At 43.7% G+C, this 71,662-nt stretch overlaps 2 protein-coding genes across 5 annotated transcripts; one reads left to right on the top strand and one right to left on the bottom strand.

Moving 5' to 3' along the window:
* Positions 1 to 14,393: 14,393 nt before the first annotated feature.
* MAP3K8 (mitogen-activated protein kinase kinase kinase 8) lies at positions 14,394 to 42,591 on the bottom strand. Of its 3 annotated transcripts, none has more exons than XM_042858289.2 (8): positions 42,393 to 42,591; positions 32,526 to 32,886; positions 27,826 to 27,990; positions 26,048 to 26,309; positions 21,065 to 21,171; positions 18,658 to 18,810; positions 17,717 to 17,963; positions 14,394 to 15,830 (listed from the first exon to the last, which is right to left on the bottom strand). In XM_042858289.2, exons 2-8 carry the CDS (start codon positions 32,859 to 32,861, stop codon positions 15,697 to 15,699), a joined length of 1,404 nt encoding a protein of 467 aa, XP_042714223.1. In that variant the 5' UTR covers positions 32,862 to 32,886; positions 42,393 to 42,591; the 3' UTR covers positions 14,394 to 15,696. The 3 variants fall into 3 exon arrangements, with proteins under 3 accessions (XP_042714223.1, XP_005291004.1, XP_065438977.1); XM_005290947.5 differs by lacking the exon at positions 42,393 to 42,591 and adding an exon at positions 38,396 to 38,960; XM_065582905.1 differs by lacking the exon at positions 42,393 to 42,591 and adding an exon at positions 38,676 to 38,844.
* A 105-nt stretch (positions 42,592 to 42,696) lies between these two features.
* On the top strand, positions 42,697 to 65,752 carry MTPAP (mitochondrial poly(A) polymerase). 2 transcript variants are annotated; one of them, XM_008162879.4, is made up of 9 exons: positions 42,697 to 43,283; positions 46,430 to 46,602; positions 47,263 to 47,496; positions 50,540 to 50,764; positions 56,531 to 56,742; positions 60,598 to 60,824; positions 62,236 to 62,328; positions 62,409 to 62,482; positions 64,879 to 65,752. In XM_008162879.4, exons 1-9 carry the CDS (start codon positions 43,121 to 43,123, stop codon positions 65,239 to 65,241), a joined length of 1,764 nt encoding a protein of 587 aa, XP_008161101.2. In that variant the 5' UTR covers positions 42,697 to 43,120; the 3' UTR covers positions 65,242 to 65,752. The 2 variants fall into 2 exon arrangements, with proteins under 2 accessions (XP_008161101.2, XP_065438976.1); XM_065582904.1 differs by lacking the exon at positions 42,697 to 43,283 and adding an exon at positions 46,130 to 46,235.
* Positions 65,753 to 71,662: the final 5,910 nt, after the last annotated feature.

The raw sequence follows: 71,662 nt of genomic DNA, 5'->3' as shown, positions 1-71,662 counted from the left end.
CCTTGGAGATGATTCAGGGACACACTGGCCTCTCTTAAATAGAAGGATGACAGCGTGATAGAAAGATGTTTTGATCGAACCAGCATGTACAAGGTAAAGGGTGGTAACTAACCATGTCAGAGGGGCAATATGTAACTTCTTTGTATTGGTGTATAAAATAGGGTCAGGGGGAGGAACGGAAAGTCCCGCCATTCACTGAGCTGAGTCCATTGTCATGGTAATAAATGTCTTATTATCCTCGTAGAGTTTGCCAGGTGCTATTACCGTGCTTCATCAACAATAAACCTGGCCAGGTGCCCTTGGTACAGAACAGAGTCTGTGGGTTTCTTGGGCAGTTGGATTGGGGCCTGCTGTACAGGCTACCTGGCCAGAGCCAGTGCAGCACGCAGAGAGAACACACACACACAGCCAACAACTGACGACACCGATCAGTCAGGAATAAATTTGGAGCCGGGAAATCTGCCCTGGGGGTTGTTTTGATGCAAGTGTGCAGGACCATTAATCACCTCTTGCTACGAAAGTGTGACTCTGGGCAGTGTGCAGGACATAGTGGATGGTTTTGCAGCAATGGGGTTCCCAAACTGCGGTGGGACGATAGAGGGCATATCCCTATTTTGGCACCAGAAGCGCTGGTGGATCAGCGGGATGCTTTACTAACATCAACGCAGACTGGTCAGGGAAAGTGCATGACGCCCACATCTTTAAGAACACAGGACTGTTCAGAAAGTCACAAGCAGGGACTTTCTTTCCAGACCATGGATTACCATTGGGGATGTTGAAATGGTAGTAGTGATCCTGGGAGACCCAGCCTACCACTTAACTCCTGTGGCTCATGAAACCAGACATCGGCCACCTCAATAGCACCAAGGAGAGCTTCAACTCACAGGCACTGATTTTTCATTGTCCTTCCCCAGGTCCCGCCCCCAATTCAACCCCCTCCCTCAATGCCATGCTCCACCCCTCCCCCGCCCCACCTCTTCCCACCACTGACCCGCGTCTTCCGGCCCCTTCTGCTCCCCTGCCCCGCCTCTTCCCGCCCTGTTCTGCCCCCTACCCCAAGCATGCTGCGTCCTCGCTCCTCCCCATTCCTCCCAGACCCCCTCCATGCTGCAAAACAGCGGATTGCGGCGGACAGGAGGTGCAGGGAGGAAGGGGGAGGCGCTGATCGGCAGGGCCAGCCAGTGGGCAGGAGGCACTGGGGAGATGGGGAGGTGCTGATAGGGAGGCAGCACCCACCATTTTTTCCCTGTGGGTGTTCCAGTCCCAGAGCACCCACAGAGTCGGTGCCTATTGTTCAACTACAGGCTCGGCAGATGCAGAATGAAGGTTGAATGTGCCTTTGACCATTTGAAAGGCCACTGGCACTGTCTACACACGTTATTAGACCTCAGTGAAAATAGTATCTCAATGGTTATAGTTGCCTAGTGTATCCTGCATAATATCTGTGAAGGAAAGAGGGGAAAGTTTCTGCCGGGGTGGAGGTGGAATGGCTGTCTGCTGATTTTGAGCGGCCGGATGCCAGGGCTATGCAAAGAGCTCAATGCGGAGCTATTCGACTCAGGGAGGCTTTGAAAGACCATTTCAATAGTAAGCCACAGTAATGTGTGTTGCTGTAGTGTGCGCTACCTGGCATTGCTCTTTTCCACCCTGATATGAACCTCGTAGTGAGTAGTCCAAGCAGGGGCGCATCTGCGGTGTGAATCAATACCAGAGAGTTGCTAGGTGTGCTCTCCAAGCAGGGCAATCAGGAAATGGATTTTCTAAAATTCTCAGGGCTTTAAAAAGGCTGGGCAGGTAACTGTGTACCTGGCCACTGGGCAGCAGAGTTCAAAACGGTGACCAGAGCGGTCAAGGTAGGTTATTGTGGGACACCTTCTGTAGGCCACTAAAGTCAATGTCAGTAACGTGTCTACACTGACACTACGTTGACCTAACTACGTTGACCTAATTGCTATGCCTCTCGTGGAGGTGGAGCTATTAAGTCAATATTATAGGCAAGTTATGTCAGCAGGAGCAAAATTTTAGTATAGATACTTGCAGAGTTAAGTCAACATAAGCTGCCTTGTGGCAACCTAACTCCGTAGTGCAGACCAGGCTTCAAAGTATGTGTCTTATTCTGCAATACTAAGCAGTACTGGAGCTGCACTGGATTTACTGTCTCTTCTGCTGAGAGTTGTTTGGGGTGCAGAGATTAAGCGCAACTGGAGAGGTGGGTATGGATCCAGTGATGACTCTCGAATGGGGCTGAAACAGTGTTAGTCCATTCTGTGGGCTAGAGTTCCTCTTGTATCTGCCAGTTTGGGGTATAACGATTGTATAAAAGTTTCAACATGCAATATAAGGCCGTGCAAGCCAAGATTTCACATTCTCTCTCCACACAGAACTTTCATCAATATCAGTGGGAGGTTTGTACAAAGAAGAGAATAAATCTCCTGTCTAGAGGAGAGAGAGTTACAGTGCTAATTCCCAGGCAGATTTCAACTCAGAAAAGCCATCAAGTTAGGAGACCATGTATAAAACTTCTGGCTCCATCCTCACCTGCTCATGACTTGCCCCATCCCCAACTCTCAAAGCTTCAACTCTATGGTGGAGAGATTTTCATGGGCTTGCAGAGTACACTCCTGAGTCAGTGCTGCCCCTTTCATGCCTCCAGTTGCCAACACAAGTGGAGGGAGCACCTGGTTATTAGGGCCACCTGCAGCCCTGAAAAAGCATTTCACCATTTGGCCTCCTGGCAAATGATGGGGTTGTGTCCTAGTGCCAGACAGCCAGCTGTGGCATTGATTCTTCATGAGGCCTGCCACGTAGTTGAAAGGCGCTTGTCCAGGTTGTCTTTTGCTCAGAACCTAGTTCCATTGCTGGCCAGATTTCTCTTTAATCATGTTTCTATTTTTAGAATCAAGTTGGTAGCAGGTTTTGGGAGACTCCCATTGGCCGTAGCAGATTGCACAGATAATGAGCTGAGGAAAGATCCAGTTGAAAGACTTGCCAAGTGGCCATGTTCCAGCAAACAAAGTAGAACCTCTGGATAAAGCAGAATCCCTAGCAATTAAGGTGTTGTCCTCCTTTCTACTCTCCTAGAATAAGAAGAGGCTGACCTTTGTTGCAAGTCTGAGGGGCATACTTAATCTGGAACAGACTGCAGCTTCCCTCCTGCTTAGTCCCACATCCTAGGCTGAACCTGAAGCACAGCTCAGTGGAGTCATGCAAAGAAGGGCTGCTCCCTTCCACTGACTGCTTGCAGCCCCATAACATCTATCTGACTGTTGGCATTAATCCCACAGAAATACCCAATGCCTATACAAATACCCATCTTGCACACTTAATCATGGCAATTGACCTAAAAAATTAGACATACAGTTGCACGTGCATTTTATATGTTCAATTGATTGCACTGCTAAGTTTATGCAACCTCAGCTTATTGATATTGACATCTCGGTTAAAGAAGCATGTTCAAGCAAACTTTACAATGATGGTTCATTTAAAACAACACAGTATTTAAAAGCTGACCAAGTTTATTTGGAATTGAATTCATATCTCATTTGGTACTCACTCACTGGCAGCATGATGCTATTCCAGACACTATTTGCAAGTAAAACACTCTATGTGTCATTTCTGATAACGGGATCTATTTTCAGTGGGTTCTGGCTTTAATTTTTCATGCATGCAGTTTGCCTCTGCTGGGATTGCTTCTCACATAGCAGTGACTGTGGTGCACTAAAACCACTTCCTAGATATAAATAGAAGGGATTTTTTTCTGTTTACAAAGTCAGTGTAATAAGTGAAGTGTGGTGACCTTTAAGATTGTAAAAATTAGAAAAATTATGTAAAAAATTAAAAAGGACAGTGTGAAAACACAGAAGTATGGTTTATGGCCAACTTCTGGCTAATAAGCCAGCTCACTGCAGTCTAAAATGGACATAACTTTCCTCAGTGCAAAGAGTGCTTTCCCACTTTCACATATGAAAAAATAGCTGAAAAGAGGACAGTCTATTACTGACATAATTTATATAGTTCCGTATGCAACCCTTCTGTCAGGTGCCAATGGCATCAGCAAGGATCAAATTCAACCTCCCTAAGGGTCCCCGAGACGTACTCTTACTTCCGGCCCTTGGAAATTAAAATAAAACAAATAAAACGTCCCCAGTCTGCCTTGCATGTGGTTCTTCCCCACTCACAAGCACTCAGGGTCCTATAGGAACATGAATCCTCAAGTATCTTTTCACCAGAGGACAAGGAAAAAACAATCAAAAGAAACACGAAAATCCAGTTGTAAAACAGAGGCCCATAGATTCCAGTTGGCAAAGAGTTCACTATTCTGTATCAAAAAATCCTCACAGGCCTAACAAACTCACTACACCTAAAACCTTGCTGTCATAGTATTTATATAGAATGTTGTGTGAGATATCATCATAAGCATTGCAAGATGTATGTACGGTTGGTGTGTAAGGACTTATGGTACCTATTAAAAATATGTTTCAAACTATGTAGCCAGCAGGACTTGACAAACAGGTTTCTTCCAGACAGGAGATAAGATATGTATCTCTCTGCCACATGTAAATTAAGCATTATAAGCAAAACACAATGGGAGCTACACTGGCATTCCAAGTCAACATGAGGATGCAAAGTCAACATGGGAAGATACCGGAGATCAAAATCACATGTGGTTGTCTTGTCTCTGGGATGCAGAGACAATGAACTGTGGAGTATAATAGGAAGGCAAAAGGATTCTGTTTATCCATCACTGAGGGAACAAAAAGGACTTTATTTTTTGTTACTATGCATGGTAGCTCTCAGCCATGTGGGCTGAAGGCTTTGGGAGATTGCTTTAGGTGAGAAACTTCTTTAGAGTAGGATTTTAGCCTATTAACATTAGGTTTAGACTCTAATAAAAATATATTTACTCAAGTATATATACTTTTATTTCATATGTAACCTGCTATTCTGTCTCTTTAAATGTCTGGTCTTTGTTAATAAACTTATTCTTGTTTATATTATAAACACATTTCAGTGCTATGGTGTTAAGCAAAGTGTGAATCTTCAGTTGAATCAAACAAGCTGGTGTGCACATTCTCTTTTTGGAGACTGCTTACCTGGTTATTTCTGTGAATGTCCAGTGACAGGGGCTGGATACTACAGGGAGACACCTCTGAGCAGTGCGGGGACTGGGGTACACCAAGTGTTAACCTGCAAGCCAAAGAGGGGGTTGGCAGAGTCCCAAGGAGAATGCCTGAGGAGCTGAAGGGCTAGCAGAGTCAGGAAGCTGACATCCAGTTACCACAAGAAAGACTTCGTCTTGCTAGAGGCAGGAGGGTAGCATGGTCATTCGCAGTCCTGGACACCCCCAGAAAGTGTCACACTAGCATATTTCCATACAAGAAACTGAACAACCCAAAACTGTGCATCCGGAGTTTGGTCAAAGCCTTAGTCCCAAATAATAATTGCCTGGCATCATGAGGTCCAGAACGCTTACTTCCATCACAAGACCCACCATGTATAACCCCACTCACAAGTCCAGTTGGGGTTGGTGATGGTGAAGGTGCGGGCTCTACTCTACTGATCTGCTCCACTCCATAGAGGACGGCTCTGCCAGGTCCCTCTCCAATGTGTAGCTACCTGGCTCAGTTCTGTTATATTAGCTCTGATTCCACAGGCTTAATAGGCCAGCGTGCTGTGAAGTTAGCTCTGCATTGTTGCTGGGCTGGTCAAACCTTGCTAAGGAGCTCTTCACCATCATTGCTGTTGTCGGCATCAACACCACTCTATTCCACTCAGGGTACAGAATCTCCAGGTGAGGACCATAAAGCAAAACAGGACCATTTGGATAGAGTCTCTGCTCTTGCGATTGAGCTCCTGGCTTTCCTGTTGAGTTTAGATTTTGTTACCAAACCTAAGTTCACTGCCTGTGACTTCAGGGTGACCCACTCCTCCAGGACATATCCTGCACATTCTGATGCTCTTTCACAAGTAAGTAAAAATAACAACCTATGACCATTTATACTAGGGGTGGCCAAACTTACTGACTGTCCGAGCCGCATACGCAGAAGTTTGAGAGCCAGGGTGCACCTGCCAGGGCTCAGGGCTTCAGCCACGCAGGGAGAGGGGACTCGGGGCTTCAGCCTAGGATTGCCAGCTTTCTAGTTGCACAAAACCGAACACCCTAGCCCCACCCCTGTCCAAGACCTCGCCCCTGCCCCGCCCCTTCCCCAAGGCCCCACCCCGCACTCACTACATTCTCCCTCCGTCAGTGGCTCACTCTCCCCCACCCCCACTCACTTTCACTGGGCTGGGGCAGGGGGTTGGAATGTGGGAGGGGGTAAGGGCTCTTACTGGGGGTGTGGGCTCCGGGGTGGGGCCAGAAATGTGGGGTTCAGGATGCAGGAGAGGGCTCCGGGTTCAGGCTGGGGGTTAGAGTGCAGGAGGGAGTGAGGGCTCTGGGCTGGGGATGCTAGCTCTGGGGTGGGGCTGGGGATGAGGAGTTTGGGGTGGAGAAGGGGGGTCCAGGCTGTGGGTTGGGGCTGAGGGATTCGGAGTGGGGGAGGGGGCTGCGGGTTCAGGCCGGGGGCTGGGGTGCAGGAGAGGATGAAGGCTCTGGGATGGGGGGTGCAGGTCTGGGATGGGGCCTGGGATGAGGAGTTTGGGGTGCAGGAGGGTGATCCAGGTATGGGGGCACTCAGGGCTGGGGCAGGGGGTTGGGGCATGGGGATTGGGGTGCAGGTTTGCCTCAGGTGGCTCCCAGTCAGCCGGGCTAAGGCAGGCTGCCTGCCTGTCCTGGCAGCGTGCTGCGTGTGTGCCCCGGAAGCAGCCAGCAGGTCTGGGTCCGGGGGGGGGGGGGGGGGGGGGAGAGTCAGGAGACTCCACGTGCCACTCTCGCCCATAGACACCGCCCCCCCCCCCCCCCAGCTCTCATTGGCAGGTTCCCAGCCAATGGGAGTGTGGAGCCTGTGCTCAGGCTGGGGGCAGCGCGCGGAGCGCTGTGCCACCACCACCACCACCCCACCTAGGAGCTGGACCTGCAGGCTGCTTCCGGGGCGCAGCACGGTGCCAGCCAGGACAGGTAGGGACTAGCCTGCCTTAGCGCCGCAGCACCACCGATCAGACTTTTAACGGTCCGGTGAGCAGAGTCCCTTTTTGACCGGGATGTTCCAGTCAAAAACTGGACACCTGGTCACCCTACTCCATCCCCAGGGGAGGCGCCTGCCTGGGCTCGGGGCTTCAGCTTCTCTGGAGAATGGGAGGACATGGGGGGCTCCGTGAGCTGCACTTTAATTGTGAAAGAGCCTCAGTTTGGCCACTCCTGATTTGTACAATCAAAACAAACAAATTCCTGCAAAAGCGACACAAGTCAATAGATGGAATTCTGGGTAAACAATATTATAATTCATTTAAATGAAGCTGGCCAGAGCTAGCTTTTGCCTTCTGCCCTTACAGCGGGAGCAGAGAATTCCATCCCTCTAAATCTTCTGACCATGGGCCTTACATATGGAGTCAGGGCTCCACATCACATTGATTTGACCTCTCTGTTGTGATGGCAAACTGTCCTTGTGAACATGGTAGAAACAAATGGCCAGGATCTGGTATGTTTCTCAAGTAAACTAGGATATTTCACACGAGTGGCAATGCTGCTCTTCCCCCTGTTCCCATGGCCTTCCGTGTCTGGAGGTATACACAAGAGTTATTTCAGCCCAGGACCCAACTATTCCACATACTTCTGCGGTCTGCATATGGCTAGGGTAAGTTTTGATCTAACATGGCTATTGGTGCCCTATGCACAGTCACACGCCTTTCTGGGCCATTGCATCTGAAAGTTCTTAAGATACACATGAGCTTTTGTTCCTTTGCATACTAGAATGTGGGTACACATGAAGAAAAGTGCAGCTATGGAGAAGTGCTATCCACATGCAATTGGTTCTGTGCAGAGCTCACCCCATAATTTAGATAATAGCTGAAGTTAATGCCCATATTTGTATTACAAAAAAATGTTTCTAGACAGCCAGCTGCTATTTACGTGCAATATAGAAGGAAGTGCCACATCTCTCTCTTTCTTTTTCTCTTTCATGTAACTTTTCATTTCCTGGTTCTTATCAAACACATACAATGTCATTATACCAAAAGGTTAAAAGAAAATTGTGTGTAGAACAAACAAAAGTGCTCAGTGTGCTGCACAACCTGGAAAATGTGGTGTGAAAACCCCACTAAGAGTGTTACATAGCCTGGCTTGCAGAGAGACCTATGGAGAAGCTGCTGGCCTGCACAGTGGACAGCACTTGTTACAGTCAGGGAACCTGAACCAAGGGTACCAAGGCAGAACAGAAAAGGCCTCCTCTGTGGCTGCTCAGGCCACTGCCCAAAGGAACCCCATAGAATGTCACATGGAGAATCAAATTAGTTTCTTGAGGAGTCAGAATGAAAATCAATTGAACTAAACTATGAAATTGTATAGGCACGTGAAGGATAGTTCCTGTTCCATGTGATTCACAGAGACCCCAACCCCATCATAGCTCTACAGCAGGTATCACATTGCATCATCACAACATGCTCTCATTGGCTGACCAATCCCTGGTCTTGATTCTAAGCTGTGCTAAACTCAGCTCAGTGCAATCTGGGATGGACCCAGGTGGCTGTATACCACCTTTTGAAGGCTCCTGAATGCTAGGGCTGGCAGGGATCCAGTCCCAGGCGTAAGCTAGAGAAGCCAGAGGGCTGCTCTAATTTACATTTGGCTGCACTGGTCCTGAAAGCCTCCTTGGACATCAGGGGCAACCTGCTTCTCTCTGCAAGAGGAAACATGGTCACTTCTGGAATGTGAGTGGAAGACACTGAAAGATTAATCTGGCCCTGTGGGTGCTGAGCACCCCCTATTTTTTTCGGTGGGTGCTTGAGCCCCAGAGCATCCACAGAGTTGGTACCTCCGGACAGAGCAGTTAAAGACTTCCTCTTTATACAAAACTCACGAGGGTTTTTTTGGGGGGTGGGGTGGGAGGAGGGAATCTAGAATTAATCTTGAATTACTGTAAGTGAGAGTTAAAGAGGAAGGAAATCTTGCTTTTCTCTCATATTATTGCTGTCTCAGCCTCCTCCCTGTCCTGTGACACAATCTAGCCACTGAGGGTGTGAGAGCTCTCTCCTCGTGCAGTTCCTGCCATCTGGAAAAGCCTTCCTGTGTATCCAACAGAGGGACTCTCCATCTCACTTCAAATGAAAGATTAATACATGTCCCCTGTCCCCACACAGCTATTCTAGCTCTCGGAAATGTATTATTTCATTGTGTGGCTTTGTGTTAGACAGTTTGTATGAGAGACACTATGCAGAGTAAAGCTGGATTTTTTTTTTAATTTCACACATCACAGTCAATTTGTGTGGTTAAGGTTTTGCCTCTTTGCTCTGGATAAAAGAAGAGCTATCTAGGTAATACTTAGTGTTACAGCCCTCTGCTGAGAAGCTATGGAGGGCCATCTCCCATGTGTCACAGTTTCTTCACATCACCAGAACAGCAAACATCAATCCAAATCCTCCTCAGCTAACTATGTGTATCCTGAGGTGCCGATAAGGCTGCAGGAAGGTTTAGGAATGCCCTCCTCAAATGCACGGTCACAAGAACTATAGGTTTATTTCTGTGGCTAGATTTAAGTGTCTGCTGTAGGATGACATGCTGTGCTGTGGATACCAGGCAGAGACCAGGCTTCCTAATTATTCTCCAACATGAATGTTGGAGTGTGATCATTTGTTTTCTTTAATCATCCTAAGATCTGTTTCTTTGGGTACGTCTTCACTACCCGCCAGATCGACAGGTAGCAATCGATCTATTGGGGGTCGATTTATCGCGGCTCGTCTAGACATGATAAATCGATCCCCGAACGCACTCCCCGTCGGCTCCGGAACTCCACCAGGGTGAGAGGTGGAAGCGGCCATCGATCCCGCGCCGTGAGGATGGGAGGTAAGTTGATCTGAGATACGTCGACTTCAGCTATGATATTCTCGTAGCTGAAGTTGCATATCTTAGATCAACACCCCCACACACACACCCACTGTAGACCAGCCCTTAGTCTGGTGATGGTGGGTGCTATTAGGACAGGATCGCCTTCTTAACAGCCCAATATTACATTGTTTTAATGTAATTTAGATGGAATGTGAGGATGTGACTTTCTGCTTCTTGGCTAATGGCTGCTGCTTTCCAAATATGGCTGCAGACAAAGGCCTTAGGCCTTACAATGTGGCTACAGGAAAAGGCCTTATCCTTACAAGACAATATCGAATAGGAGTCCCTGGTGACTAATCTTTTTTGCACCCAGACCTCCCTTGTCCATTAACACCGCTAATTTGGTACAAAGGAAAATAGGGCAATTGGTGCCCATTGCCCAACTAATAGCCAAGCAACAAGCAATTGGGGATAATATTGTTTAGGGAATGGAGACGCCCTGGTGGGCTGCACCAGAGGAGGTGAGCTTGCACGCCCTGATTTGTACTTTAAGCCTAATATTAATGGTGATTTAAATTGTTACAACCACTGTGGTCTTGGGAATGTGCTGCTGGGTAATAAACTTGGGGGGTGGGGAGCACAGAAAGACAGGAATATAATGCAAATGAAATGAATACTAATATAAAAAGAAAGAAGCAGAGGAATGTAGCTGTGGCCTGGCCTGGCCTGGCCTGACATGAGTAATTAACACATGGAGGGAGGCCTCATTTTTTGGAAGATAGAATTAGGGAAGGAAATAAATTATTAGGTTGAAAACAGAACATTTGTGTTAAATAAAAAAGTAAATAGGTCAGTAGGCTAAGAAGACAGAATGTCTGAGCCAACTCAGATAAGAGGGAGAACACCCAGGGAACTATTTGCTATAAATTCAATAACAAGGGACAAAGAATGTAGAGATGAGGTAAAGAGGAAGTCGAATCATGGTCAGTGTGTGGACAATGCATACTGCACAGGGATTGGTTCCTGCAAAATAACCAAGCCAAAGCAAAAACGTGTGATGCAATGTATAGCAAATGCAATGAGAGGTGTAACGTATATAAAGGGAGAAGGTTTCTGTGTAACTTTAGAGCTGTGATGTACCCTGCATCCATCCCTCCCACGTTTGAATTTGATCAACTCAGCATAGCACTGCTGTATGTAACTTGCCATTTATATAGACAGATTTCCTGTTAGTATCACTCAAAATTTGGGATCAGTGACACTGCATTCTAACTAAGGCACATGTTAGTCAAAACAATTTTGTTCAGTGTCAGGTTACCAATATTGAATCCTGACAGCAATATTTGATAAATTGGTTACTGTCCATTCAGTAGGTCATTTGGAAGACAGCATCTACAAAAAACAAATGAATCTACTTTAACTACTGGTGTATTAGAGAGCAATGCAAACCTAAAGAGCACCACACCCAGCTTGTTATACCAGGAATGTTGTTAACATTGCAACTCCAGTGTGTGGCCACAATAATTGAGGCCAATCCAATGGAATAGAGAAGCTAGCTGCTCCTGTCTCCTGCCCAGCAAACCTTCCAAGATGGTAACCAGCAGTAAGGGCAATCTGTCACATGGATGGACAGTCCTGTGTAGTAACTAATTACAATAAATTTATATATGAAGTCCTTATTTTTGATGTCACTATTCCCAATTCCTGTTTTACGTCTCATGTACATAGAACTGTGGAACATATTGTACTAGTGCCTAGCCCAGTTTTTCAAAATGAATTTAAGACTAGTGTCTCAACAGTGTGCTCTTGTTGCCAAGAAGGCTAACGGCATTTTGGGCTGTATAAGTAGGGGCATTGCCAGCAGATCGAGGGATGTGATCATTCCCCTCTATTCGACATTAGTGAGGCCTCATCTGGAGTACTGTGTCCAGTTTTGGGCCCCACACTACAAGAAGGATGTGGAAAAATTGGAAAGAGTCCAGCGGAGGGCAACAAAAATGATTAGGGGGCTGGAGCACATGACTTATGAGGAGAGGCTGAGGGAACTGGGATTGTTTAGTCTGCAGAAGAGAAGAATGAGGGGGGAATTGGATTGCTGCTTTCAACTACCTGAGGGGGGATTCCAAAGAGGATGGAGCTCGGCTGTTCTCAGTGGTGGCAGATGACAGAACAAGGAGAAATGGTCTCAAGTTGCAGTGAGGGAGGTCTAGGTTGGATATTAGGAAACACTATTTCACTAGGAGGGTGGTGAAGCACTGGAATGCGTTACCTAGGGAGGTGGTGGAATCTCCTTCCTTAGAGGTTTTTAAGGCCCGGCTTGACAAAACCCTGGCTGGGATGATTTAGTTGGGAATTGGTCCTGCTTTGGGCAGGGGGTTGGACTAGATGACCTCCTGAGGTCTCTTCCAACCCTGATATTCTATGACTACACTTCTCAACTAAAGTCCTGGACCTAACATTACCAGGCCCACGATATGGGACTAAGATCAAATGACTGAAGAAATCTGTCCGCATGTCGTATGAGTGAATGTGCAGACCACTGGACACTTGGGGCATGAATGTATTGATGGGTGAAGCAAAATGGACAAGAAACAGTGTTTAGCCCACTGGGTCATTTTCAGTTCATGCATTATGCTTTTCTGGTGGGTAAATGTCCTGCCCATAAAATAACAAAAAGCAGGGGAATGTAGTAGAGAGAAAGAGAGCCTGGAACACAGGGCCTGATGCAAGTTTGAGGCCTGAACCAAAGGCTGTGAACCAGAGTAGGCCTAGCGTTGGCTAAATAATAATACTTGTAAATTTGAAATACATTTCAGAAGGCTTCTAGTACAGATACACCGCAATCTAGTACAAGATAAGATGGTTTGACAGAACAATGAGTAGGGAGGTTGTCTCCAAGATATCAGGAACAAGGGGAGGTAACAAACAGATGTCCTGAAATACGTAAGGTGGTATGTAAGTTGTTTATCCCAGTGGTTTATCTGAGTCTATAATGTTGGGGTACCTTGCCTTGATCCTTTGTATGGCCTAGGGCAGAACTTCCCAAACTTTTCTTATTGCATACCCTCTTCCAGATCTACTAGCTGCCTGCATACTCGTACCCTTCTCCTCACCGATACTTTGTGCATTCTTCTTAACGCTACCTGTCTTTAGCCATCTATCCCTATTTCACTGTTACATACAGATATAGTTATAGTGCGACATATACAACTGGAAAAAAAACTACCCTAAATTCTAAACTCCGTTAGACTTGACAGTTGCTGGGCAACTGAACCCATGCTGTATGGTGATTGGAGGGGAGGGTGCTGCACATCCGCATCTCTATGTATCTGTGTTCTCATTGGTACATCTTGAAGTAAATTAACTGCCGTATTTTAAATAATTAATTTCCCACGGAGTTTTAAAACTTCGTCTCAGTAGCCTATTATGAAAATGCAATAAATAAATAAAATCCACCATTACACAATTTCTCTCGCATACCCCCCGAGCGGTCTTGCATATCCCAGAGGTACCACAGTTTGGGAACCCCTAGCCTAGGGGACAGCAGAGACTCCTGCTGTTGACTGAGCCACTCCTTGCCACTGGGCACTAATGGGTTAGTGTACCTGTAATCACAGAGCCAGGGCACTAGGGCTGTGCCTTGAGAGCAGTAAATCTGGCCACGTGCCTTTGTCACCAAACCGGGCCCGTGGTCTTTCTTTATGAGTAACATGGAGGTCTGATGAATTAGTAGGCTGCATTATATCCTGTTAGGACAAAACCACTGAGCAGCCTGACCAGCGTTACCAAGGCAACAACATTGCAGCCTTCAGTAATAAACCAATACTGGACCTTGCCCTAGGACTTAGGTGAGGGACAGACATCTGGATGCCTATGGGGAGGCTGCAGTGTGCATGCTCAGAGGCTGAAGCTTAGATGATTAGGGTTCAATCCCAGCTCTAATATCAACTCCCTTGGAGGCTTTAGTTAAGTCACCGCCACTGCCTCCAATGTACCATGTGAGAAACCAGAACACAATTCCTCACATGCCAGCCCTTGAAGGGGCGGGGTGAGAAGCAGTTAATGTTTGTGAAGTGATCTATACAGCTGCCTAACATTCACCAGAGTGCACACAAAACCCTTCACTGACTGGAGGCTTAGCACCCCAAGACCTCCCCATCCCCAACCAAAGTTTATTTGAAAGTTGGGGTACCTTGGAAACTTTTCTAAATGTTGGCAACTATTGATAAGCAGATGGCAGGAGATGACATGAAGATCACTCCTTTTTACCTGGTATTGCAGAGAGGTTTGGGAGCACCCATACAACTGTCACACTGATCTTCCCCGAAATCCTCACGTTGTCATTGGACAAGAGTAATTTACATTGGCAGGGGAAAGTGTAAACAGAGTTCCACAAGCCCACTGTAAACTCTCCCAGTTGGCTCTGAAATTCAACCAGAACTAAATATCCTGAAAGAACTGACAGAATGAACACTTCACAACACAACACATCGGATTTATTCATCCAATCCTATTGGTATCAAAGTGAAAATAATCAGTTTAAGATCATCTCTTGGATAGGCGCCATCGAATAATTTACATCTAAAAACGAGGCCTTGCTTCATAAGGGATTTGCTATACAACATACATAGTATGCCATCTTTAACAAATGCTTAAAAGAGATATGATCCTAAGCATTGAAGAGTTTTATAAAAGTTTACATTCTCATCCCATGGGATGTACAGAACTATGTAGTTTACACAGTTTTACTATCATCCAAAACATTACGTTTTAGATACATTAGGCATAGCAAGAACAAGATACATTGTTTCCATAGGAACGTAAACACAGCGTGTCACTATTGACATGCCTTCCCATACATAGTTATTAAGTCAGTTCAACATGGACAGTTTTAAAGCATTCTGTTCAGCTTATTAGTGATTAATACAACAATCAGGAATTCTCCCAACATTACTGGCAGCAAACTCATCTCTGCCCTAGATATACTTGCATCGGCTCTAATGTACAGAACATTCAGAATCATGTGCACGTTCAGGGCCAGAATGCTTGGCTTGTAAGGGGAGGTTGCACTGCTCTCATAGCACAAAGCTGGCCTAAAGCCTGTGGAGGATTCTCCCTTCTCAGAGAACCTCCATGTGCTGTGGAGCCACCTCAAAAAATCCTATATACCCCCCCACCTTTTTCCTGGTGTGGGAAGAACAAAGACAGAGTGACCAGTACACCCCCGCGCCCCAGTGATGCATAGCTCCAAGGCCCACTGGTGGCTGGCATGGTTCACATCAATCTAAAAGCTGCCCTAATTTGCCCTGAGAGACTGGCCGAAGGCTGAGCCAGTTGAAGATCAGGTAGGATTGCCAAAGATGGCCCAAAGTCTCCCCAGCCAGACTTACAGTGAGTGCAGCTCAGTCACCCTGGAGGATCTGCCCCAAAATATTCAATTTTTTTAAATGAAAGGATTTTTCTACTTGTATAAAATTTAAATAGCCCACAGCATGTAAAGTGCATGTACAAAAAACACACAGTGCAGGGAAAGTCTCCAGATAACAATATTCCCAAAAAGGTGTTTTCTCTTTCGTATTGTTGGTTTGCTGTCAGGGAACATGTCATTGCTTGCTTGGGATACATTTACCAGAGTCCACACATCGGTTAGCTTAATCATCTGTGCAGTTAAAAGCAGTTCACATTTTACAGCTCAAAAAGGCACTATTTTATAGACAAAATTAGCTTGAAGAGACAGATTTCCAACTCTGACCAGCAGACACAAGAAATCACTAGAGTCAGTCATATTCTAATGTTGGTGGTCCCCTAACAATGTTAAAGTAGCCAGCTAAAGCGCCCAGGTCTATGTACAGTGACCTTTGCCTTTTTAACAGCTCCGATTCCTCCGAACTCCCCGTACATGAAGATGAATCTGAAAAGGAAAGAGGTGAAATGTGTTAATGCCTTAGAAACTAAGATAAAAACCTCATTTAAAACACTGCCAACATTTTTTAATGGCCTAATTTTTATTTTTTACTCTTTTTTTGAACTTATTCAAAAAAGCTTAATTTTTTAAACAAAATATTGCAAGTCATCAGCATCTCCAGAGCAAAAAAAAGGGCCAGATTCATTCAGTGGACGTGGGTGGACTGGAACTGGTTCCTGATGATAGAGCAGAATGAAAGTCGTATCTGGTCTCTAAAGGCCCATATACCAGCTGGGAATTGCCAGAGGGAAGCAGAGCTCCATCATCCCCTCAGCCAGGATTCCAAAGGAGAGGCTGGCGTAATAGAGGGAGCTCTGCTGGCATTATGCCAGTTGAGAACTACCCTCCACTGGCCAGATTACATCTCCCCTTAGGCCGTGCAAAGTACAGAACTGGAGCTGGGCCTCTACTTTACTTAGCACGATTTCATACATTGCAATGGTTCTGAAGAAGCTATTGCAACCTCAGAACTCCCTCGAGCACTTTTATCACGAGTGACCTGGGCACTCAGACGCCGAACTCAGAGTCCCAGATTAATGGCCAAATGTCCCTTGATCCTCAACAGAGCCCTGCCGCTGGAGTGCTGTAGCGGTCAAAGGACTGTGCACCTAACAAAGCAAACAGTAGGACCATGATAGCTCAGTGGTTTGAGCATTGGCCTGCTAAACCCAGGGTTGTGAGTTCAATCCTTGAGGGGGCCACTTGGGGATTTGGGGTAAAATAAGTACTCGGTCCTGCTACTGAAGGCAGGGGGCTGGACTCGATGACCTTTCGAGGTCCCTTCCAGTTCTAGGAGATGGAATATCTCCATTCACAGAATATCAGAGTTGGAAGGGACCTCAGGAGGTCATCTAGTCCAACCTGCTGCTCAAAGCAGGGCCAATCCCCAGACAGATTTTTGCCCCAGATCCCTAACTGGCCCCCTCAAGGATTGAACTCACAACCCTGGGTTTAGCAGACCAATGCTCAAACCACTGAGCTACCACCACCCCAAACAGAAATACAGTTTTATTTTTATTACTTTAATGCTGCTAGGGTTTTGTTGTACTGTATTACTGATTATGCATGGGCATAGGTGTGATTTAAGTTATTTAAAAATAAAGTAAATAAAAGGAAGTGTTTCACCAGGATTGGGGCTTTTGTTTGGTTGTGTTTTGTTTTTCTAAGTGCCTATTGCCAGGATGCGTCCACCAAATATTTTAAAAAGAAAGGAAAAGAGAAATACAGGCTGTTAACAGGTTGGCGGCGCCAGATCTCCTTTCGGACCTGATATTGAACCCCGTGAGATTTTAACTGGTTCATGCCTCACCCTTCATAGGCATGTATCGCACACAGTATGGTGGCTTGGTATGTGAGTAATCATTTGCTTTTTATTTTTAAACAGTTCCTTTCAGAGGCCTTGCATGACAGTGCTGACACTCCTCAACTTCATGGTCAAGGTATAAAGAGTTTTTAAAATAAAACAAGGTCATATTAAAAAACTCCCAAACTAATACCTAATAATAAAATGGCCTTAGTACTGGAGAGAGTTCAAACAATTCAGTAAAGTAATATGTACTTTTATAAAACTGCCCTGGAGGACTGCCAGGGTTTTCTGGCAAGCTGATTCTTCTGGAATTACAGAATTTAGGCCAAATTCTGGTCCTACTGAAGTCAATGGGAGTTTTGCCACATTTTATTGAGACCTGCATTTGACCTCGTCTTGTCAAGATTTTTACTGAGTTCTCTCGTCAAGAGGCCCTGGAGCCCTTGAGCTTTATTTGTGTCAGTGAATACAATGTAGATGGGGAATAGAGTATAAAAGCACAAGAGCAGGAAGCCTGCTGTTGTACCTGCAATGTTTTCTGGCAACTCCAGCTCCTTCCTTGTCAGCAGCCTTTTCCTTTCAAACAGGGCTGAGTCCAGACTTTGACATCGTGGCTGGTCCTCTGGTGGAGGATGCAAGGCCTCATGTTTTAGTAAGTCTGCAGCAGACAGTCTGTGATTAGGGTTCCTTTCCAGAGCAGCTTCCAGCAGCTCTCTCATGCTGGTGCTGCAATCCTCTGCAATGTCCTCTAATGGGGGCGCTTGCTTGTGTATCTAGCAAACAAGAAAGAAAGACCTCTCAGCATTAAGATGATAACTTCCTCGTTGCCATTGGCAGTTTCGACAATTGGGAATTCCCCTCTCATAACTCACAAGTTATAAAAACTTGCCACTCTGGCACTTTGCTGAACAGTCACAATGGAACAGGTAATCATGCAAACCTCACCTGTTTTCAGGTTTAAATGTAAACCGAAGATTCAGACTGGTTCAGCCAAAGGCCTGTAAACCTTTTAAGAAAACTGGAGCCCATTTAAAGCATTATGCATGAGAAAATCGCCAGGCTTCAGTGCAAAACTGGGTGAAATTGAGAGGTTTTTAGTTAATTTTTCTCGTCGTTTTTTAGGTTTGTTCAAACCCCATAGTGGCAACAAATGTGAACCCACGTGCACTTGAAATGACTGGGTTTTGCATAACTCTAAGCTCATCCTCACAAAGCATCCAAGTGCCATAGAACTGTAGCTGTTTAATCTTAATATTGGCTCTCTCTCAGTCTCTGTGTCACCTCCTAAGTTATCACAACCTGCTTTTTGTCTCTATAATATTTCTTTCAGAGCTGGGCCAATGGCATAATTTCTCTGGCAGCAAATACTTTCAGACTCCCCTGGAAGGTTGGGGATTTACGAACAAGAACCCAGCAGGCTCTCTCTCTCTTTGGCTGGCTGATGTAAGCTGTTCTATGGATACTTACTATATAGAGGTACGATGGGTATGAGGTGCGAGGGTATCGATTCACCCATGGTGGGCTGCCAGTCTGCATGTGAATGATGGTAGCCCCCATGCTGTAGATGTCCGCTTTCGTCGTGTGACCTCTGCAGAGTATCACTTCGGGGCTCATGTAAATCTGGGAAGGGCATTCAAAGGAAGGTGAGCCTCTGCTTTTGCCTTCCCCCTAGGTTAGGCACCACAATTGGACAGTGACAGTCCCCCTCCCCATTTGTTCAACTGTACACCCTGCCTGTCCTCAATACGCAGACATCCCACTTTCCAGTTCAGCCTGGAGAGAACTTCACTTGGAGCCATCAGCTCCATTCAGTAATCAGCTGGCCAGACTGCCGGAGGCACTCCCTCTTGCTGGGGATGAGGATGCTGCCTGCACAGCACTCCCAGAGCTCACGGGCCTGGGGAGCTAAATTTCAACAGGCCATTGCATTGTCCACCCATTAGGTTTGCAGGCCAGTATATTTGCTTTAGTTTACATTTCCCCCTCATCCAATGCCCTCTGAACAACTGGCATTATCCGAAATCACCCTGCAACAAGAACTTACCCTTGGAATGCTCTGTGTGGCAAGTCACACACAGCATTACCACCAATTACCACTCAGATAACAGAGGTGTGATTGCAGTATAAATACCTGCCTAGCAGAGAATAGCAGTAACCATCCCTCTAGAGCTTTCAGAGGCAACACAGGTGGGTCACTGGCAGCTAGGCCATCCACTGATGACACAGCAAACTTGCATGCCAGGCAGGCACTGCTGAGGGTGGGGTTGGAGTGAGATGAAGGCCAGCAGGAAGCACAGTATGAGTCTTTCCTTCTAGGCCCTAAAATTCATGGGGTAGCCTGTGCGTATTCCCACAAAGCTTTACCTAAAGTTTGAGTCTCCCCACCCCCATTCTCCACAATCTCACCTATGTCTCTTATGAGGCTGCAATGCACCAACAGCACAGCAACTACCGAGGACCATTGCCCCCTGAGTGTCTTTTTTTTTTCCCCCACAGGAGGTGGAAGATGTGTCTATGCACTAAGGGACTGGATGAATTTGCGTATGCCTTGTGAATATACAGGACTTTGAGCACTTAACTGGCTTCACACTACAGAGTCATTTAATCAATCCTACATAAATAAGCAAGTGTGTTTTTCTCACTAAGCAGAACTTGGCTCATGCACTCTTGGTCTAATTCTAAGCAAGCCTAACTCCACCTTTCCATGCCACAAACCTAAATATTCCCTATTTACACACATCTTCTCCCTCCCTTGGAAAGTCTACCTCAGGATTTCACCTCTTTCCCACCACACAGCTCCATACCCAACACTGTCATACAGAATGAAAAGGCATTTTGTCAGCTTAACAGCATGGAGCTAGTTATTTTTAGTAAGGTAAAAGTATCTCCGTTCTGAACTCTTCTGACTGGAAAGCCAGAAAAAAACGTGCCAGAAAAAAATGTTCCAGCATCCTCCTGAAACAAAATGTTCCCTGAAACATCAATTGCGTCTTTGAAACGTACTAGTCTGTGCTGCCCTTGCAAGTAGCACATCACTCCTCTGGAGAGGGTTATGTAAATGTCTCCTTTAAACACATATGTATTCTTTGCTCGGAAAGCCTATCAAAATGACAAGAGAGTCAGCATTCCAGCGGAAACATTTCCTGTAGCACAGCCTCTTTGGCAATACTAAGCAAGGCCATGCTTTCTTCATCCATCCAAGCCAACTGCCTCTTCTCAGTTGCTAAGCAAGACTCCAATCCCGGAAAGACTTAAGCCTGTGAGGAGCTCTATTGGCTTATCCAAGAGCTTACAGCTGTGCGTAATTGGGGCCTAAAATATATTTTAGGCACCTATATGGAGGAATGTCAGGTTTGAGGATCCTGCTGGGGCTTAAGCGAGAGCTAGGCACCAGGTGTCAGGATGGAGGTGGATTTGCGCGTGCTCACTAGCAGAAACTTAGGCACCTAGGGAATTTAGACGTCTACAGGATTGGCTGCAGCTGAGCAGGGGGGTTGGGATCCAAATGTTGGATTTGTGGCACTATCCCTTGGAGTGAAACCCCAGCCCTACTGAGGTCAATGGGAGTTTTACCATTGGCTTTAGTGGGACTAGAATTTCGCCCTCGGATCTGGATTTAACCATAGTTAGTAAATTGACTAGTTTGAGGATAATAAATAAAATTTACAAGATAGAACAGTCACATTTCCCCAGTCACTAATCTAAAAAGTCAATTGTAATTAAGACTATGTCACAAAACAAATTAAGTGCGAGAAAAAAATGATTTTTTAAAAAATAAGACATTAATTTCACTAAAGTATTCTGGAAAGTCTGAAAATCATTACAACGCAACAACAACGCAATCACAGGGCTTTCCTCGTGCACACATTCTTACCTCTGTTCCTCGGAGGTCTTTGGGGTAGTAGGTGTCGTCTGTCATTTGAACGCTTAGACCAAAATCCACCAAAACGGCCTTAGTTGACATGAAAACAATGTTGCTGGCTAAAGGCAAACAAACAAAAAAAGACAGGGTTTTAGGGTCTAGCAAGCTGGTGCCATTTATTGTGCAACATAAACGTCTCGTGCAGAACTAGAACGGGAAAAGGGAAGAAGCCCAAGCTCTAGATGTATGTTCAGCCTATATGTCACTTCACAGATCAACACCATCACCGGCAGTAAATTATTTAGCTTAAAGTATCAGGGCCGGTGCTTCCACTAGGCGACCCTAGGCGGTCGCCTAGGGCAGCAGGATTTGGGGGGCGGCATTTTGCCGTCCTCGGTGGAAATTCGGCGGCGGGTCCTTCACTCGCTCCGGGACCCACTGCCAAAGTGCCTTGAAGACAAAGAGCAGAAGAACCCCCGGAGCCGAATGCTCATAGGAGGAGCGCTGCCGCCTAGGGCGGCAAAAACCCCGGCGCCGCTCCTGCTAAGTATTACATGGATCTTATAGGTCAGACTATTTTCCAAACAGTGAAAGCCACAGGGATGGCATTGACAATTCTACAAGGGTCACCTTGAGGTGTTTGGGCTTCATGGAGCAGGTAAATGGCGTAGCCGCCAGATCCTTAGGGGTCCTAGGATTCAGAGCAGAGAGGGATTTCACAGGTAGGGTTTTTCTCTCTACAGAGCTCTGAGCTCTCAGCCTCATTGGCAGCTGTCATAATTCAGTTGGCACAGTGCCACTGGCTTCCCTCACCACCCCTGTGCCTCACTGCCTCTCCTGTACATCTTAGCAGTGCGGAATTGAATTGAATACTGTTCAGACCAATAACTTCTTGATGGTTTTCCTAGTGCAGTAACTCCTAGCTTAACGTTGTAGTTACGTTCCTGAAAAATGCAACTAAGTAAAACGATGTTAAGCGAATTCAATTTCCCCATAAGAATTAATGTAAATTGGGGGGGGGGGGGGGAGGGGTAGGTTCAAGGGAAAAAAAATTTCACCAGACAAAAGACTTATATATATATATATATACTGTATATATATATACACTGTGTGTGTGTGTGTGTGTGTATGTATACATACATATATATATACACATACACACACACACACACACACTATACACAGAGTTAAACAATTTAATACTGGTACACTGCAATGATGATTGTGAAGCTTGGCTGAGATGGTGAAGTCAGAGGGTGGGATATTTCCTGGGGAATGCCTTACTGCTGAATGATGAACTAGCAATTGGCTGAGCCCTCAAGAGTTAACTCATTGTTGTTACTGTAGCCTCACACTCTACAAGGCAGCACGAATGGAGGGAGGGAAGACAGCATGGCAGACAGACACACACCGTGTGTGTGAGAGAGATGGCATTGTTCCTTTAAGTACGCTGACCCCACTCTAAGTACATTGCCTTTTTAAGTAGATCAGCAAGCTGAGACCGCAGCTGCTGCCAGGAAGCTCCCTCTGTCCTGAGCTCTGTGGTGTGTCTCCCTGCTCTACAGAAGATGGGGTAAGCAGGGTGTAGGAGCAGGGGGGAAGGGGACACCCTGACATTAGCCCACACCCCCCGGCACAGCAAGCAGGAGGCTCCAGGGAGCAGCTCCAAGGCAGAGGGCAGGAGCAGCACATGGCAGTGGGGGGAGGGACAGCTGAACTGCCGGCATTTGATAGCCTGCTGGGCAGCTGCCGCACAGGGAACTTAGGGGAGCTGATGGGGGGGCTGCCGGTCCACCCTGGTTCCAAGCCCCCACCAGCTAGCTGCAACGGGCTGCTCTTCCTGCACGCAGTGAACAAAGCAGGCGGCTGCCAAACAACGTTATAAGGGAGCACTGTGCAACTTTAAACGAGCATGATCCCTAACTGATCAGCAACATAGAATCATAGAATATCAGGATTGGAAGGGACCTCAGGAGGTCATCTAGTCCAACCCCCTGCTCAAAGCAGGACCAATCCCCAGACAGGTTTTTGCCCCAGATCCCTAAATGGCCCCCTCAAGGATTGAACTCACAACCCTGGGTTTAGCAGGCCAATGCTCATAACAACGAAATAACGTTAACTGGAACAACTTTAAGTGAGAAGGTACTGTAAAAATGATTGGGAACATGCACGAAGTGACTATTCCCCTGGCCACAGGCCTGCTCTGAGTCTCTTTCATGGTTTCCTACACCCATGCAGGATTGTCTTTTAAAACAGAGTGCAGGTTACATGCTACAGTAGTTATCCTGGAACCTGAATGCAAGTACCAAGTAATCTGCAGAATCACATATTTATTATGTAGTTGTATCTTTCAAGGTAGTGAACATCATAGTTTAAGTTGCAAGAAAAATCATTAGTGTTGTTTCCAATTGCTCATAACTTAAAATAAATAAATAAAATAAAAAAACCACACCCAACTCTTTGGGGGATGAAACTTTCCATGTTTAAAAACAACCTATGGGTTGAAGTTGTTTTTGCGTGTGTGGAAAGTCTGAGCTAAATCCTTGCAGCCATTCTTCTTTTCAAATGAGTAGTGGGAGATATTTGTGTTTTTAAAAAGGGGACTTTCTGCTTGCCCAAAACTCAAAAACCAAAACCGCATCCAACCTTGTGGTCCCTGAGAATCTGCCTTCGTACAAGTTGAAAAATTAAGCAGACTCGTCATTTTGCACCTTACTGGTTCTTTAAGTGAGCTTTCAGCTGTTTTTCTGGTTATGAGTCTGCTCTCTGGTTTCACAGATTTATTAACATCTGTTAGCACAGTTGTGAAGACACAGATTAATACAGTACGAAAGTGAACAAGAGAGTGCAGAACGTGACCCTGCTAGAAACACAAGTAGTAACTGAGATAGGTGCCTGTAACTGCACTTATTGTTCCCTAGACTACAAAGTTTGAGATAAGTGTTTGAAATCTTATCTGGGTAAGCTCTAGCACAAGACTTCCAGTAACTCCTCATTTTGGCAGAGATGCAAATACCAAGGGCCTGATTCTGAGCTCACTCAAGTGAACGGAAGGACGCTTATTGACTTTCATGGGCTTTGGATTGGGCCTCAAAAGAGCAGTTTCTTGATATCACAGCATCTTAGCCAGGGGTTAAAAATAAGGAGCTCAGAGAGGTGCAGCTGAAAGCCAAGGGGGAGTTTCTCTTCCTGGCCCTCGCCTGGTGGAGGTCTGCTCCCCTGAATTTCTCCTCCACTGGGGGATGGCGAAGGGAGGATTTGCTGGTAGGGGAATCTGAAGCGGATCCTGGAGTTTGAGATTTCCCCACCAACAGAACCTGGAGGGGAAAGAAATATTGTCCCAGTTGGGAGTCCTTTTTGACCTCTTCTCCCCTAAAGAAAGATTCATCCCTTCCACCAATGCCCCCTCTCTTCTACCTGGAAGGCAAGGGGGAGACACCCACTACAATCCTGCTCCTCCTCCAAAAGCAGACAGGAGACGCCATTGCCAGCTCCAGAGATTTTACATAAATTCATTTCTGAAACTTCAACTTGTAGAATGGATGAAATATCTAAAAGCTCCAGGAAGCAGAGACAGTCTCCTACTCCCCCTCCATTTTCAGTTGGTTTTGCGCCAATTCACATTCTCCACCACGGTCAAGTTCTTCATTCAGATAGAAACAGGAGGAGGGGACCACTACTGACATCCTCTGCCCCACTCAGTACACTGCACACACATGTGCTTTTGTCTGGCTAGCTGAAGGCTGCTTGGCTCCTTTCAGACACAATTCTCCTCTTATCCCCATTCTCTTGCCAATGACACATCTCGTTACCACAAGATGATGCAATGCATCACCACCACACAGCATCCAGGCCTGTGGTAACACCAATCAAAACTGGTGCTCTCAAGCCCGTCTTTTGATCTACCTAACCAATGCTCCTAACCCAGCCCAAGCAGGGAAGTGAAAAGTTGCTGGAAAATGGAAAGAAAAAAAAAGTTTAAATTCTTTAAAATGTCAAATATGTATCAATTATTCTATGTGATCCATCACTCATATGTGGTGTTTAGAAAGGCTTTTAATTAATTCCATTGTTACAGTCAATGACTGAATTGCTCTGCAAGATATTTACTGGAAAAAGACACACAAAATGCAACTAGGAAAAAAAATGATTTAACTTAATAGTTGCCACTGTTTCAAAGTTTACTTGTAAGATTAAAAAAAAAAAATCACATGCACAGATTAAGCAGCTTTTGACAAACTACTGGGGCCACCATTTTGTGTATTGTTACTCTAACAGTAAGTTCAGATGTTTCAAGTCCTACTTTTAAACCCCCACGTTTAGCAAGAATCAGCTGCAAAATAAATATTAGAGACCAAATACTAATTAAGAACCATGCTTCCCTGAGAAAGACAAGCAGGATTTGACCTCTGTGGTGTTGCTGGGCAGAAGTAATATTTATGGGCTCTAGCACTTACAGGTGCCTTGATAGAAGGTAAACTATAATCCCAATAAAAAATTAATGATGTGCCTAGTTCAATTACAGAGTGGGAACAAAGTCTCAAACAGCAATGCAAAGCCACAACACACACACCCCAACAATGTAAAACTAAAACAGAAGGGCAAACTGTTCACCCTGGGACAAAACAGACAGAGAGAGGTAAAGTTTTGAATCAGAGTGTTTGTTTGAACTCTTCAGGTTCTTTTTTTCATTTTGAGTTGGATTACTTAAGGGGCTGTAACGTTTCGCCCCGGAACAAACAGCGATGTTTCCGCGCACCAGAATCATTAAAGAAAAGCAGTAAAAAGATAAGTTTAAATAGCTTCTATTCTGAAGGCCTGATATTGTGAGATACTGAGTGTCAGTCAGCCAATTCCCCTCTAAGGCCAATAGGATCTGATGGTCCTCAGCACCTAAAAACTGTCCTCTAAAGTAGAAGCATTAAAAAAAAAGTGTACGTATTCCATGTGTAACAAGGAAAAGAAAAAGCCTTTTAAAGAACGAAAGATACATACGTTTTATATCATGATGGATGACTCCTTTTGAGTGAAGGAAATCAAGTCCTTTGAGGATGTGCTTTGTCACCCAAATGATCTCGAATTCTCTCATAGGCCCACAGCTCTCCAACTTTTCCATGACAGATCCTCCCTCTCCTGCTTCCATAAAGAGATGGATAGTCTCATCCCACAGAATAGCACCATATAACTCAGCAATGTTCTCATGGCGGAAGCGGACCTGGATTTCAACATCTGACGGTTTGAACTGTTCCACTGGGACCTAGCAAATTGAGACAAAATGAAGACAGACCAGCTTGAACAAAACTTATTCTGAAGTTAGCCGTTCTATGGCCTGGTGTTCTATATGTTAACTAAAATCAAAGGCAAATACAACTATTTACTCATTAAAATAGGCTTATTTTTGCTCTCTTGAATTGTTCCTCCTTTCTATTTCAGATACATCCTGTGTAAAACAGACACAACTTTTGGACTTATGCCCAAGGGGACTGTAATGTCCCAGACAAAAGCGATTTAGCAACATCCATTCCCATCAAAACCTAAAGGAGTAGGCAAAATTCTGACCAGACTTCCTGGCTCAGGAGAAAAAAAAGAAAAGCTGCATTTTCCCATTAGCCATCTGAAGTCTCATCTATATGCTGAGAATCACCTGCTGCTGCTGCTGCTAACATCTGACTGAACAGGTGTGTCTGTCCCTACTTACACTTGCAGCTAAACAAACAAGTGCCAAACTAAAGAAGTCCCAGTTTGGGTGCATGGGGAAAGCGCATGTGAGCTCCTCCTTCCAGGTCTTCTGCACAGGGGAAAGCCAGGTCCACGTTCCCTGAGCAAAGGCAAGGAGGGCACCCACTCTTGGCACTGTTACATGGCCTATAAGGGGGGATGGGAAGCCATGGAGCATGGCTTCACCTGAGCTTTAGTTTGGCCCAACGTGATTATTACTAAAGACAATATAGTACTTTGAAGATAAATGCAGAGTTGTTTTCATACAAGAGATGGGCCTGAGACAAAACCCTAGGCTGTGGAAAATCATGGATTTTTTTCTACTTATCCTTACAATACACTCAAAGCAAATATGGAAATAGCACATATTTAGTCTCGCTTAAGCCGATATAGGAAAGCATTTATACATGAGCTTAAGTCCCAGTGAAATCAATAGCATGTAAGTGTGCTGCTGAATTGGGACCTTAATGCAAGCCTTTCCCATTCAAAAGAGAGTCAGGATGAAATCGCGGCTCCATTTGAGTCAGCCAATGAGAGTTTTGCCACTGAATTCAGTGGGGCTAGGTTTTCATCTCCAATGTTGTGTCATACTGATGGCTGTAAGATTTAATGTAAAGACTTACAAAGAATACTAGCTAGGCAACAGGTCTGCTCAGTACTGCAGTTACACAAATCATTGTACGTTTTCAGAATGCTGACGCCGTTACCTTTTACATCCCCAAAATGAGGGTTTTCCTCTAAAGAAATGCACGTTCTTAGAAAATGCAGAATGCAACATTTCAACTTTTTGCTGACAGTACAGCAGGAAAAAAAAGCCATGCTTAGTCATTCAAACACTAAGAGCTATTGAAAAAAAAATTATTAGTGCAAAGGTTAATTTTAGAACATTCTCTCCTCCCTCCCCCCCCCCCCCGCCCTGCCATCTAATCCAATAAAACCAACAGCGATACCCCAACTGGCACTGAAATTAAATGCAGAAGTATCCTCTTTTAATGCGTTAAATAGATCACATTGCACTATATTTATTTGGGGAGAAAAGCACCATACTAACATACCAGCTTGCAGGCCATTCGCTTTTTTGTCTCTCTGTCTTGAGCCAAGTAAACTTTCCCAAAAGCTCCTCGAGGAATAAAATCAGAGCCAATATTCCTGTAAGTCAGCTTCCATGGAAACAAAAGCACATCAGAGTCAATTTGATAGCGCCCATTTTTCGGAGTGATCTATACAAGAAGAAAAAAAAGAAGCAAAGAAACAAATGTTAGAAAGGTAAGTGCTTCAACTTCAGAAAATTCTACATGTGCAGTCATCATGTCATCACTTAAGTCTACTTAATTCAGCACTTCCTGATCAAACACCTTTGCACACATGTGATTCCTATGATAGTATTTATTTAGAAACATAGAATGAGAATAGCGTGAGGCCTACTCATTACTGGCAGATATATTTACATTTTTATCCAATGATTAATCTTCTATAAATTGCAATTAATTGCCTGGCAACACCACCACATTTACTGAGACTAAGCATGAGGGTTGTGCAAGTGTACCTGAAGGCTTGTTTGTTCTTTACTGGAATCGGATAACCTGTTATGCCACATAGCTATTACTCACAGACTATGTTACCGAAGATGAGTAAGACTTTCTGCATTTCCCAACATCACATGTAGTGCAGGGGAATAAGACTAACAAATGATCAAGAGATGAGATTTTCTGCAGCTTACTAAAATGCAGAAATATGGCTTAAACTTTGCCATGTGTCCTCACATTGTTTGAATTATACCATGAAACAAAGTTCTACATGATTTTATAAATCTGTAAGTGTTATTGATGATATACTAAGCACTTCAATTTTTGATGCTATTATACTTCCAGTGAATAAGTTTTCAATTAATTCAGTCTTATTTTACTATAAAGATATATTCCAGATATGGATAGTCTGTTTTCTGGGATTTAACAAGGTTCTGAATTCACGTAAAGAAACAAAAATGGACCAATGCAGTCCAGTAACTCCTTACTTAAAGTCGTCCAGGTCCCCTTATAACGTTGTTTGGTAGCTGCCTGCTTTGTCCACTGCTTGCTGAAAGAGCAGCCTGGTGGAGCTAGCTGGTGGGGGCTTGGAAACAGAGTGGACTGGCAACCCCCGCATCAGCTCCCCTAAATTCCCTGTGCAGCAGCCACCCAGCAGGCTATCAATTGCCGGCAGTTCAGCTGTCCCTCCCCCCACTGCCACGTACTGCTCCTGCTCACTGTGCGGGGGAGGGAAGGGCTAATGTGTCAGGGTGTCCCTGCTCCTCGCTTACCCCATCTCCATAGAGCTGGGGGAGGGGGAAAACACGACAGGGTTCAGGTCAGAGGGAACTTGCTGGGAGCAGCTGCTGTATCAATTTGCTGATCTATGAACCTAAAAAGGCAATGTACTTAGAGGGGCAATGCATCTCTCTCTCTCTCTCTCTCTCTCTCACACACACACACACACACACACAAAATGAGTTAACCCTTGAGGGCCCAGCCAAGTGCTAGTTCATCATTCAGCAGTAAGGCGTTCCCTGGGAAATATCCCACCCTCTGACTTCACCATCGTAACCAAGCTTCACAATCATCACTGCTGTGTATAGTATTAAATTGTTTGTTTAAAAGTGTGTGTGTGTGTGTGTGTGTAAATATAAATATAGCCTTTTATCTGGTGAAAAAAATTTCCCTGGAAGCTAACACCCCCCCCCCCCCCCCATTTACATTAATTCTTATGGGGAAATTGGATTCACTTAACATTGTTTCGCTTAAAGTCACATTTTTCAGGAATATAACTACAACGTTAAGCGAGGAGTTACTGTACATTAGTTTCACACCTGTGACGCAAGGTGTCTCACATACTGTATTGCAAAGCACCTCAGTTGCACGCTACATAAAATAGCATGTTGTGGAGATTAATGTTTTTAAAGTGTCATTCATGTAAAAACAAATCTGATCTATCTATGCTTTAAATAACAGAAGAGGTTTTTCAATAACAAAAGGATTTTCTCAACTGACAAAACTGATATTTATGTATTTCACCTACCTGAAAGAATGAGATTATACATATTTAATATTAAACTTGTTTCAAGATGTTAAAATAATGAAAGCTTTTTGTTTATATTTTGATGATTATGAGCAGACACAAAGACCAGTTGTTATATTTCAAATTACACTACACACACATTGTGGATAGTGGAGCAAAAACTGATGCAAAAGAAGCATACATTTAATGTCCATCTCTCTGTTCATTCTGTACATTACTAGCACAGAGGCTGAAGAATGTAATAAGTTTTCCAGTAAAACAACATTTCATATTTCTCAGAAATGTTTTCATCTTTTAGAAATTAGCAGATACATTTGTAAGAAACTATTATGGCCTCTCCCTCTGCCACAGATCAACCGTGAGTTTTCCCCTTATAAAATTTCTTATATTTTCCGAGACCACAAGATATCATCAGGAGGTTCTCTCCGCTTCCAAAATTCTGCCAGAGCAAACTTTGATGACTCTGTCAGAAGGTGCAAAAGCAATTCTGTATTCTGGAAGCCACAGGACTTTTTATCTTGGAGCCCTAAAAACATATGAATGGCTCCATGGGAAAACCAAGACCAATGGAGCAATTGGTAATTTCACTTTTGTTAAATCTAGCTACTGGGTTGTTTAGAAAATGGAGATGCTTTGAAGTAATCTTCAAGGTTCAATGGTAATTTTAAAAAACAAGATGAAAACTTTATTAAAAATAAACTAAGAATAGAGGCCAGAATCTGTCAAACATCACAATTTCTGGTGTGCTAACCCAGCACATTTTGTGAGGGCAATTGATCTCTCACCTCAGGGGAATGAGAAACTGAACATGTAGTGAAACATGTTCCCTAAATTATGATCACCGTAGGATAATTTATTTATATCTCATTTAATTTAAAGTGGCTTGAAAAATACACAGGTAACTTGGTTACTAAAACACAGGATATGATAGTAACTAAAAAAACATAAGCCCTGTAGCCTTTTCACTAAAAGGGCAATTCCTGCATCCCAGAATGAAGTCCTTGAGGCCAAGCTATGTAAGTGAGTGCAAAGGAATGGGATGGAGGGACAGCTGTCCCACCAACAACTGCATGGCGGTGGAACCACTCGGCTTCCACTGCAGCAGACCAAAGATGACAATCATTCTGGCACCTACCCCGCCTCTCCTCCACTTTTCAGTGGGCAGAGACTGGTGGATCCACATAGAGGTGACCTGTTGGCAATACCCTGGGCTCCACTCCTCAGTTGCCTAACTGGTTGCCTGCACCCACACATCTGCTGTCTGAATAAATGATATGCACACAAAATAACCATGTACCTAATTGAAAGTCTACCCAGGTGCATCACAAATATGCCGCACAATATTTTCAATAGTTTCTATGCATAGGCTAAATAAGCAAAGCCACATTTCACAGTCATCTAGTTTAAAAAGTGAACATATGTTCACAAAAATACTGCACATTTTGCAAAACTTAATCCCAATTGTCTCAAATGTTTATGATTGCGCTAATGCCTTGCTAACACAACAGACAGAACACATCGAAAAGGGGTGTTCTGGTGATGGGGGCCATGATAATATTTAGATTAGGATAGAGAGGGAGAGAGAATTTTGAACCCAAGAAAAGAAATAGTCATAGTACAGTATACAATAAACAGTACATTTGAGAGTTTAGACTCATTTGTTTTTCATTCAGGTTTAGAACTTGTCTCTGTTATTTATATATGCTCAATCTTTAACCTGAAGGTCTCCTGACAGCTGGAAGGCCACCATATTAGGAGATTTAAGGATGACAAGAGCTTTGAGTCAACAGAAACAAATTCTTTATACCCCATGACCTAAGGTCAAGAATTAGTGAAACCACCAGCCCTCACTTTTAGATTTCCACCAACTCCTTTGAGCTTTTAATTTTGAATCTTAGAACATGTAATAATAGGACTGCTCTGAAAGCCATCACTCATAGTTATCATTACTCACGGCTGTGTATAAAAGATAGGCTCAAGTCCAGAGTTCAAATGTTCCCAAAGTTCAGATCCAGGGTTTTCAGACTGGGGGCATATATCAGGATAACAAACATGCCTCTCTACCTACCAAAGGCCAAAATGTGGGATGCAAAGTGTGGCAAAGATCCAAAATGAGGAAGAGACACACACAAAAAAATCCTTCCTGGAAACTTTAAATGCTCTGGGATTCATTTGTTTTGTGTGCATAACTCTTTCTACCACTCTGTTCCACGACGGTTTATTTATGGATGTAAGTAGTTTTCAACAACAGACTTCTATAGAACGCAAATAACTTTGGGACCAAAATGAACAATGTACCTCAAAATGAGGGGCATTTGAGAGTTGTGGTAACAAAGCATATTGTAATTCATAAACAATCACTGCATTGCTAACCATTCCTTATTGTAATTTTCTACAGTCTGTAAATAGATTGTGTGTATATCAGATTATCACATTTTGTACCAGTAAGCATTAAGAGGGAGAAGTAATTCTATTGAGATACACTGTTCCAATATTGAATTTAATCAAAAAGCCTCCCCCCAAAAAGTCAAGTGGAATAATCTTATTGATCACTCTTTTCCTTACAATTATGACATACCTCCCATTGTTATTGTTGGGTGTCACTATGTCAGTGTGTGTTTAAGAATTTGTAGGTTTGTTTTTAGTTTGCAGTAATTACATCCAAAAATTTCTATTCTCTTTTTCATGCAAAATGACCTACCATGTTTAATAGGATTCCAGATTCTTGTCGTCTTTGTCCATTAATTTGCTTTGCAGTGTTGGACACCTGATTTGCAAAAGCGAGCAAGTCTTCCTCAGTCCCATACCTGACACATGACAGCAAAGAAACCTCTCTTCCATGGAATAATAAGGATTCTGTACATCCCCCATTTTGATTTGTTTCTTGGCACATAGTAATCAGACTGTCTTCGTAAACTGCCAGCTCTCCATTTGGGTAAAAGTTTTCCATAATGTCTATCACATCAGACACATTTAAGTGCGTTAGCAACAAGTCAATCTCCCCTTTATTGTCACTATCAGTGCTCATATACTCCATTACTATCCGGTTTTCTAAACTTCACCTGTAAAAGGCAAACAAAAATAAACGTTAGAAGCATTACCAGCATCTAAACAAATAGTTTTGGCTAAATAAGCACTTAAAGAACAGGATGATGAATGTGTATTTGTTATACTATTAGATTTTAAATTGAAATCTTTTTTCCACATATAAGTAGTAAATCTGCACATAATTAGCAGTACACTGAAGTGTTAGTAATATACCTTGTTTTTATATCAGAAGCGAACAACAGCTTTACAAAAAAGTGTCATTTCTCCTTCTCCGCTATGACTCCCAAAGAACACTAGATAGCCCATAAAGAATTCAGTCATCAAGGATATTGATCAGCAAACAATGAGAGAAGCAAAATGCAGGTGGTGTAACACCGTGGTACAAATTAAATGGTGCATCACCACTAGTGCCTACCACAGAATAATCTATACAGTATAAAAACTATGGGGTTTGACTTTAAGAGGCAAGTATATATATGCTACAAAACGCTCAGTATTCAAACCTGCAAGAGCATAAGAGGATTCAGAGCAGCCAAGAAAATGCTACAGTTCAGTAATCTGAAAAAAGTATGTCTGTCCTTACCATCCTCCTCTTCGTTCCGGTTATACATTTGTTCTTCGTTTGTTTTTCAATTTATATAGAGCACTTTTCCACTAACAAAAATTTAAATTACTCCCCAACCCACAAATGCTAAGAACCTTCCTACTCAAACTGCATCCACACACCCAGCCCCCTTAAAATCCAGGTTAAATAAGACTAAGGGGGCTCTCTTTCATGCAGATTTCATTAGCCAATGAACTCTTACCTGAAATTAATTCTGGTTGCACTGCACAAAACCATTAAAAACACCCTAATATAATGAGTTCAATCAGATTTTTCTGTATATTCAGTCCCTCTTCACAGTTGACGACACAAAATTCTGCACTTTTGTTTGTTCTTTTCAAAACACTCTGCAAACCTGTCCAGAAATGACAGACCTCATAACACTGAATGACTGCCCCATGCTCATATGATCATTCACTTCACTGGTCTCATGGAAAGAAAAGCAGAAGATCATAAGGTTCAGATAAGGGGAATTTTTGAAGAAAAAACTATGAGTGCACATGAGAATCAAAAAGATCTAGATTTCCAAGTAGGGTAGGAAATCAGTCCTGCAGTGTCGGTTTCCACGTTTTAATTTCTATGCCTGCCATTTGGAAACACAAGGGAAAGAAGATCCTGCCTTTCCCCTAGAATGGAGTAAAGTGCATTCCATTCACAGATCTTCTGTTTGCCCTTTCCATAATCTAATACACCCACGTACTCAGGGTAGGAGAGGAAAACCAGAAAGTGACACCTAAGCGGACATAATCTGCTAAGGCTGTTAGGAAGTGCAGCATGCCTAGCTGTAGTTTCTGGTCAAGATGTTATCTTTGTTCCCCTCCCTGTGAGGTCATGGAACCCTTCTGGCAAATATTTCTCAAGTCAAGAGCATTTACGTCAGAACCAGCGTTGGAGAAAAGTAAAGAAAATGACGTGGCTGACTTGGCTGATAACGTCAGACCACATGGTGCAGGTTTGAGTGTAGGTCAGGAAAACTCAGCAGATCTGGACCACGGAAAGGGAAGTGGCAGCTCTGCAACATACTCCCCCGCTTTTCTGCAGTCCCTTCAGGCTCCATGGCTAAAAAGAGAAGGGGGCAGAAAGCAGCAGCATCTCCCCACACCCACGTGCAGCATAAATTAATGTTGCTGCATTAACTTAGACCAGTTCAGATCACCCTGTGCCAAGTGAATGCAAGCACATATGCCCCTGGCCTTAAGAAGGGGGCTTTGGGGGAGCTGAGTAAAGCATGGCACTAGCAGTAATTACTAGCATTATAAGGGTGGGAGGGACACAAAAAAACCCAGCATTTTGTAGCAGACACCGACTAACCAGAGCCAGAGGCAGATATGAAAGTGGGTAGGGAGGGCACATACCAGAAAGCCGGGAGGTAATGCACTGGTGTGAAGTTTACTCCAATTACTACCCCAGCCGTTGGGAGAAAGGAAAGAGCACTGGGATTTCTACCCCAGTGCTATCCTTGGATCCTACTTTGGGGTCTCTCTTTTTGTATCAGACACTGGCTAGTAGATGTATACATGCCAATCCACTCTCCTGCCCACTCTTAAACTGCTAGAAAGGAGAACAACCTTTATGATTCCTCCTCAAAGGGCTTGCTGGCTGCTATAGATGGGTCAGGTCCTTTTTACAAATCTGTACAGTGTCTGAACACACTTGCCAATCATATAAACTGGCGTTCAGCTAACACAATTATTGACAGCTATCCTGTTCAGATACAATGAAATCTTATAGCATAGATAAGGCCTACCTCCCCAACAGCCTCTGTTAGAAGTAACTCCACTGCCTGACTTCACTGCTGTTTCTCAAGACTTTCCCAAGCAGCAGCATTTTACTCACATTGACAGTTCTGCTGTTGCCCACAAAGGTCTGAGCAGCAATGAAAATGGCCAGAATATTGTCAATTTTATTTATCTATGGCTTGGGAAAATGCAGACTGCATCAGAGACTTAGGCGGTTACTGCAGGTGTGGAGAAAGCAATGAACGACACTTTTTTTTATTTGGAAGATGATTTTCATTACAATAAGGTTTAGAAAGTTTTTCTTTTAAAAAAAGAAAGCTAATTTCTGCAGAATTTTAGCATCTTAAGCACCACGCAACAAGGATGGCTCCCACTTGCCCCTGGCGAATTTACTATTTTCCCCCAAGCCCACTTAGTACTGTGTATATTTGAATGTGCAAAATGGGGATCAAGTCACTGCCACTTTAATTGTGTTGTCCAAATATTTGTAGAAATCAAAAGTCTGTAAATTGGTTTTACTCATATTTTTAAATAGAATTCTGCTTTCACCTACAGAATCCAAATAAATAAAATGTATGCATTTATGTGAGCTGGCTAAAGTTTAAGCATGAGACTTCCTTTATCATCTGTCATCCCTTCATCATCATCATCACATGAAAAATTAGCAAGTCACACTATTTTTCAAAAGCAGTTTTTAGTCACAAGCCTCCTCACAAAACAAAACAAGAAAAAGAAAAACTGTTGCTTTAACAACTTCTGCATTTTCAGTCTTAAAAAGAAACCAAAAACCCTACACATAACTGGAGGTCTCAATTTTCTGAGTCCCCGGGGCACCTGCATCCATGCAGGATTCCTTGCAGGATCAGGGTCTGAAAATGAAAACTAATTGACTCAATGAAACCACATCTCTACTTATCTTTTTCCTTATTTAAAAAAAGAAAAAGCCATGGTCTTACTGTAGTGTGACTGGCCATCAGTTATACGTAAAAGAGTGAAACCTGTATTTTTACTTTAAGTGATTTCAAGGAAAGATTGACAGAGCTTGAAAAGTACACTCTCCCACCATCGAAGAAGAAGAAACTTTCCCTGCAGAAAAGCCTATGCCATTTATTCCTACAAAATTTAGGCTCTCAACAGAAAAAAAACTTCTAGCCCTAATGATTGTAACTGATAACCTTCCCAACACAACTATATCTCCTTTAGTCTGCAGACAGAAGCTCCCATAAAAACGGAGCAAAGACACCTGCAGCAGTGTAAAAATCTAAATAACTTTAAATTGTCTTTAGGGCTGTTCAGATTGGGGAGAGGAGCCATGAAATTGACAAGAACCATGTCAATTTCAATCTACAGCTTAAGGAACTCTACAGGGGAATTTTCAAACTTAACAGACTGCTGCTAGTCACAGGCTAATAAGGTAGACAGAACCCCTGAATATGGACAGTGCTTTGATAGGAATCCCAGCACCTTCTAAGCAACATCCCTAGGCTTCTTATCATCACATAGTTCCTGGACTTTGTTAGTACCAGGTAATTCCCCCATTTTTATATTTGCCACTAGCTACTGATAGCGGGCCAAATTCTATGCTGAGTTCCATAGACAGACATTTGGTGTTACTTCATTAAACTCTGTGGAGTTACACTAGACTTACACCCATGTAATTCAAAGCAGAATTTGTCCGTGTCTTTATCCTATTAATTGAATATAGAGAGTGTGATGGAATATTTTCTGGACAGTAATCTTCATTAGGAGACAGGAATCCCTTCAAAAGGTTTTTCACAGGCAAACTAGAACATGCCTGCACCTCACTGCCATTTATACAATGTCATTAAATAATATGACCTACTACAACTGTGGTACCTTGAACAGCCATTTGTTCTATCTATATTTAAAGTGGACCTGGTCTAGAGTTTATTATGTAGCCTTTAAACAACAGTGCTTTAACATAGTGTTTAACTAATTCAATGGGAGGCGGAAAAGGTTCCTGGGTATCGGGGCTTTATCAGCTAGTTAAAACACAATCCTGGCCAACTCAAGCTTCAAGTGTGTGAGCCACAGACCCATTAGGAGCATACACAGGTATACCTTTGTGCATTACATCAGCTATGTTCCTCTTTAGCAGGGACATAATCTAATTTTCGAGGAATATGTTTTCTGACTACATCTTTCCGATACCTGATTTAATACAACTCGCCATAGTAAAATACATGACCAAAGCAGATAATTCATGGTGAGGCCATGTATTGACCTAGAACACATACTTCAATGTGGGTCAAAGGAATATTCTTTTTTCCCCTCTCCAGAAGTCCTTAAAAATAGCCTTCAGACATTGCCATTTTCCTCTCACAACTGAGGAAAACTGATGTGTGCTAACATGGTGTGATTGGAGAATAAAGAAAGAGATGTATTTCAGGTGTTTACAGGAAAAGTCTTTCATGGGAATTTGGTTTTGAATCCCCATGCTCATAGCCAAGGAGGCATTGGGCAGGGAGTGCTAATTTGTGAGCAATGCCCCTGCTGGAGCCCCAGGGAATAGGTTGGGTTACACTAAACATTTCACTTCAATAGAGAACAAGGTCTACACTACTGCCTGCTACACTGTCTCACTCACCACTTCTTCTATCTTTACGTGTGCGTCATTAAAACCCACCAAAAGTGTCATGGGGAAAAAGCGAATACTCCAGCCACTCTCCTTCCTTAACTTCCCCTCCTCCCCAAAATTCATATTTTTTTACACATTTCCATTCTAGGCAACATTTCTTTCCAACAGCAAGGAGCATCCCACTCCAATACAGTGAACAGTTTGTGCACAGATCGTTTCCCCTCCAATTTTGGCAACAGCTGCCAACGCATTTTACAAACAATACCGATTGGGTTTGAACAAATGAAATTCCATTGGCGGAGATGGCAGCTCCAGCAATTCGCAGCGTCTGGGAGGCCCCAGTCTCATCTCGAGAGCAGTTCCTGGACCCGGTGTGTTTGGAGGGCGATATACAGGAACGCCCACCCCAAGCCCCCAGCCCAGAAACAGTTATATCCCTTAACCCAGGGGTAGATGCTCTAGCCATGTGGTGGGGAGCGCTCAGCGGCCCCCGAAACGAGAGGCTCCATCGCCCCAGCTAGGGATCTCCCCGCTGCCCGCCTCCCCCGGTGCACACCGCCCAGCCCCGCTCCCAGCGTTACCTGCCACTATGCGCCCCCGCGGGAGGCAGGGCTCCAGTCAGCGGGGCGCCGGCCCGGCGCATCCAGCGGAGCAGTGACGGGCGCATCGGCAGCGCAGAGCTCCAGCTGGCAACTCCGCGAGAGGCGGAAGAGCAGGTAGCTCCGGGTGCCTGAGCAGCCGCCCTGGGGGCGGTGACGCACCCGCGGGAAGGGCCTGAAGTAGTTTCTACTTCACTTGCCGGAACCCGAAAGAGAAAGGCCAGCGCGTCGTGAAACCGGCGGAAAATCCACCGCCTCCCACCTGAGCTCTGCTGGGGAAGGTCTTTCCTAGCCCCGAAGGGGGGTCCGCGGGGCCACAACGCTACCCCTTGTGGGCAACGCATGGCAGGAGCAAAGTCTCCCGTCCCCTCCCGCTGTGTAACGTGCAAGGGAGCTGGAGTGAAGATCTTTCTCTGTGCGACCCTAAGAGCATCGTCCCGACCCCCACCCCGGTGCAATGCAAGAGAGCTGATGGGGAAGGGGGTATATTTTCCCGATCCTCAGCCCGGGGGGAGCTTATTCCTGACTCCCACCCCAGTGCGAGTGCAAGACAACTGACAGGGGGTGTACTCCCTATCTCCCCCCCCCATGATGCAATGCAAGGGAGGTGATTGGGGGGGTCCGGGGGGGTATATTCCCGCCCCCGGTGCAATACAAGAGAGCTGATGTGGGGGCGTAGTCTCACCCCAGTGCAATGCAAGGGAGCTGATTGGGGGGGGGGGGGTATATATCCGGCCCCACCCCGGTGCAATGCAAGAGAGAAGGAAGGAGACTAGCTACTCTGCCCTCCCCAGCGGAAAGTGCAGATTGTTCTTGGCTTTGCTGACCCAGTTACCAGAAGTCCCCGCCCAGCTGCCCGGCCGCCGGCCTGACCGTTTCGCAATGCCCTTCCCCGTATGATACAAACAAGGAGGGGGAGGTCTTTCGGGTATCCATCATATACACGGTAACCAAATATGCTAGGGCTCCAGCCTGTGGGAGCACCTAGGCTTACACAGCTTGAACAGCATAACCAAGCAGCTCCTCTCCAGCCCCCTTAGCTCACAGAACTCCCGCCAAACCTCTTAATGCAGATTACTAATTAAGTCTCACAACCCCACATGAGAGGCATCCAGTATTGCCAACCCCAAATGTTCAAACATCATGAATCAGGCACACCAAAAATCATGAGATTGACTTTAAAATAATAGATTTGCTGTTCTTTTTATTTGCCTTCTGCTTGTTGAGTCTTTAGGGTGCACTGGGGTCACATTTTAAAGCTTTCTCCACAGCCATGAGGAGTTTCTCTTTAAGAATGAAGGCTGAAATTATCACATATCCACTTGACTCCAGGAGCTGGTGCTTTAAGAAAAACAATAATTATCATGAGACTCGTGACAAAATCATGAGGGTTGGCAACCATTTCGCTTACCACTGAAATGCAGTCACCTATTGGTGGACCAGAGGTGCTGTTTAACAGCAAGACACTGGCACACTTAGAGCAGGAAGTGACTACCTTCTTTAGCTGAAACTGCTAGAGGATTTAGGCAGGCAGTGTAAATAACTTAGAATTTGGTGACAGCCCTGGGTGAAAAACCTTTACTCTTGGAAAATGTCACGAGAGTTGGAATCACTACAAATGTTCAGGACTACATCTCATCCAAACATAGCAATCCGTAGAGGGGCCATGCAGCATCAAGTGCCCCCCAGATTTCTGCTCAGCCTGCAGGGGGGAGGCAGGAAGGGATCTGTCCTTCTGCTGGGCCTCCCCCTGGCTTGTTCAACTCCTGTCCCTGGCAGCTGGGCCTGGGCTGGGAGCAGGACCAGCCACTTCTCAGGCTGCTGCTTTCTGCAGCATGGCGACTGCCTGCAAGAACCCAGCTGGGGAGGCAGCTTGGGCCTGGCTGCCGGGGACAGGGGCCAACTAAGCCAGAGTCCCCCCTTTCCCCCGCATGTTTTTGGCTTGCTCAGCCCCTGTCCCTGGCAGTCGGGCCTGGGCAGGGAGTGTAGGCAGTGGGCTGCTGCCGCTTTCCTAGCCAGGTGCTCTCATACAGCTATCACGCTGCACAGAGTCAGCAACCTGGAGCGGCCATCTTCAGCCAGCGTAAGAATCGGCTCCCTCCTGTTCCCCACCCAGCCTCTGCTGCCAGGGAAAGTGGCCAAATATGTGTGTGTGGGGGAGGGGGGACATGGCATGACAGGAGAAGTACAGAGCCCTCCTCCACAGGTATCTCTGGTGGGGTGGGGAAAGTGTGGCAGGCCTGGGCTGGGTGCAGGGGTCGCTGGGGATAGTACCAGGAGCAGGTTCCCTGGCTTCTGCTCATTGCCCATGCCCCACCCCTTGCTGAGGTGTCCAAGATCTCCAGGCAGACCCTGGTGCTGTGAGTCTCCCTGGGCCAGGGCTGGCCCCAGCCGGGTGCAGAGGCATATGCTCCCCACTCCTGTGGCCCCAGCTCCCGAGGAGCTGGAGGAATTAGCAACCCTGGCCCAGGGAGGTAGGGCTGGAAGTTCCCCCCAGATGCAACTGGGGGGGGGGGTTACATGTTCCCCCTTTACATTGTGCCCCCCCAGTTACCAGGAGGCACCAGTTGTCTATGCATCCACAAGGCAACAGCTCCAGCAGCATAGCTCCATCTAACACTCTGTTCCATAAGTTAGCACTTGGTTAGTTAGAGGGAAGAGAGATCCTCCAGAATTACAGACTGCCACCTAGCGAGCACCTAAACCACTTCCTGCAACACTTAGGTGTCCTCTAAGACAGTGGTTCTCAACCAGGGGTACACGTACCTCTGGGGCACACAGAGGTCTTCCAAGGGGTACATCAACTCATCTAGATATTGCCTAGTTTTAAAACAAGCTAAATAAAAAGCACTAGTGAAGTCAGTACAAACTAAAATGTCATACAATGACATGTTTATACTGCTCTATATACTATACACTGCAATGTAAGTTCTGTACAATTTTTATATTCAAGTTGATTTATTTTAAAATTATATAGTATAAAAAAAGAAAGTCAGCAATTAGTAGTTTTTAAATGAGGTGAAACTTGGGGGTATGCAAGACAAATCAGACTCTTGAACAGGGTACAGTAGTCTGGAAAGGTTGAGAACTACTGCTCTAAGAAGTGAGAGCTGGGGTACTGAAAAGGGTGGAATTGCACAGAGACTAGAAGTTGGGAGGATGAATTTGAACAACACAGTTTTAGTGGTGGGTTATGTACCAGCTACCATGCAGCTGGAGCTTAGCTATTATTCAGGAACCTGGTGGGGTTGTTAGTTTTCTTACACCCACAATTAATTTTAATTAGATCATTTTTCTTTTAGACCAGCCTCACAGGAAGAAGAGGAGGAGTTTTCCTCTTAAGCACATCAGTGAATTTATGAGGAATGCGTCATAGTATTCCAGAGGAAAAACACACAGTTGCTACATATAGGTGGAGTAAATTGAAATGTTCCGGTCACATGGAAGAATAATTCTAGAAGTAATCTTTAAAAGATCTTCTTCCCTCTCTCCTGTATCATCCTAAAACCAAGGCTAAGATTACAAAATAATTATTTACACTGATATAAATGTTCATCCATAAATTTCAAGGTACTATACAAAATTAGGTATCTCCATTTGATAGATGGGGTAACTGAGAATGAGACTGGGGGTGTGACTTGCTCAAGGTCACACGGTCTTATCTCAAGTTTCTGATCCTACAACCACTCATATGCTAACTTTATACACCTGTGCAGGGCCAAATGAGCCCTCCAAAGAGACCTCTAAAAGATGTAACCTAGGGAAATGAATAGCTGTAACGTTTCACTATGGGTACGTGTAATGGTACAGTTATACCACTGACAAAGGTAGGCATGTTGTCATGGCTGTACTGCAGTAAAGGTACAGAGTCTGTATTCTGAATTTACTGCAGTAGCTCACTGTGTGTGTTTACGTCAATAACAAGAATAGGGAATATGCAGTATTCTGTTTCACTTTATCAAATAATCAGATCACTCACAACGGGGTCCTGGCTGCTTCCCCAAACCCTTGCACGGCTCGTCCCCTTTTCTTCGGCGTCTGTTTCACACCCGCCTTTGCTTTTATGTCCCGGGAAGTAGAAGCCCGTGGGCCCGGTCACACTAGGCAGTGACAGGCTGCCCCTCCCCTCCCCCCCCGGGGAGGGTTAGCACGTGGGTTACTGTTTGCAGGACTGGGGCCTTCGCTTGTGCCTCCGGCCGGGGGGTGGACTCCAGCGAGGAGCCCCTCGGAGCGCCTCCTTCAGCCGAAACGCGTGTTTCCAAGCCCCGCTCACGCCGGGGCTCTCGCACAGCGGCAACGCGCTGTGCATGAAAGGGAGGAGCGTCTCTTTGCTATTAGGTGCCCGCTACACCCCCTAATGCGGAGCGAGCGCTGCACGCGCTCCCGACCGGAGCGCAACGGGCTGGTGGCGCCGGGGACCCCGCCTGCGGGATGCTCAGCGCCCAGGGGCTCGCAGCGCCCTCACCCCGCGGGATCCGGCCCAAGCCCGGTGAGGCGAATAGGTCCCGGCCCACAGGCGGGAGCTAGAGGATCAGATCCCGCTCCCACTGAGTCCGGCTGGAGCTCCTGGGCGCAAGTGCAGGGCTGGACTCTAGTAGCCAAGAAGCAGAACTAGGTGCGAGATTTGACTCTCGTGCCGCTCCGTACAGCGCGCGAGTTCGCGCCTGCGCACGGCGGCTCACCCTTACCCGCGCCTCACGTTCGGTAATGGCGTCCCGCCTGGAGCTGTTGCTGCCGTGGTGCCGGCTGCGCTTCCCCGTGCCGGGGACAAGCCAGACGCGCCGCGCTCTGGGGCGGCCGCGCCTCAGCCAGGTCCGGCTCAGCTCCACCGAAGCTGCCGCGCAGAGGGCCCCTGGCCGAGAGGAGGCAGGTGAGGAGGCTTCTGTGGCGGGACAGGGCCTGGCGGGGGGGGGGGGGCGGTTGCACTGGGCCAAGGGGGCAGCCCGGGAGGCTGCTGGGCGCCGGGGTCTGTCTGGGGCTGCGCTTCCGCCCTTCTGCGGGCCAGGGGTGCGATAGCAGCCCCGAAGCCGGGCGGGGCTGTCGTGCCCTGGCAGCTCGGGGAGCCTCGCGAATGGAGCGCAGCGGGCTGTGACCCGGCTTCTCTGGAGAGCGGCTGTGTCCGCCCCGCCGCGCAAGAGCCGGCCTCGTGGGAATCATTTGCCAGACCCCGTGGCTCGGGCTAGGGCTGGGAGGGGCCAGACTCGGCCCGCTCGAGGGGCTGCGTTGGCAGCTTGTGTACAAACCGGGCGGGCTGCAGCCTCGCTCCGAGCTACCGTCGGGAGCAGGTGGCCTGCAGTAGCCTTCCCTGAGGCTGAGGTGTGTACCTGCCCTGTAGGGGCTGGGGGCTACACTACCCTGTGAAATGAGATCACGTTGCAGAATTAATAGATTCCAAGGCCAGAGGGGACCATTATGCTCATTTAGGCTGACCTGCTTAACACAAGCCAAATACTTCCCTCAAAATAATTCATAGAGCATATCATTAAAAAAAAAACTAACCTTAATTAAAAATTCCTAGTGATGCAGAATCCACCATGACATTGGGCAAATTGTTCCAGTGGTTGATTGTTCTCAATGTTAAAAGTTTTACACCATATTTGCAGTTAGTGGGCTGCATTCTGGGCACGACTGTGTTAGAACGTGGCAGAGCTGTCACTGTCTGCCATATCCCAGTTCCTGAATATGCATCACTAAGATCAAAAGAGAATAACCACCCTGTTGTTGTCAAAACGGGGGTGAGGGGAATATGTGTCCAGGGAAGATGCGGTACTAAGCGTCTAGTTTTGAAGAGCATTGTCACGTGCGTTACTGTACTTGTTGGAAATTCCAGTGTTCTGTTTCAGACTGTCTAATCAGGACTTAAACTGTAGCTGCTTATATTTTAATAGCTTTTGCCTTGCATACCATGCAAGTTAAAATATCAAATTCTAATCTCTGCAAACCAGAAACAACCCATTTGAATACATCCTATCTTGACTTTTTCCCCTGAATAGTCATGTTAAGAAACAAAAGTTTAAAAACTGAAATATACTATTTTCAGTGTCTAGTGGCTAGTTTTTTTTCAAGCTTGACCTTTTTTCTCATTAAGCATATCAGTTGAACTTGTGTAAAGGTGTTTTTTTAAAGTTAAATACAAAAGACTGAAAAAGATTCAATATGATTCTTCATAGAGTACTGCCAGTTATTCCTAGAAAATTGTTCAGGAATCATTGGAAGCTGAGTTTACGGAATCTCTGGGATTCTCAAAATAGATGATTCATATGTTAAAAATAAACAAACAAAATTCCCTACTAGGAATAGCTTTAGAAAGCATCACATATAATGGACAGGGATCATATTTGTCATGTGTTTGCACAACACATTAATGGTTACTGTTAAAGTTCAGTACCACTTTGCTACTGTGTAAACCTGATCATTTGTTTTGAAACCCAGCTGCAGTGCTGCAGATAGTGGCAGCTACTCATCCTCTTTATTTCTGTGTGTTCTCCTACCAGCTCCTCTTCAGGTGACTCTAAATAGCACCGTTGCCTGCCAGCTCTGTCCAACAGACACAGATAGCATGCGAGGAGCAGAACTCTGTAGTGCAGTGGTTCTCAACCTGTGGGCAGCCCAATCAACACACAGCTGTGGCCCATGTGTCATCCTCAGGGCCATACAGACAGTATATATATTGTGTGGATGAGGCCCACATAACACATAGAGAGCTGCATAAGTGGCCCACAATGGTAAATAGGGTGAGAACCACTGATCTAGTGTCAGCTACTGGGGTAGGGTGACAGAACCTGCAACAGTTAAAAGGTGGGAGAGAAAATAAGCATAAAATAGTTGGGAAATGAGAGAGAGAAAATCGGGGAGGGGAGAGAATAAAAAGCAGAAAGCAAAACTGAAAGAAAAAGACAAAGGAAAAAACAAAGAAGAGGGGAAAGAGAAATAGTTGGGGCATGTCAGAAAAAGCGAGATGTGATGACTACACTAAGATGGAGTGTATTAAAGGGGAGTTGGCATGGGTTTCCAGACCCAATATTGTTGCGTATTTTACATAGAGCAGGGGTCAGCAACGTTTGGCACGCGGCTCACCAGGGTAAGTACCTTGGCGGGCCGGGCCAGTTTATTTACCTGCTGACGCGGCAGGTTCGGCCGATCGCGGCCCCCACTGGCCGCGGTTCGCCGTTCCTGGCCAATGGGGGCGGCGGGAAGCCGCGGCCAGCACATCACTCGCCCGCGCCGCTTCTCGCCGCCCCCATTGGCCAGTGGGGGCCGCGATCGGCCGAACCTGCCGCGTCAGCAGGTAAATAAACTGGCCCAGCCCGCCAAGGTACTTACCCTGGTGAGCCGCGTGCCAAACGTTGCTGACCCCTGGTGTAGAGTTTAATGATCAAGGAAGGATGGGAGCTACTGATCTGGGCTAAAGAATGTGTCATTATCTGATTGTTGTGCATTTGTATCACAGCTGCTCTCAACTGTAATATGCTCTGGATCAGTTTAAGTAGATGTTTTACATAGAAAATATCAAGCCAGTCGTTAATGTCAACATAACAGGTTCACTATAGAAAAACATTTTCTGTAGAATGGGAATTCACTGTTGTTGGTTTTCCCCCTTATCTGATTTTAGTAAAATTGTGGAAGAATTGCACTTACACTTTCATATAGCACTCCTGTGGTTTTTGTTTGTTTGGTGGTTGATTGGGTTTGTTTGTTTGTTTTGTTCCCAGTTTCACTGTGGCTCCTGTCAGTGCCATTGGGGAAATACTGTATGCTGAAAAAGGGCACCAGTGCAAACCTCTTGGGAGTGCACACATGGGAGGAGAAGGAAAAACTAGAGGTGAACAAGTAAAACAGTAGGGAGGTGAAGAAAAATTGATGCAAGGGGGAGAAAGAACCTCTCTTTTGGGAGATTGCCCATTATTAACTTTGTGTTTTAAAATTGAGTTCTGTAGGTTCCTTAACATCAAGCTACCAAAATCTGTATAAAACCTACATTTTTATGCAGAATTTTTTTTCTACCCTCTCCCACAGATTCTAAAGTTGGTACCCGAAAGAAGACGTTTTCTGAGGTGCAAGCAGAAAGGCTAGAGCAAGCACAGCGGACTGTTTTAATTAACTGCCCAGCCAAGATCAGTGAGAAAAAATTTCTCACATATTTGTCCCATCATGGAAAAATTAACAGTCACTACTTTTATGAAAGCTATGTACGTACTTGGAGTATTTTAAATTAAAATCTTTTGGTAAAAGTTGGATTTGGGCAAAAAGAAATGTCAGTCTCTGGTTTTCAAGAAACTAGTTTTTGTCTTTCTCAAAAGTTGGGCATCTTTCTTTGACAAATTACTTGTGTGTATTTCTTTTCATGTTTGTTAAATTTTACAAGATGTTAAGTAAATCAAGAATTTTTATTCCTACTTCTCAATTTTTCAGTCAAGATTTGTTTCTTTTAGTTGAATAGTGACACCCAAAATGAGTTGAAGATAGCAAACTTTTTTGGGCGGGGCTAAAGCTCTATCAGTAAGTTTCATACCACTCGCCTGCTTGCCTAACAGCAGAACATATTTATTTGCACTCCATTCACTTCCTAAATCTAGCAGTAGTGGAAATAAATATATTCATTAGTTTGATTACTTTCTAATGCAGAAATGTGCTCATTATGTCAAATGGTATACATCTTAAATTCTCTTTTTGACAGCTTGTGAAAGAGTACAAAGGTGCTGAGGTGTGAATTAGTGTGAAATGCATAGGATAAAAATCATATTGTCTCTAGACAGCTATGATTACTGTTGCAACGGTAATATCAATGTAATTGTTTATGCCTTGTACCAGCTATTTTACCATGTCTCTTCACTTTTTAATGCTTTTAGGGTACCTATGCCGTGGTAGAATTTTCTGAAAAAGACAGCATAGCTTCACTACATGATGTTACCCGAACCCCAGGCATTGAAGAGGAATGTGCTGTTCCATTTAAATCTAGACTTTTTACTTTAACATTGAAAAACCCATCAACTCAAGCTGCTCATCAGGCACCAGTTCACTGTCATAAACAGTCCACCATTCTAATCAATGATCTTGTTCAGAAGCTTTGTAGTGCTGACAGTGTAAGTCTATGGCAGGGGTGGGCAAACTTTTTGGCCCGAAGGCCACATCGGGGTTGCAAAATGGTATGGAGGGCTGGGTAGGGAAGGCTATGCCTCACCAAACATCCTGGCCCCTGCCCCCATCCGCCTCCTCCCACTTCCTGTCCCCCTCAGAACCCCCGGCCCATCCAACCCCCCCCTGCTCCCTTGTCCCCTGACTGCCCCCTCCGGGACCCCTGCCCCTAACTGTTCCCCCCTCTCCCCCCCCGGGACCCCACCGCCTATCCAACCCCCCCTCCCTGTCCCCTGACCGACCCGACCTGGGACCCCCCGCCCCTAACTGCCCCCTGGAACCCCACCCCCTATCCAACCCCCCCTCCCTGTCCCCTGACCGACCCGTCCTGGGACCCCCCGCCCCTAACTGCCCCCTGGGACCCCATCCCCTATCCAACCCCCCCTCCCTGTCCCCTGACTCCCCCCTCCTGGAACCCCCTGCCCCAACCGCCCTCCTGGGACCTCCCCATCCAACCCCTCCCCGCCCCTTTCGGAATGTGGCCCTGCGAGCATGGGCGGAGGACTCAGGAGGAGCAGGGGCAGCCACACAGCTGGAGAGAAACGGCGGTTTCCCCTTTAAAGCGCCGCTTCTCTCTGGACTGCTGCGGCCGCCCGGTGCTCCTCCTGAATCCTCCACCCGCGCTCCCGCCACCCGCACCGCCCGCCTGCTCCCCTGAGGCTGCAGGTGAGCCTCCCTCCCTGCTCTTCCCACTCTCCCCCCCCCCCCCCCCAACCCCTCACGGGGGAGCACCGGTGCTGAGCTGCCCGGCGGTGCAGTGAGCTGAGGCTGCAGGGGAGGGGGGCTAGCTTCCCCAGCCGGGAGCTCAGTGTCGGGGCAGGACGGTCCCACGGGCCGGATGTAGCCCATGGGCCGTACTTTGCCCACTTCTGGTCTATGGCTATAGCTCTCTTAAGGTGGTTTTTTTTGTTTTGTTTTTTTTTAAATTTGCTTATGGAAATGTGTAATTATCTAAAGATTCTTTGGGGCTTTTACAGGTCAATTCCACTGGCCAGAAATATTTATCTGAGCTATTAGTGGATTGCCTTGGATAAATGCATTTCATAAATTGAAATAAATATGTCAAGTGATTACTTTATTTGTTATGACCATTAGTGTGTATGAAAGCAATCTCTGAATGAGATGGTTCTCTTCACTTCTGTTCAGTCTTGCAAATCTTTTTTAACACCTGTTTGTATTAAACAGTTGACTCTTCAACAAACTGATTTTTATTTCCACTATTCTCACACCTTAACTTGAGGTTTGAGATTTCTGAGCCCATATCTGAATCCATCAGTAAAAACAAGAAAGACTTGACCTTTCTGATATTTCTAAGCTTTAAAAAGTAGAAGAAAAAATGGTGGAAAGAGGTGGAAGGGAGAGGGAGATGCATGTTTAAGTAAACTACTGTGACAGTAGGACTGATACCTTGAAGTGTAATGTCTGAGTAATGCAACATATCAGGGTAAGACAAGAACATAGAGGACTTGTACAAGTTCGCTGCAATTTTTGAAAAAAAAAAAAAATAATAATTGTTTTCAGAAGTCTTAAAATATATTAATATTTACCTTTTTTGAGTCTTCAATCCAGAGCACGTTTTTTTTGCTCTTTATTTATTACTCTAACTAAAGTTTCTATTGAAGATAATACGAGTGAGGGCTCTTGGAATATTACAATATGGGACCAGGTTCCCAGGCTATAAGTAAATGTATTTTAGTAAAAAAAAAAAAAAAGGTGGATGTATGTACTGATTAAGCCAGAAGTGACTGGTCGACTTAGGACTCCATGGAGGAAAATTGTAGAGAGGGGAAATGTTCCCTATATAGTAGCAGCAGAATTCCTGATTAAGCATTCTGTACTACCCGATCCCAAGAATGCAGGCAGGCCAATGGAGTTACTCGGGATTTATACTGGTGTAAGAGTGTAAATCCAGACTAACTCCATTGATTTGTGCTGCGTTACTTTGGATATACAGTGCTGTCACTGAGACTGTAATCTTGCCCAATGACTGCTCACTTTGGTTCATATGTGGTGATTAGATTCTTGAATGGTGGTGAGCAATGAGTATGCTCGGAGAGCCCCAGAGCAGAAAGCCTTAGCCATAAGCTAAGTAGGACATCACTTAACGATGTTAATGTCTGAGAGAACTATGGAATACTACCAGTGTTGTTCTCCAGCTGAGGAATACATCCCTCTACCTTTCTTCACTCTCCTCTTATTTACCCGTGAATTTCATATGCACTCCAGAAATCTGCATGGGCTGTCACAGCACCTTTTTTGATGCACTACTGCTATCAGTGCAAAGATATTTGGGATACCTTTCAGAGCTGAGCTAATGGCACCCACTGCAGATGACTGAACAGAAATGGGGGCACTCTCCTGCAGTAGGAAATTGCACCAGTAATGGACTGGATCGCTTGATAGGATGAAGGGATCTGTGGAGGTGAGGGGAACATTCCATTTCTTCTTCAAAACGAAAAGACTCTCTTTTTTGGAAAAACCATTACCAAATTGCAACCACCCAGGAGAGGTACTCCGGGCTAGAGCTAGATTAACCCCCAGTGGTGAGTTGAATAGCTTAGGAATTGGGGCATTCAGGATGCATTTGCATCATTTATGGTGAATACTTTGGTATCCGATAAGAGTCAAAATGCTGGCCAACACTGTTCATGTTTTCATTTGGATCTATTATCTTCTTTTTTTCTTTGGGTTTTACTTTGCTGCTCCATGAGGAAGAATCCTCAATAATATCTCTAAATGTGTTGGGAGGGTAGTTTCTGAAATGAAGGAACTGGTGTCTAAAGCTGTAGAAGGCATCTTAATTTGTAAATATTTTGTTTACTTCTATAGCAGTGTAAGAATGTAAGTGACATAGCACTGACATTCATTTTAAGGAGTTGAAGAGTAGCCTCTGAAGGGGGTATTAAATTAGGTCAGAAAGACTGGATGCTAAGCAAACAAATAAGGAAATGGAACTAACATATATTTTGATGTTTGTTTTTTCTTCATTAGGTAAGTAATCAGTTGTACACTCTAATGGATGAATATCAGCTAACAGAGGAGAACACTAAGCTCCGGTTTCTAGTCTGTTCTCTGATTCAGGACATTGCATGTGCATATTTCCCAGAGTGCACAGTGAAGCCATTTGGCTCCTCAGTGAACACCTTTGGCAAATTAGGATGTGATTTAGACATGTTTTTGGACCTGGATGAAATTGGGAGGAGCCCTACAAGAGCGGTAAGGGTAAACAGCATGTCTCTAACTTGTAGGACTTCTTTGACAGATTTAACCACATAGAGATATAAGTGAAACAGAGGATACGCTATACTGAGGTTTTCGAAATATTTCCAATAAAGTCTGTTAAGAGGATTTGGTGTTTTGGGGGGGTGTACAGAGCTAGAGACCTTTAATGAATTAACAACTGTGATGTGAAAACAGTAAGAATAAACAGAAGGTTTTCTTATCATGGCAAGAAGTAAACTGTAGTGTCCCCAGTGGTGTTCACTGTACTGTACAGCAACTGCACTCCATAGTTAATACTGAGGCACTCAGATGCCACAGTGACAAACACCAGGACAAAACCCTTCGGGCTTAGAATAGAAGTCTATACTTTAAAACCCCAAACTGAACTTGCTGAGTGAAGTAATCAATTTGTTTGCAAGTTGGCTTGTTTAAAATAAGACACACACAATTTTTTTTCGGAGAATTTGGAGCATGGAGGATTAAAAACTTAATATAAAATTGTTGAATTTTCCATGCATGTCCTAAGTTTCTAGGGCACCATATTTTGTCTATAAGACTAGGACTATGTTTACACTTAAATTGCTACAGCAAGACCACTGTACTGCTTCAGTGCAGACACTCACTACAGTGAAGGGAGGGTTCTCCTGTTGCTGTAGTTGATCCACCTCCCCAAGAGGTGGTAGCTGGGTTGGTTGAAGAATTCTTCTGTCAACCTAGAGCTGTCTACCCCAGGGGTTAGGTCAGCTTAGCTATGTCACTTAGGAATGCGTACTTTTCACATCCCTGAGCGACATAGTTGTATCAACCTAACTTTCTAGTGTAGACCTGGCCACAGTCTGTCTAATGACCCCTCACTTCAGCTCTCCAGCCTTTCTTTGTGACCCACCTCCAACGTATGCTACTGTATTTCACTGCCACATGGAAGTATATGAATGAGTAATGCTTATTTTTCCCAATTATTGGCACTTCCCAGTGGCAGTTGGGGAAGTTTTTCTGGTACTGGGTTTACTGCACCAACTAACTTCATTAATCAGAACAAATTGAGAAGACATCTACCAATAAAAATGAATGCAGCGAATGTACTGGAATGTTGGCAATTTGCATTCATAGTCCCTCTAAATATTTTGTTCGTCAGTTGAGCTAAACTCCAGAACAGTGTTCCATAGGTGAACCTCCTTCTATTGAAATCTATCTCAGCCATTATCCGGGATGTGAGCAGGTCTGAGATGTCTTGCTCTGGATTTTCTTTAGTACATCAGTCCAGCTGGCATCTAGCACTTTAGTGTAATAGGGTGGATTGATTTAAATCAGCAAGCAGGAAATCTTGATTTAAATAATTTAAATCTGGTTTTGCATTTGTACTTAGTTATTTTTCTAAAAAAAAGTTGATTTTTCATTAGTTGGTAACCATTAAAAATGTCGATTTGCAACTAACATAGCCTTTACATTAAAACTGATACTACTTCTTGCTAACCAGGAGGATAGACTGTATCTATGCACATTTATTTAAGCAGTTTAAGCTTAGTGTACGTTTATTCATTCTTAATTTTTACATTTTGTATTATGTTAGAAAACTGTGGATTATGCATTTCTTCTTTACTAGATTTAGCGTTTTACTTGTGATTTGTCTCAAGTTCTATTTGGAAATTGGAATTAACTGCATAAAAAGAGTGTTTTTCAAATAGTTTTATTTCACTGATAAAAATATCTTAAATGTGCTGGATACAAGAGGGGGAAAAAAAGTAAGTTAAATGCAAAAAATATTTTGATAGAAACCTAACTGATTTTTAAACAAAAAAAAGTATATGTAGTTAGGGAATTGAACTGACTGTTTCTGTTTGCCATGTCCTTCGGGATTTCAGAACTGTAGATCTCATCTCACAATTAGTTTTTGTTCATAGATTGGAAGAGGAAAATAAGCTTTCCTAGTTCAGCTACCAGTCAGTTTCTTAAATTTTAATGAACTAGCCATTGAACTGAACTAGTGGAATAAACTGAAATTAGGAAGCAAAGAGCCCTGTGGCACCTTATAGACTAACAGACGTATTGGAGTATGAGCTTTCGTGGGTGAATACCCACTTTGTCAGATGCATGCATGCTCATGCCACAGGACTCTTTGCTGCTTTTACAGATCCAGACTAACATGGCTACCCCTCTGATACTTGAAATTAGGAAAATATCTTTCTGCACCTGCAAGAAAGCTGTCAAAAGCTGGTTTACATGTGTTTAGCCGTTGACTTCCACCAGTTCAGTAGTTTGACTTTCTTTAAAACTTTGGCCACAAATATGTCCTGCCTAATATTTTTTCTAATTTAAATGGTTTTTATAGATTATCAAAATGTACTTAATTTAAATAAGAGTTCCATTTAAATAGAAATCAGATTTAAAAAAAAAATAATTCATTTTTGTCCACCCTGTATTGTAAAATTAAAGCTACAGGTTATCTTGCTTGTTTTCCCTAACCCACTCTATTGTTTGCTGATGCCATTTAGTGGAGCTCTAAAGCCACTTTCTTTGGCAATGCTGTTATTTTAGTTGGCGGTGTTGACACACATTCTCAGTGGGGCTATGAAAGCCATTTTGGGTTTTCTCATTGAGCTCATCTGGTTAGAATATTGTCAGATTAGTAGCAACAAGTGGATTTGAAGATAAAAACAAATAGTGTCCATATGTAATGATGTTGTGTCAAAAGAGGGAAATAGTATGAAACTTTGTCTTCACTGCATGTAACCATGGGGTAAGTAATCGTGTGGTAGCCTGCCCTGCTGCTGTGCAACCACATTGTTCATGATAGCAGATTGCTGTCACACCCCTTATCTGCACTGGCTGTGACAAACAATACAGCTGTCTGAGCTTGTAATTTGAGACTCATGATGCCACAACTCACTGTCGCACTGTGCTCATATTCTTGGGTTGGTTTTGTGCAACTTATTAGTTCACTGTTTGGATTGTTGGATGGCATGGTCTAGGCCCATGAAATTTATTTCCTGGCAGTAACCTAGTTGGTGTAGTGTTGTGTTGCTATGTGCTGGCCAAAGGTATGGATCCTCCTGTCCCTAATTACCAGAGTCTAAAACTACAGCTTTTTATGGAAGCAGTGTTTCTTTTTCGTGTGCCTGCACCATCTGCTACCAGAAGACATTGGCAGGGGTTTCAAAGGCTATTTTGTGGCTAGAGAAGACGGGGCAGCGAATTGCTGTTAGAAGTAGCATAGCAAGAGCAATTCCACAGGACCATCTGGACGCGGAGGTGTGAACTGAGCGGGTATTGTTTGTAATGGCAGATGACCCCTACTCAGACCACTGCTTCTGAACCAGGAATACAAACATTCACTGGTGAGACCTTTTTGTGATGGAAACATGAGGTGACCAGCAGTGAGCCCAGAACTTTCACATCAAGACACATCCATGGAGCTGTGTGAGGACCTTGCCCTTGCAGAGAGCATGAGAGCCAGTAATGGTCCTGAATTGTGTTGCTCTTTGCCTTGTGAAAACTGACAACCTCAGATTGATACAGATCTGTTGGCAATCTATTTGGGTTTGGAAAATTTACAGGTAGTTCAGTGGTCATCGAAGTTTGCAAGACAATTAATGATGTATTGTCCTCCAGGCTTGCCAGAATTGGAAATATCCCTGAAATAATTGCAGGGCTTGAACAGATGGGCTTCCTGAACTGCACAGGTATGATTGATTGGGACATATATACCCATCCACCATCTCAAGCAAGCAAGTATATAAATAGGAAACGATACTACTACATCATTATGCAGGCTCTTGTGGACCTCCAGGGCATATCCATGGATACCTACATCAGATGCATTGGCTGGGGATTGGTCCTGCTTTGAGCAGGGCGTTGGACTAGATGACCTCCTGAGGTCCCTTCCAACCCTAATATTCTATGATTCTATGCCAGGGTGTTCTAGAGATCTGGCCTGTTTCAGCTTGGGCAAGCTGATACGTTATCTCCCCCCTGCCACACCCCCCCCCCCCCCCCAAGAAAAATCAATGCAGTGTCCATGCCAGTTGTGACTTTAGGCACCTTAAGGTGTCTTCTGCTCCCCTGTGCAGTCTGCTGCTCTGATGCGCATCAAGAGAATGAGGCAGTTTTAATACAAATCGTGGCCAAGGTTGCCTCCCAGGCTAGGGCCAACTTCCTCTTCTAGTTCCTCTGCTCCATCTCCTTGCTTGCTGTCCAGAAGAGGTTGGGTTGTATCTTCACAGACATGAAGGTTCCAGACCCCCTCCCTCCCCCCGGCTCTAAAGATGAAATGGGCTTCTCTGCTCATGAGGGTTCTCAACACGTCATAAAATGGACAGGTTTTTGGGATTCTCACCAAATTTCTTATTTTTATTTCTGGCCTTCCAGTAGCTCATCTTGTGTCCCATTTATTTTCTCCCTGTCCTGGTGTCCCATCTGGTCAATCTCATGATCAACCAGCAGCTATTTAGATACACCTTCGTACAGTGTGATATTTTTTATCTGGTATTAAATGTGGATTTTTCTCACTTTAGTCCAAAGCTGCACCAAGATTCTGGTGTGTTCATATGATCAGGTGGCTGATACACTGGCTTAGGGGCTGCCATTCTGTTGTTTCAAACACCAGAGGTGGGCAAGTATGGAGAAACTCCAGATATGGTGGACCATCGATGCTGAGCAAAGGGATATGAAGATAGACCACTTCCAGTCATGGTTGAGAGCACCGGTAGATGGCAAATTAATGCATAGGAATGGTGCCCAGTGGGTTTATGGAAAGGTATTGGAGGACCATGATATCTTGATTTGTTATGGGTGCCTCAGCTGTACGTGTTCACTTCATTAAACCTCGTAGTAGCAACACTCATTAAAAGCTGCCTTATGGTGTTCCCTATAACTTAGCATATGGTGGTGGCCTTCTGGCAGATGTGGATGTGTGAAGGCATACCATATTAAGGGGGGAAACAGGCTGAGCATAAGGTTAGCATGCAGTGAAGACAAGGCCTGAGAATTTTTTTTAAATATGCTAGAACAGTTATTTCACAATATGAATAAAAATTTATTACTGTAACCTAAACTAGACATGAATTAGCAGGTATAAGGACACATTATAGGAAAATACACATTGGCTTGGTTAGAATATTGCTATAGAGAATTGTTCTGACTCTATAAAATACGTAGAACATTAGCTTTCTTTTCTGAGATAATGAATTTAAGAGTCTTCAAGAAGCTGGGCTGCATTATGAGGTAATGATAAACCAATGTGCTGAAACTTTGGGATTTTCCAAAAGCTAAAAGGAAATGTTCTTTAACAAAGAACCTCACAGATGTGGTTGGTACAAGCTAACAAACACCTTGGTCAAAAGAGAGGAAATAACATGTTTTGTAGCTTGGTTGTACTTCTTGTTTCTAGTTTTTTATTAAATTAGGTCACTAAAATAGTGTGCTTCATCTTGACCTCTCTGTTTTTACATTACTGAAAAAATACCTTGGAAATTACTGCTTATTGTATACAATAGTGAGATTACAGCAGTCATATATTTATCTAAGCAATTGCATTTCTAATTTCCCAGTTAATCTGGAAAAAATGTAAGAGAGGCAAAGATAAAGTGATGTTTTAAAATGTTTTCTCTTATCAAGTCCTATAAAACTACTTGCAATATGTGTTTTTCAAATCTTTAATCACAAACCATTCTTTGTAAGTGATTCCAGTTGTCTTTCAGAAGTGTCCCAGAATCTTATGTCACTTTCAGAACTGGTAATTTACCTTCATCTTTTTTGTGTTAGAAAACAGGTCCCTTTTATATGGAATATCAGATGAAGAGAGTACCTTCTGAAAGAATAGCATCACAAAGAATCCTCTCTGTGATTGGTGATTGCATTGACAACTTTGGCGCTGGCTGTGTGGGTGTGCAAAAGATACTCAATGCTCGCTGTCCATTGGTGAGATTTTCCCATCAACCAGCGGGGTTCCAGTGTGACCTGACAACTAACAATAGGTAATGATATGGCAATAGCATTTTAAAAAATTTAAATAGAACAATAATATGTATGTTGGAAAGCTATAATGAAAATTACTTATACGCTTCTATATGTGTGTCTGTATATCAAACAAATGATACGTTTTTGAGAAGTTTTTTTCCTTTTCTACATGAGCCTAAGCAGGAAATATATTTGACAACTCTTTAAAAAAACAAAAACAAAAACAAAAACAAAAAAAGTCACATTTTTGAAGACTAATTTTGAGGACGGGTCTTAGTTAATTTAGCAGTAAAAATACAGATTATAAATACTTTTTCTAAAACTAGAGACATGAAAACTTACAATAATAGATGGATAGAAAACAATATAATAAAATAGATATGAAATCAAGAACATATGGTTTTTCATTAACTTTTCAATCACTTTTTTGATTCTCTGTTGCTTTTAGGACTAGGCAATTGTATAATACCAACGTTAATTTATATTCCTTCATTAACCTGAAGTCTGATCACTGAAAGGCTATTTGAAGTTGTCTTTTTCTTGGATTGTACACAGATAAACACAGAATTATTTTATATTAGCCTAGCATTCAAAATATATTGCCACCTAAGCAGTGCAAACAGGCAATTCTTTTTAAGAGAAAGGAATTGAGACTCGATGTTTCAGTACTTGATGCCTTTCGTGATGATGCCCAATAGGGGGAGTAGATTTCTTAAAAATAGCTCTTTGGCCTGCCACTTCTCTTCCTAGTTTTGCTTTAATTTTTTGATTACATGTACCAAATAGCCACATGAATGCCAGTGAGGCATGTAAATGTAAATGGGCCAAAATTTAACTATATTGTATGGGAAGTGTTGTTGTAGAACCAGATGAGGTTGTCTTCTCTTGGTAACTGCAAGACTTAGTGTCATTTACAATGAAACAAATCTATCAGTAAAAAATTAAGCTTACTATTATTTGTATTACTGTAGCAAATAACTTCTTGAAAGCTTCAAACTGAAATCTGTTGCTTTACCATTTCCCTGTTGTCCATTGCACACTTTTTTATTTTAGTTACATTTCTTGTGACTTATGAGCTGCTGTTCTTTTATGAGTATAAAGGTACACACCCAAACCCATAAAAACACAGGAATATGTCCAGTGACAATGGAATATTTGGAGAATTTAGCTGCCAAATTTTTGCAAATCTCTACTAAGTGTATGCGAACAGATTTTTCAAAAGTTTATAACTTTGGCCACATTTGGGTGATATTTGGGAACAGAAAAAGGCACATCCTTGACACAGTTCAAACCCCTTGCCAAATTTCAGGTCCCAACTCCAAAGCACAGAGACACTAGAGATGTTTAGTGAAATGTGAATTTTAACATAGGCAAAATGTGTTTTTCCCTAGTCCTGTTCTGGGAAATGGCTGAACCATTTTCGCTGAAACTTTCAAAAAAAATTTATCGTAAGGCATACACCTGGCATGGAAAATTTCTACCTGTTAGTTTGGCAAGTTATAAGCAACTGACAACAGGGTCTTAAAAATTGCCTACTACTGTAGTTTGTATGCCACTTAATTCTTTCACTGCATTATCATTTTTAAGTCAGAGTTAAACACATACTCTTCCCTGCTCCTCCGATTCTTAACAAATTCTACTTGTGGACACCCATGTGAAAATGGGAGAATGTGCTAACTGAAGTGTATATGTAGATTGATCTGTTTTTTTATAGCATGATCATAATCCCCCTTCCTTTTTTTAACTGCACATAAACTTTAGAGAAAAATTCCTTTGAATTTTTTTAATCTTGTACTCGGCTCAGAGGTGAATTTTTTTTCAAGTTAACTGAGTACAATGTATGCCATTACTGAAATTTTGATATGCTAAGGGTATGTCCACATAGCATTGTAAACGTGGGTCTATGGGACCTGGACTTGTGGACTTTGTTTCCAAGCCTGCGCTTGAGCATCCACAGTGGATTGTAAATTTGGGGGTAGTACAGCTGAGAGCCAGGTCCAGTAATTGTAACACATCCATTCTATGCTACGCAGACCTTCTGTCTCGGGTCTGCAGCTTAAGCTGCAGCCATCATGCAGAATGACAGGGCTTTAGACCAGAGGTGGGCAAACTACAGCCCGGGGGCCACATCCGGCCCTCCAGATGTTTTAATCTGACCCGTGAGCTCCCACCAGGAAGTGAGTTCTGGGGCTTGCCCTGCTCAGGCGCTCCAGCCGGGGAGCGGGGTCGGGGCCTTGCTCCACTCCACACGGCTCCCAGAACCAGCGCACGTCCCCACGCCGACTCCTATGTGTAGGGGCAGCCAGAGGGTTCCGCACACTGTCCCCACATTAAGTGCCACCCCATGCAGCTCCCATTGGCCAGGAACCGCAGCCAATGGGAGCTGCAGGGGTGGTGCCTACAGACAGGACAGAGGGGGGACATGCCGCTGTTTCGGGGAGCTGCTTGAGGTAAGCACCACCCGGAGTCTGCCACCCTGACTCCCTCCCATGCCCCAAACTCCTGCCCCAACCCTGATCCCTCTCCCACCCTCCGAACCCCTCGGTCCCAGCCCAGAGCATCCTCCTGCACCCCCAGCCCCTCATCCCGAGCCTTTCCGCACCCCAACCCCCAATTTCATAAGCATTCATGGCTCGCCATATAATTTCCATACCCAGATGTGGCCCTTGGGACAAAAAGTTTGCCACCCCTGGCTTAGACCTTAGTCATGGTGGGACTCTCTGACCCACCCCACTAGCAGGGTCCTAGAACTTTAGTCCTAAGTGCTTACTGACCGAAGTCAGGCAGATTTGGGTGTGGATGATAGGTGGGCTTGGGCTCAAATCTGAGTCAGAGCTTGGGTTTAGTGTGCAGTGTAGATATACTCAATGAGGCTGTGGAAGAAGCTAAGACTGCAAAATGTGGTTCAGTAGTTTTGCATGTAGAAAGCTTCCCCCCCCTCTCCTCCTTTTTTGGTGCATATACAGATGGATATACAACTTTTGCTTGTTCTAAAATAGCATAGAACATTGGGGATAGTGTACTTCAGCACAGTCTAAATTTTAAAAGAAAAGTAACTTTTCTACTCCCAAAATTTGACTTAGACTTTAGGAAGTTTATATTTGTCCTTTTGAGGTGGTGCCGCATAATCTAGAGGAGTACGTGCAATGCTGGGAGCGAGTAACTCGTGTATCCGTACCTGCCACTTGTGGTATTAATACTTGGCTTTTAAAAAAAACTTTACACTGGGCTGTCATAAACTTGGGGATGTTTTACTTTAAACCTTCATAATTTGAAAACTGCTGAATTGACTTTCTTCAAACGTGGCATGTTTTGTAGATCTCACTGAAATTTAGTAGATCTCATTGAGATTAAGGTCTTTAGATTTTACTTGATTTTTGAATGCATTGTATTGTAACCCTTTGTATCCAAGGTTATCTAAGAAATTCCAGATTGTATTTGGTTTTGTATTAGATAATTTATCACAGATATCGTCTATTAAGATACTCAAAAGCATAAAAGTCTAATTTAAGTCTGCACTTTCAAAGTTAATTTTGTATTTTCTGTCTCTGGAATGCTTTATTTCTCTGTTGTAATGTTGCATTAATTTTTTATGGACATTTTACACAATGCAAATACCACTCCTGAAGTGTATTGATAGTATTTCTCTTCCACTGTACTTAAGTTTCTAATTATAGGGCCATCCGGAACTTCATCTTAGACATTTTCAGATGTTCTCTGCTACTCTTATGTCATATGCAACAATTTGAAAAAAAAAGATCCTCTTTCTTTATAATTATTACGTTTTAGAGCAGCATGAGTTAGGGTTACATTTGACAGTTGATGATTCTCTTTAATATTTACAATTTGTTCCTTGGATTTGTGTCTCACAGAGTTGCCATGAGAAGTTCAGAACTCCTTTATATATATGGTAGCCTTGACTCACGTGTAAGAGCTCTTGTGTTCAGTGTGCGGTGCTGGGCCCGTGTACATGGCATCACAAGTACCATTCCCGGTCCCTGGATTACGAACTTCTCTCTAACAATAATGGCCTTGTTTTTCCTTCAAAAGAGAACACCACCTATCATTCCAACACTAGACCAACTTAAAGATCTAGCAGGTAAGAACATTTCCATTTTGGAGTAGGACTGAACTAGCTCTTATGTGTTTTCTCTCCACTCTGGTTTCATTGAGTTTTGTGTGAATCTCAGTCACTTTTGATGGTCCAAAATAATCTTGCATGTTGCAAATACCATATATTTGAGAGAATGTCCAAGTTGTTGAACATTGGTACTGATTCACTGTTGTAAGGTGGATATTTTGGAGAATCAAACACTTTGATTTATTTTGCCTTTTTAAATAAATTTTCCAGTCACAGTATTAAATTCCATTGACAACATTAATTTGATACTAAATTATTCATTTAATCCCAGTAGGAGAGCTGTGGTACATATAGAAAAGCTTTATTTTAACTGGCTTAGAGAGTGGGCTTGCTCTGTGCATCAGACAATTAAAAGTCAGCATTTTCTTAAAAGTCCAGGTTGTTGTTTCTTCTGGTTTGCTGATCTTCTATTCCTCAATAAATTAGCCATAAAATACCATGGAATATTATCTTTTCACTGTCCTTTGGTATGATATACATTATTTTGTAGTCATCAACTTTGACATCAATATTCAACTTTTAAAGAAATTAAAAGCAAAAGATATATTTCTGACTAATGACTTTTACTGAAGTCGGCTCAGCGACTTGCAAATCATTCTCACAATGTCCCTGTGAGGTAGCTTTTACTCATTTTGTAGATGGGTAAATGGATTAAGTTTTGCTTGAGATCAAAGAAGGTATGCCAGTGAAAAAGTGGGGAATAGAATCCAAGAGTCCTGACTCACCAGACATCTGTTCTAACCATTAGACGTGCTCCCACCCAGGCTTTGAAGTGGAGAATAATGGCTAAGGTACATGCTGAATTTTAGTAGTTTTGAAGTAAAAACAACTTTTAAAAGCTTTCAAAATCAGTTTACCAACAAGGTTTATTTTTTAATTCCCTTTGAAATTTCGAATGTGGAATTACGACAGTCACAATGGAATAGGTGTCTTGAAATGGTACAAGAAAAATCCCAATGCACTGTCATGAGTATCCGAGAGGAAGAATACTGATCATGCAACCCTTACTTGTGTCTGTAACCCCACTGATTTGTAATGGTACAGGCCATAAGTAAGGCCTCTTTGTGTAAGTGTCTTAGTGGCTGATTTTTCAAAGGAACAAATAGGAGTCATGCACTTGCCCATTTGTGCTTTTAAAAATCTCCTATTTCTCCTAAGCACTCTCCCTCCCCCATCCACAAATTTAAACCATTTAAATCTTTAACTAATTTAATTGTAAAAAGTAATTTACCTTCTGTACCCACTTGCACTGATTTATGGTACCGCTTTCTTTTTGAGAGGATGTCTGAGTAATGCTTAATAAATATGGGGGACTTTTTTTTTACAGTATATCACATTTAAACACATTGTTCATAACTTGTCATTTCAGGTGCAGAAGATAAGCATATAATTGAAGGTTATGACTGTACCTTTGCTAGCAATTTGAACAAAATTAAGCCTACAGAAAATACAGAAACGTTGGGTAAGTGGATCTTCATTCAATGGTTTTTCCATTTCTGTGAGAACCATATCCCTTTCCTTATTTTACCTTTTTCCTTTCAGATGTGCTGCTGAGTGACTTCTTTGAATATTTTGGGAATTTTGCTTTCAATAAGAACTCTATAAATATTCGAAAGGTAAATGCATTTTAATCTCTTCCCATTACTCTTTAACTGTCACAGCTCTCACTATATGAGAGAGGTAGAAATATGCAATACTGCATAAAGAGCCAAATTCTGCTGTCCTTATCCATTTATCCTACTAACTAATACATGACTAACTATCTAATGTACATTTCTTCATAATCATAAAAAAATAATTTTCTTATCATAAGGAAATAGTATCATTCAGGAAACATTTTATGTTTTGCTATTATGTAGCACATTTTGCAGTTGCAGAAATTACACATAGAATACCTGTAAACTGATTTTATCCCTAAACTGGCAGTCAGATTCATGAAGAGAGTTAAATTCTGGAGAACAAAGCAAAACCACTGATTACCTACTTCTTGATAGTGCTGCAGCACTAATTTATTTGTTGCATTATAAAGCACTAACTATAAGCCAATAAAGCTGCTCAGCTGAATGCTCTGTTACATGAGAGGTGTCATTGTTTATAGCTGCTTTCTTTGTCCCACTTTTGTGGTTAGAGAGATTTAAAAAAAAAAAAACAAAAAAAAAAACTTGGACTGTACAACACAATCCAACATTTTTTTGGTCTTCATACAAACTGTGTATCCCTAAAGGCTTTGCCGTTTTAAATAACTGATCTGCGTTGGGAACCCAGAGTTTAGACCCCCTCCATACTTCAACTTTTAACTGAGTTTGAAACTATTTACTGGCATGGCTGTTCCCCACGGTTTGTGTGCACACACATAAGGGATAAAATTTCGTTAGTAACTGTGACAGTTAAGTGTTTTGTGTCTGCTTAGAGAGCTATTCTGGCACATGCATTTCTTCGTGTAATTCCTTCAGCACAGTTGTTTGCAATGTTTTACAGGACTCCCTAACCATGTTTATGTAACTGGCTTAATCAGTCCCTGTTTTACTAGCTCTTTGTGAGATAGGAGATCCCAGAGTATATTGTCCCATGTGCTGCTATGTGGGTGTACCCTTTGGGCACTCAATTTCCTGCTCACGCACTAGGAGATACCTACCCAGATTTTCGCAGAAGACACTGACACAAACACTGCTGGATGTCGTGGTATGTGTGGACTTATTGGTTGGTTGAAATGGCAGAAAAGTTACTTTGCAGATACAACCCGAACATTGTTAACTTGTGACTAATTAAGATAAACCTTTTTTAGAATTTGCATAAATCTAAATAAATAAGATGGCCATGCTCCAAACCGCTTACCTAGATCACATTTAAAAGTTGCTGTGTGGAGTGGGCCTTCAGCTCGTCTATGTTGTTGCTTTCTGTTACATGTACAAGGACTCCCTTGCCTCTTTCTTTCAAATAAGAGAATTTGTTGTTTGCGTGTTATCTATTACCTATGTGTAATAGGGTAAAATAGACAGGTAAGGGTTAAGGGCTACCTTCCTGTCCCATGAACCAGCAAGAGATTTAAAGGAAGGGTGTGTTCTCCTTTCAGTATTGAGAGAGGCAAGGGAGAAGCCTCCGAGGACTGCAGGGCATGGTTGGCAGGAGAATTGCTTGGTTTTGGTGTTACTCATGAGTTTTCTGTTAACCAATAAATTGTGCCCTACTGCAAGGACCTGAAACAGACTCTGGCATGGCATTGGTTCCTTCCTCAGTCTGTGAGAGAGCCCCTGAGCTTTACACCACGGTGTGCAGCAGTTGGGGTTGCCCAAACAGTTCACAAGAGCACTTTATAATAGTGAAAAGGCACTCAGGAATACCAATTAAAAATACACTTCAGTTTCGACAACGTGCTCAGCACTGTAGAAAACACAAGATGGCAGACCCTGCTGTGAAAAGCTTCAAATCTGAGAGAGAGATGTTCAAAAGACAGGAGGCACTGGGGGAAATTCAGGCGAGGAAATAACTTACCGCATTAATTCTTTAGTGGGCATTGTGAAAGAATGGAGTGTTTTTTGGAGGGATTTTTGTAGCCATGTTGGCTTATAGAAATCATTCCATGCATGAAGGACAGCATGGCAGAAGGTATTCATTCCATGCATACAGGGCACGATGGAGACAACAGTGGAAGGCTGAAACTTGCCTTGCTGGTGTAGAAGAGAGAATGGGAGAATTGCATCAGAGACAGTGTGAGATGTGGAGATGTGCATTGTCTTGAAGGAGATGAGACATTTAAACGTGCTATAGTGAAAAAGAAGTAGCCATTGAAAGGGCACAAAGAGTGGGAATGACATGGTCAGATTGACAGGCTAATTAAGTTGATGAACATCTACTTTCCTTTTTATGAAAGAAATTCCTTATTAGGTCAAAGGCCCTTTGCAATCAGGTGATATTTAATATTGCTGTAATAACTTAGCTGAACTGTTCTATTTGCTGTGTGTATAATACCCGTGTGAAATATTTGTCTTTCCTATCTTTAAAATATCTGCAGGGAAAGGAACAAAATAAGCCTGAGCCTTCTCCTCTCTATATCCAGAACCCCTTTGAACGGGCCCTCAATATCAGCAAGAATGTTCAAGAAAAACAGCTGGATAGATTTGTAGCTTTGGCCAGAGAGTGTGCCTGGATTTTACAGCAGGAAGATAAAGGTCATTCTTCATTGAGTAATAGCCAGCCTTGGGGACTGGCAGCCCTACTGCTACCATCTGTAGCCAGTAACTGTGTCAAGGGCAAGAAGAAGAGGGGACAGGCAAGTGAACGAATCAAAAGCCTGTTGGACTCTTTGAAGATTAATAATGCAGAAAGTTTGGTGAACAATGGTGGGAAAAGGACCTTTAGCAATCAAACACAGTAGCTGCTACTCTGTTGTGAGAATTGCTTGTGGTAATAATTGGAAGAACATTACTTGAACTTAGTTTCTACTTGAGGTGAGATGGAGAAAATTACCTCCTACTTCCACTGTCCTAATCCTTGTGCAGGAGTGTTTAGTTTCTCTGGGCATTATCTCCTCTAAAGCCCTCCTCACTCTTCCACCTGACCTATGGATGAAGACCATCCAGACATCAACTTTCATATACACCTTCTTAGAAGCAGCCTTAAGCTGGGTACAGTTCAAAAAGCAAAACAGATTGGGCCTAGGGAAAGGGCTTCCGGAATCCTGTCAGCTAATGAACAAACAGTGCTAAGCAAAGGAATTGTCAGAAGCAACTTCTTTCCAATGAAATCATGGCTAGCACAACCCCCACCACCACCACCACATCAACGCACTAGAAACTATTTTAAATCATAGTACTTGGATGCCTTTTGTTACCGTTTTCCACACATGTAAATGGTGCAAGATATAATAAAGCGACTGGAACTTGTTAGTATAGTTACCATGTAATTTCATATAGCAGTGCTCTCAAGGCATTTCTTAACCATTTTAAACTAAACAAACAAGGGTTTTCTGCGGTGCAGCGTTTGTCAATCCATGGGTCATGATCCAAAATTGGGTTGCCAGAATGCATCAAAAGATCACATGGCTGCTCTTCATGATGACAGGAGAGCGACTGGACCAAATTTGAGTGGTACTGCAATCCCATGCACCAGGTCACATGCCTCTCCCCCCCCCCCCTTCTCCTGCCGCCCTCAGTCAGAGGTGCCAGGGTGGTGCTGTGACCCTAGAGGTAATGCTTAGAGTGGGGAGCCAAGCCCATCTGACTCCCCAGAATAGGAGCTGGGAAGGAGCAGTTGGTGTCATGTTTTCCAGTAAATACTGGCCCTCTGATGTACTCTTTCCTCCGCAGCCAGATGATTTCCCCTGTGCCATACCACCCATCCTGGTCCCCAGCACCCCAAATCCTTCCACACTTTTACCCTGTGTCCTCATGAGCTGTGAGGGGAGGAACTGGTTTTGGGGAGTTATTGACTTGCTGCCCCTTACCCCCTGTATCTTTCTCCCAGAAGCCCCAAAACTTCTTCACTGTATTTTTCAGGGCCCTCAATCTCCCCACTTCACCTCCAGGCCCCCAAATTTCCCCTACCCCTTACCTTCTGTTCCCAGGGGCCAAGAGGAGGAGGGCTGTGTGATTTTGGGGGGATGTATTGGCTCTCTGTCCATCCCCCCACAATTAGTGGGGAAGGTTCCCCAGCTGTTCACATCTGGCTGGAGCATCTGGAATCCTAGTTTTAAGCCCCTCTCCTTCCCACAGACATCAGGAGGGGGAGGCATCAAGTTTGGGGGTGTTTTGTGGCAGGTTTACACAACCTGCCAGGTCCTCAAGGTTTACAAACGGGTCTTGAGACCAAAAAGGTTGAGAACCATTGCTGTACTGTACACCAAAACTAAAAAGTAATATTGACAATATTTCAACAGACACCACTATAATCTGTTAGGTTCTTCATGTGAGTTAAAAGTTCTTTATTAGATAAATTTCATATTAATACAGTTTTTAAAATAGTAACATCCATCTGCACGTATGAATTTCTGATTCACAAATGCATTGTCAACGGAATGACTTTTCCTTTATTCATCATCTTAGCACTAAAAGTTAATTCCCATGTAAACAAGCAGACTTGATGAGGATTTGATATGAACGTTCAGAAGCTGTTAGTCTGTGGTTGAAGGCATGGAGTCCACTAAAATCATATTTTACCTGTGTAATTACTAGTGTCAACATCTTATGTGCAAATGTGGTTCCTTGTGCCTAGGCATGTAAACTACTTTATATTTGGTTTGGTCCTTAAAAAGGTTTGTAGCCCTGAGCATGGTAACTATGTAGCTATTAGGGCTGTCAAGCGATTAAAAAATTAATTGCAATTAATCGCGCGATTAAAAAAATTGCAATTAATGGTGCAATTTTTAAAAATCGCAATTAATCACACTGTTAATAATAGAATACCATTTATTTAAATAGTTTTGGATGTTTTCTACATTTTCAAATATATTGATTTCAATTACAACACAGAATACAAAGTGTACAGTGCTCACTTTATTATTTGCACTGTAAAAAACAAAAGAAATAGTATTTTTCAATTCACCTCATACAAGTACTGTAGTGCAATCTTTATCATGAAAGTTGATCTTACAAATGTAGACTTATATGCAAAAAAACCCCATTCAAAAATAAAACAATTTTAAACTTTACAGCCTACAAGTCCATTCAGTCCTACTTCTTCTTCTGCCAGTCGCTCAGACAGACAAGTTTGTTTACATGTGCAGGAGCTAATGCTGCCTGCTTCTTGGTTACAATATCACCTGAAAGTGAGAACAGGTGTTCACATGGCACTGTTGTAGCTGGCGTCATAAGATATTTACATGCCAGATGTGCTAAAGATTCATATGTCCCTTCATGCTTCAACCACCATTCCAGGGGACATGTGTCCATGCTGATAACGGGTTCTGCTCAATAACCATCCAAAGCAGTGCGGACCGACGGATGTTCATTTTTATCATCGGAGTCTGATGCGACCAGCAGAAAGGTTGATTTTCTTTTTTGGTGGTTTGGGTTCTGTAGTTTCTGCATTGGAGTGTTGCTCTTTCAAGACTTCCAAAAGCATGCTCTACATCTTGTCCCTCTCAGATTTTGGAAGGCACATCAGATTCTTAAACCTGGGGTCGAATGATGTAGCTGTCTGTAGAAATCTCACTGTGACGGGTTGCCCCCTCCTTTCAGGGTGCCACTTGATGTACTCGGGTCCCACTGAGCCCACCCACTCCACCAGTGTGGGCTCCCTCACCCTGTCCTGATGGGCCCAGCCCTCAGGCCTTTTCTAGCACACACACAGGTAGGGACACACCCAGCCTTAGAATCACACAGAGTCTGCAATCAGCTGTGTGTGGGAAGACTCAGTTCAGGGATTGCCCAGCTCTCAAGTGCATACACCCTCTGGAGTGTAAACCCAAAATTATATTGTCTTGCACTGTATAGAGATCTATACAATTCGCTCCCTTTCTCAACGTGGAGGAAGATATACACAGCTTTTTAACACACACACACCCCCCGCCGCCTCACCCCAGTTATGAATTGCACAAACTGGGTTTTAGAAAACAAAACAAGTTTATTAACTACAAAGGATACATTTTAAGTGATTATAAGGGATAGCAAACAGATCAAAGCAGATTGAGCAAACAAAGCAAAACACGCAAACTAAGCTTAATGCACTAAATTGACTGGTTAATAGTAGCAAATTCTCACCCTAAATGTTTTTTGCAGGTTGCAGAGTTTCTTGAGGCTAAACTGCACTGCTTGCAGTTAACATAAGAACGGCCTTACCGGGTCAGACCAAAGGTCCATCTAGCCCAGTATCCTGTCTACCGACAGTGGCCAATACCAGGTGCCCCAGAGGGAGTGGACCAACAGGCAATGATCAAGTGATCTCTCTCCTGCCATCCATCTCCATCCTCTGACAAACGAGGTTAGGGACACCATTCCTTACCCCTCCTGGCTAATAGCCATTAATGGACTTAACCACCATGAATTTATCCAGTTCTCTTTTAAACGCTGTTATAGTGCTAGTCCTATCCAGTTTAAATCTCCAGGTATTCCTTCTATAGGCTAGACCTTTCTCGCCTTGGCTCGGCTTCCCCCTTAGTTCCTTTGTTTCTTCAGGTGTTTTCAGCAGTCTTCCTTCTTGAGCGGGGAGGCAGTGGAGAAGAACCAAGATTAATTCATTCCCCAGCCTTAAATAGGCTTTACATCGGGCAGGAATCCTTTGTTTCCTAGTCTGATCCCCACCTCCTTCCAGTGGAGAAATACCAGTTGTTCAAGATGTATCCTGTACAGTTGACATGATCATGTGACTCTGCAGTGTCAAAGCAGCATCCCAGGAAGCTTCTCAGGAAGGTGGGAGATTAGTATCTTCAAAGTCTTATTGTCCTTGCTAATGGCCCATTCAGACTGATTGCCTAGTGTCTGGTGGGTGGTCCCCAGGTGCAAACACTTTTGTAAATGATACATAGTCCATATTCCTAACTTCAGATATAGAAATGACACATGCATACAAATAAGATAATCATATCCAATAAATCAGAGACTTTCCAATGATACCGCACATGACCCATCTTGCATAAAACATACTTTAGTTATGCCATATTCATATAACAATATTTCTATGAAGAATATGGGGTGTAGTGTCACACTCACATTGTTACCTTCTTTGTGTTTTGTCAAATCTGCAGTGAAAGTTCTTAAAATGAACAAAATATGCTGGGTCATCATCCGAGACTGCTATAACATGAAATACATGGCAGAATGTGGGTGAAACAGAATAAGAGACATACAATTCTCCTCCAAGGAATTTAGTCACAAATTTAATTAACACATGTTTTAACGAGCATTATCAGCATGGAAGCATGTCCTCTGGACTGGTGGCCGAAGCACGAAGGGGCATACAAATGTTTAGCATGACTGGCACATAAATACCTTGCAGTGCCAGCTACAAAAGTGCCATGGGAAGGCCTGTTCTCACTTTCAGGAGACCTTGTAAATAAGAAGTGGGCAGTATTATCTCCCATAAATGTAAATAAACTTGTTTGTCTTAGCAATTGGCTGAACAAGAAGTAGGACTGAGTGGACTAGTAGGCTCTGAAGTTTTACTTTGTTTTGTTTTTGAGCGCAGTTATGTAACAAAAAAATCTACATTTGCAAGTTGCACTTACACGATAAAGAGATTGCACTACAGTGCTTGTATGCGGTGAAGTGAAAAATACTGTTTCTTTTGTTTGCCATTTTTACAGGGCAAATATTTGTAATAAAAAATAATATAAAGTCAGCACTGTCAACTTTGTATATTGTGTTGTAATTGAAATCAATATATTTGAAAATGTAGAAAAACATCCAAAATATTTAATACATTTCAATTGGTATTCTATTGTGTAACAGTGCAATTAATACTGCGATTAAGCGTGATTTTTTTTTTTAGTTAATCGTGTGAGTTAACTGCGATTAATCGACATCCCTAGAAGCTATACAAAGCTTTACAGTGTTGCAACCCTGTTACCCTTGAAACCCTGAATATAATAATAATCCCAAATGATTGTTCGGGCTAATGGTCGCTTGTGATAAAGAAGATACAAAAGGCTAGCTTCCTAGTATTTGCATGTGAATGTATCGAAGGCAGTAGTAGTTTGCTGTAAAGACAGGTGCACTTTGGCCTAGACATCTAGTGGTCAGAAAGCTGGTATAGTGCTGGCTGCTTCGCCTTGCTTTCAGCTGCTACTACATAAACAAGCATGTAGGCTCCTTGCAAAGAGGAACCTAGATGCCTGTAAAACATCTGAAAACAAGAAGTTAGCCTGTTTCCACAAGGGACAGCTGCTACACAAGAGGAAGAAAGGAAAGAGTAGCTGTCTTTAGGAACTGAAGCTGCAAACAGAAGGGGAACTACATGCTAAAGGGACTAAAGCTACTTGTGAGAAGAGAAGCAGGCAGGGAAGACAAGGGTGAACTGTCAAGGGGCATGTGTGCCTGGGGAGAGGAGGGCAAAGAAGCATGTGTAGCAGGGAGATTATCTTTTTCCTAAAATAACACAATGCTTATCATATTAGAGAGTTAAAAATCACTAGATGTTTTCCTAAATATTGTTCTTTCCATGGCAGCAACTGCTGATATTTGTCACAGGGTTGCTGTGCCCAGAAAGTGCTCTGCTAAGAAGCAGTTTGACAACTTCTGGTTTAAATGTGACAGTTATGTACAAACAATCTAACGAGGAAGGGAGTCTACATAGATCACCCCTCTGGTTTTTGTTGCTGATGTGCATTATTGGATTGCCTCCTAGGGGAGGGTCTGTGGGCAGAGCTAAAGAGGTGTGAGATCTGAATTGCATTTCCTTATTTTCTGTGTCTGGAATTATTTTTAAGTGCAGCCTCAAAACCCCTTGTTTTCTAATTATTAAATTATTTAAGGAAACCTGCAGCATTCTATTAAGGGTGTCTTGCCGTAAGGTGGTAAATATCATTTAACTGCAAGTTAACATAGCCTTTTGTTCCAGGATTTCTTTAGATTTAGAAATTGATCAGTGATAGTGTCCCAATGGAACCTGCAGGTAGTGTTGATGGAGGCTGCTGCCACTGACCCCTCAACCCTCTCCCCTTTTCTCTATCTCCTATAGTTTCCTTTTGCTCCCCAGACTGGAGGTCTCCACCCTCTCCCTCACTCCGTCAGACAAGAATCCACCTCTTATATGATTCTGTGCCCAAGTGTAGCCACAAAGTTGAGAATTCCAGAGCCAATCATACTCGCTCTCTGTTCTGCCATTGACAGTGGCCTTGGTACCCTGGTTGTCTGTTTCAGTTT

This window comes from Chrysemys picta, chromosome 2 (assembly GCF_011386835.1).
Source record: "Chrysemys picta bellii isolate R12L10 chromosome 2, ASM1138683v2, whole genome shotgun sequence".
NCBI lineage: Eukaryota > Metazoa > Chordata > Testudines > Emydidae > Chrysemys > Chrysemys picta.
Note: the sequence above shows the minus strand (reverse complement) of the source record. Positions and strands in the feature narration are given on the sequence as shown.

Coding starts and splice junctions, on each gene's coding strand:
- MTPAP (XM_008162879.4), top strand. CDS start 43,121: ATGGCGTCCCGCCTGGAGCTGTTGCTGCCGTGGTGCCGGCTGCGCTTC. Junction 56,743..60,597: donor GACCTGACAACTAACAATAG/GTAATGATATGG, acceptor TGTGTCTCACAG/AGTTGCCATGAGAAGTTCAG. Junction 60,825..62,235: donor CCAACTTAAAGATCTAGCAG/GTAAGAACATTT, acceptor TTGTCATTTCAG/GTGCAGAAGATAAGCATATA.
- MAP3K8 (XM_042858289.2), bottom strand. CDS start 32,861: ATGGAGTATATGAGCACTGATAGTGACAATAAAGGGGAGATTGACTTG. Junction 26,310..27,825: donor AGCGAATGGCCTGCAAGCTG/GTATGTTAGTAT, acceptor TCAATTTGCTAG/GTCCCAGTGGAACAGTTCAA. Junction 21,172..26,047: donor CATCCATCATGATATAAAAC/GTATGTATCTTT, acceptor GTTTGCCTTTAG/CCAGCAACATTGTTTTCATG.